A 72,089-nucleotide genomic window follows, 5' to 3' on the forward strand; every position below is an offset into this window, starting at 1 on the left:
GCTGATATGCTGCCATTTCAGTAATGGCTTCTGCTATTAAAAAATTAATAGATCATTTGGAGGTTTAAAAGCCACTAAAGAATCTTCAGAACTGTCGGAGTCTGGAAATCCTCCATGCCAAGTCACTTAGGACTTGATCCAAAATCCATCAAAATCACTCCACTGAGAAGATGCCATGTGGATGTAAATCTAACTGAATCCCAAGTGGTGAAGAGCAATCACAGTGATTCATTTGGCTCCATCCCTTTTGAAACTACAGCATCAGCCTGAGCTGCTGAGAAATGAGATCACAGCCAAGCAACCATTTGGTTTTGGCACAACTTACATTTCTCCCTTTTTTTCAACTGACCTATGCATTCCTTCTAGAATTGCCAGCCCCCCCCCCCCGGCCACCAAAGGGGGATGGGGGGAGGGTTGCCAGTGGGGAGGGTGGCCAGATCCAGGTTGGTAAGCTCCTGGAGATTTGGGGCTGGAGGCAGGAGAGGACAGGGACCTCAGTGGGGTACAATGCCATAGAGCCCCACCCTCCAACACATCCATTTTCTCCAGGGAAACTGATCTCTATAGTCTGGAGATGAGCTGTAATTCTGGGGAATCCCCAGGTCCCACCTGGAGGCTAGCATCCCTAATTCCTTATTTTCCAGCAAAACATCAGGACTTTTATATTGGCAACACTAATAGGAATTAATGTTGTTCACTGTGTGAGGTAGCTGGCATAAGTTATTAGGTATGTGCATTCAGAACGTATCTGATGAAAATGGAACACAAATATGCTCCTTTTATTAACTATGGTAGCATGATCAATCCAAACGAAATTACCTGCTGACTGTTCCAATCCAAATGAACCAGCTCTGGACATTTTCCTGATCTCGTTGAATGAATTGTATGTGTGTATTTATTTTGGTACTTGAGATTATTATTTTGTAATAAAGTCACATTTTATTTGAGCAATTGCCTCTTTATTGAGAGTTATCTTGATACGCACAGGTTAAAAGATTCCCAAGTTACCCTCTCTTGCTACAAATTCAGTCTCCAACACTAGTTTCCCCCAATAAAAGCGGAGACCATCTAATTCGGTAACAACGGTACAGAACAAGGACAAGAAAAGGCCAGCATTCCATGTGTAGAAGGAATCTAGAAAGCACTCCTCAAGAGAGAAATGATGGACAGAGTGTGCACAGCAATAAAATACACAGGGTGATCCTCTTTGGTGGCATTAATTATGCTAGTTGGGCAGCGCTTCCATTGACTGCTGACTCACCTGTCTCTCTCCTGCCTCCCTGCTTTGTACCTAGTGGAACTAAAACAGTGGCATCAGAATGAGAGGATTAACAACCTCTCCTCACTAACTTTGAATGCGCTTAATTCTCCTCTGCAGATTAATTACAATAATTATATTTAAAAAAACAGGGTCCTTTTGGTTTGGCTTTTGATTAGCTTCTAGCCAAATGCACACACTCCCAGATTGCCCATCAGTGAGGAGGTAACAGTGGGATTTTGATGTGAGATTTTCAAGCAAGCAACACCTGAAGGGTGTCACTGATCATTCCATGGCCTCTCCACACTGCTTGAATCAGCTCCCAGTGTCCTCTAAAGGAAATTGTTGCCATATATTGTCAGTTTTGAATACTGTTTAACCAGTACTAACAAAAGAAGTCACCATTAAAGTAGAACAGAAGTATTCTCTTCCTTCTCACAAAGTTTCAGTCATTAGTTAATGGAATAACAGACTTGTGTGAACATAGGGTTCCCATGACACTAAACAAAATCATTCCCGTGCCACATAATCTTCATGAAAGGACTGTAGCCTATAACAACGCTGCACAAAAGTACTGGTACAGAAACTCAGTCTCTTCACTTGAAGATGTATAGTCATGTTGTTAATCTGCACCAATAATATTTCAAATTTATGAGCTCGCCACAGATGTACCGCTATGCAGAATCAATGGGAGCCATAAAGTTAGAATTGCCCCTAAGTTGCCCCTAGTGAAAACACATTGCTTTAAGTGTCCTTTTGCGAGTATGCTGTGTATCACTGCATTTGATCATAAATTATATTCTTCTCCTGTATGAAGATGAGGATACTTTGGTAGAACATTTCTCTCTTACACACAGATGGGAACTGCACTAAATCTTTGTGATCCTTGATCAATCCACTTTTCCAAGCTATGGTTGATTTATCTGACACCAAAGTCTAACTAGCTGTGTTGCAGAGTCCCTAAACCTAAGGATGTGCCTCCTCCCCTTCAATGATGTACAGAAATGGGCTACTATGCACACTCCCACAAATTCCACTACATCCACCAGTATTGTTTTCTGGGCTGCATAGGGCAGCTAATGGAAACTTCACAGTTGGAAATGAGTGATCTGGCCTGGGATCACCTGGTTCGGAAGAAGGGGCATGCTGAAGGATCAGCTTCTGCTAGTCCTCCACCAGTACCTGAGGGCCTCCCCAACACATCGTACTGATTAATCTTGTGAAGAATGATCTTGGGAAATGCAGGGGACATCCTTAAGTTTGCAGGCTCTGGTTGACATGACATACATGAGAGTTTTGCTTCTACCTATCCAGTTTATCTTGTTGGACTTGCTCCAACAGAGGATGTAGCCTGCATCACGACAGCCTGTGCCAGGGTGAATGGCAAAGTGAGACATCACACTTTCTGTGCTTGTGGTGCTTATATTGGGCACCCAGCCATCAAACGTTCACCGCCACACTGATTCTTTTCAATCATCATGGGCAGGTAGGGTGGAGGATGGACCCAGCAGTGAGCTGGTCCCCCCTTGCGGCTACAGCAGTGCAGGTAAGATTGGTATATATAAAGCTTAGGTGATCACCCTGAGGCATCAGTTAATAGGGTAAAAAGGCAAACCTCAGGCCAGAAACCAGGGGCTAAGGAGATCTCAAGGGATTGGAACAGGAGCCCCTTGAGAGGTACCATTACTCATGCCCAAAGACATCACCACTTGGGGCGGGAAGGGCGTGGCAAAGCTCCCTCGAGTTTTAGCAAATGCTTGGCATGGAGGAGCTAGGGCTGTATTCAACTTAGCAGCTTAGGGTTCAGAGCCAGGGTGGAAACTAAGGATGCACAGAAAAAGGAGGCCTGACTCTTTTGCAACCCTTCAATAGCCCACACTGGAGAACAGGTATTGGATGTGTTTTCTGCCCTTGTCCTCTAAAGATACAGATTAGATGTTAATTTATAAAGTTGGCTCTTTATTTCTCCTAGCCAATGGTGCTGTTTCCCCTTATTCCAGTCCACCTGCAACCCCCGTTTCTATGGGTTTAAATTTCTAGGAACATCTGCTGTGAAGCTGAGAAATAAAAGCAAAGATTTGGGTGCCAGAGTTATATCATCCTATGCATTATCCACAGTGTAGTCCTTTTGCTTGTTTCCCAAGGATTCGTACAGTTCTGTGTCACTCAGCAAAAATATTAAAAGGGAAAATCAGCAAAGTCCATCAAAGTGGTGGAATGAAAGGAGATATTGAAGCCACTTCTTATTTCTGCTTTTAGGCTTCCCTTCTTAACATTCACTGTACATGGCACGGAAAGACACTGAACTGCAATGAATAGTACGTAATACATTGCCAGTGCTTGGAATACCAACCCAAGGGGAATACGGCTTACATATTATAGAGCTTTAGTGAGAATGTTGATTGCTGCAACTGTTAAGGACCAGTGTTCCTAACTATAGTGGAAACTAAATTGAACCAAATTCCCAATATGTTCAATTTTCAAATATCCATACAATCATTCTGTGCTACTTGCCTGAGAAATTCCCAGCCTAAAGTTAAATGTGCCATAAACACAATACCATGTTTTTTTTTCAATTGGGTACTTTACAGCATATTAATATGAGTGGGAGTTGCTTCGTTTCTTCATTCTTCATTTTAATGTACATTTCACTGTCTTTTTAATGTTTATATTGTTTTGGCACTGAGATGATTCCTGTCCTCCCCTTCTTTTTCCTGACATTCTATAGAAAGCTATCAAACCCACAGAGTTAGGCTAATTTTTGGTCTGCAAAGCATGACAAATCATTCATTTTTCAGTGCATCAAAATGCCATGCCATGTTTGCTGCTGTATTTAATTACCATGAAAAGTGAATAATTAGATAAAAAACAGGGAACCAATCATAAGTGAACTGTTTTTTGGGAAAATATATTGACTTTGCCTGGTATCTTTATAGAATGCGTTACAGCTACTTAAGTTATCACTCTTTGTAAAATTATTTAAATATATGATTTTTTAAATTATCTAATTAGAAATATACTTGTACCATACGGATATTGTTAAATCATCACCCTAGAGTTCTGTATTGGGGAGAATTAAAGATATCTACCATATGTAAGCCATATTCCATTGAGATGTTTTATGTATCATCATGGACTTCTGTATTCTGTATTCCAAGAAACTGTCAACTCTTGGTTTGACATCAACAGGTCCATTGTTGTGTCACTAGTTGTTTCTGAAATTCCCCCATGGGCAGAATAATTTACCCAAGCTCCAGACTTTAAATAGAACCTAGCCTCAAAACTGCAGTAGTTCAGCCCATAATCTGAAATCTGAGGTAAGAGACAAAGCTAATTTGAGAGAGGCTGAAACAGAGAAATTTTTATCTTCACCTGGATTATTTAGATCAGCTAAATTTGACATGATATGATATGGACTTTGTTTTGTAGGCATCTTTAGGGATAACAAACTGAAAGGGCATCCCATTCAGAATCAAAATGTTACATTGCATTCTCAGATAAATGTGCAACTAAATTTTACAGATGTAAGCCTGATCAGTTAACATCCATTTGAACCATTGTCCTCTGTTTCGGTGGACTGCGTTTTGCATCCGAGGTGATAGGTGCGAAGGAGATCCTCTCTTTGCAGAGAGAGAGAGTTGCTGAATGCCAAGCACCTGTTCAGCCTGCTCCTTTCAATCTCCGCTGCGTACCAGAGACAAGGCTGTAGCCCATAGGACCGCGTGTCAGACTCACACCCATTCTCTGACAGGACAACCCTGTGGCCGGCTGCAGGAAGCTGCTTGAGAGCAGACTGGCTGACAGCCAGTGCTGGACCCAATTGACCCCAATCATCCTTGCTTCCCCCCACACCTTCCACCCAGGAACAAATGCCCCCCCTCCCCAGCCCATGACTGGAAGCCTGTCCTCTGAAGACAATGCAGGGGATTGAAACTGAGTCCAACACATGTGATAATAAGGCTTTAACTCTTTTTAAAATGGGTTCTCCCTTTATCAGCTTTCATCTTATAATATATACCCCACAGCACATACTTAACAACAACAACAATACCTTTATTGGCATATGTTTGCAATAAGTACAAAGACTATAGAGTGCAAAACTATGACTAAACAAAGTCAAAATTTGAGTTCTCGGAGCCTCATACCCAGTTGCAAAAATTTTGCTACCCTGTCTATTGTGGCAGAATTTTGTCCAGAAAGAAAAAGTTGTAGCTTGCACTTGTCCGAAGCTCCATTCCAGTTAACTAAGAGTGGGTTGAGGAGCTTGGCTCGGATGGCAGCATAAAAAGGGCAATACAGGAAAACATGCTGTAGTGATTCTACACATCTCAGTCTGCAAGGACAGAGTCTTATTTATGTATGGGATTTTCTGAAACCTCCCTAATAGCACAGCTGAGGTTAGACCATTAAACCTTACAAGCACAAAGGCTCTACATTGCTGTGGGTTGCTCAGGTGGTAGAAACAGAATGCTGGGCCAGCCAAGGCTGGTGAAACCCCCAGATATAATGGGGAACCACAGCGAGTACTTCTATCTGCAGCATCTTTATTTTTGACAAGCGATGATGGAAATTCAGTCCATGATAACCCGTAACATTTGCATGGCTGTTGCACTGCTTTAGAATAAATACTTCTTGCCGGCCTCTCTTTTGCTTCTGGCATTCAAAACCTTAAAGAAAAATCAAAGAACTGGCAGAGCTTAGGAAAGGTATTTGTTCTGCACAGCCAGTTGCAGGTGGCAGCCAAGGTCCCCCTCCAGAACATGTCACACCTGTCACTAAGAATCAGAGCTGAGGATCTGGGGAAACCTGAAAGGAATAATGAATCTCTCAGAAGGCTGGGAAATGATCCCTTTGCGGTGTTACAGCCTGTCTGCTTAGCTTGGTCTTTGAGCTTCCCCTCCCTCCATATTCCCTCTGCCATACAAACCTACCTTTCCTGGGCTGCCTACCTTTTGCTTTTTACACGTCTACCATTCATAACAAATACTGTTTACGTTAGAAACGTATCCTGTAAAATAAATCTCATCAAGATTTTTCAATTAACAGCCTCACACCTACACCTTTCAGACACACAGAAAATCTATTAGGCAGATGAATGCCTCATTTTCTTTTATCTTTAACAAAGGCGGTATTCACATGGCAATACTGATCCCACTGGGATGTAAGCAGTGACACAAAATGCCTAAAAGTGCAAGAAATCAAATGCTTCCCTTTGTTTAATACTTGGCACTTTCCATCACAGTCTGTTATGCTTAATAGTAATGGGTGTGTCAAACAATCATGTTTCCTATCTTACTTTCCTTGCTGAACAACAGTTTTTTGACAAGCAAAGAGAGTTAAGTTTGCCAAGTGTGTAAAATGATGACTGGCACTTCTGCATATGCCCCACCGGAAAGCAATATCCTTGTGATATTTTTTTTCCATCCTGCCCTCCCCCAAATGAGCCCAGGGCAATTCTTCCCTGCCTCTTTTTTCTTCATAATGACCCCATGAGGTAGGCTAGGCGGAAGGGAAATGATTGGTCCAAGTCCATCTAGTGTGCTCCATGGATGAATGGAGATTTGAACCCAGGTGTCTCCAGTCTAATCACTACAATATGCTCTTTCTGCTGTGCATTTCAAGGAAGCTGGCATAGAATGGGTTCCTCCAGGATTGTGGTGTTGGACTGTAGACCTCAAATGATGAGGTCTACAGTCACAAATCCCATTTCACAAATCCCATTCATCCAAATGCAGTTTGGTATGGGATGAGAGTGTGTCAGGACCTGCCCTGGCCAAGCTACAACGTGAGAGGAAGAAGACTGAGAAGCCCCATGTGGCCCTGACTATACCCAAAGCTCCCTGCACACCAGAGCCACATGGGGAAACCCACCATCCTCTCTATCATAGTAGGTTCTAGGGCTGTTGAAAAAAAACATCGGTAAAATTCAGATTTGGCAAAATTCGGCCTGTTTTAATTCGGGAAATGCCGAAGTCCAAACTCCCCCGATTCGGATCCGCGGAATTCGGCGCCTAGTTCGAGTTGGGGGGAAAATTCAGCCGAATAAAGTCATTAAAAACGCATTCGCGCCTTTCTGCGGCTCCTGAGGGGCATTTTGGGGGGTAGAGGTCTCAAACGTTCAGGGTAGCTTGAGGGGACGCTTCTTGCAAGAACCCCCAAGTTTTATAAAGATTGGGTCAGGGGGTCCTGAGATATGGGGCCCGGAAGAGGTTGCCCCCACCAAAAATCGCCCACAGTGACAGGAATAAACCACTTAAAGCACATTGGAGCTTTCCGCGGCTCCGGGAAAGCTATGCTTCCCCACACACACATACACACTGGAAAAAATTATAGATTAAAGGGGTCTTACTGTGGATGTCTTCTGTTCCATCAGGAGGGACTGGGTAATCCAATACGATTCCATTTAAGCACGGGAGGTTTTGCCTTGGATTTGCCGCTCTCTAGATGCATAGGATCGGCTGATCCCATTCATCCCAATAGGGAAAATGGGGGAACCCATATCTCTGGACCCCCTAATCCCATCTTTACAAAACTTGGGGGTTCTTGCAAGAAGGCTCATCTGAAGCTACGCTGAAAGTTTGGGGGCTGTACCCCCCAAAATGTGCCCCCTGCAGCCACGGAGTGGCTTGAATGTGTGCTGTAAATGGAATAAAAATGCACATTAAGGGGGGACCCCTTTCGGGCCCCATATCTCGGGCTCCCCTGACCCAATCTTTACAAAACTTGGGGGTTCTTGCAAGAAGGCTCATCTGAAGCTACGCTGAAGGTTTGGGGGCTGTACCCCCAAAAATGTGCCCCCTGCAGCCACGGAATGGCTCGAATGTGTGCTGTAAATGGAATAAAAATGCACATTAAGGGGGGACCCCTTTCAGGCCCCATATCTCGGGACCCCCTGACCCAATCTTTACAAAACCTGGCGGTTCTTGCAAGAAGGCTCATCTGAAGCTACACTGAATGTTTGGGGTACCCCCAAAAATGCGCCCCCTGCAGCCATGGAATGGCTCGAATGTGTGCTGTAAATGGAATAAAAATGCACATTAAGGGGGGACCCCTTTCGGGCCCCATATCTCGGGACCCCCTGACCCAATCTTTTCAAAACTTGGGGGTTCTTGCAAGAAGGCTCATCTGAAACTACACTGAAAGTTTGGGGGCTGTACCCCCCCAAAATACGCCCCATGCAGCCACGGAAAGGAGCGAATGTGCACACGCACCCCCCCATGGGGATTTCTTTCTCACACAAACAGATACTCTCTCTTTCTCTCCTCGGGCCATGCAGCAGCTGGGCTCACGTGCTCAATCACGACTGATTGGCCAGAAGAAGACCCTGCTTGGCCACCGATTGGCCGCAAGAGAATGCTGCTTACTAACTGACGGTTATGCTGCTGTGCCGAACCCCGAATTTGCTGAATTTATTCGCTGAACACCCCAAACTTGCCGAATTTGGCTCCCCGTTTCCCTGCCTTTTTTGAGTTCGGTTCCATCCGAACTAAACGCCGAATCGGGGAAAATTTGGCTGTTTTTCGGTTCAGGACGAACCAAATCGACAGCCCTAGTAGGTTCCCATTCAATTGGAAGTGGGACAAGCAAGCCAGGAATTCCCTCAGTAGACCCAGCTACCTCCAGCATGCTTCCAGGATCACAGAAACAAAGACAGCAGAAATCCCAGACCAGATGAAAGAATGGCGTCTCAAGGCATCTTGCACTTCACTCCAGGAGTGCAACACTCTCTAGATCTTTACAGGATCCAGGACCCAACCCTGGTTACAGGAAGGGGTACACTCCAAATATAAGCATTCAGCTGAGCTCCATTCTTTTCTGATCCAAGAGTTCTTCTAGCTGATGCTAGTCCCGGACAATCCCTGCAGCAAGGCTCTTGCTCTCCAGCTCCTGCAGCAGGGGTCTGCTCTAGCCCAGCTGGATGGTGGCTGCCCACTGGAGAACTTATGCCTTGGATCCTGGTTGGCCACGTAGAGGTCAGAGAGGGAGCTGTTGGCCAAGACAACTGTCTGAATAAAAACTCCAGCTCTTGTCATTAAGGGAAGGTCCCAAGAGCATGTTCTGCAAAACGTGGAGCCTCAACGATGTCAGATGATCCCCTGCAGCACAGCCACTTCCCCAGAAGAAGAACTAAGTTGCCTCACCCAATTAATCACATAAGGAAAGCATACCGCTGAGCTAGCACTTAAGTTAGACTAGTGCTTTTGATGCTAAAAGAAACACCAGATCTGATATCTAGAAAGGTCTAGATTCCCACAGGTGTTCAGTGGAAGTTTAAACGTATTCAGCCACCCTGATGCCTCAGAATAGTACAAGTTAAAAATCCAAATAAACAATTTTAAATACGTCGACCATTTGCCTTTTTTCTTAATTGTCCTCTGCAAAAGGTGAAGTGTGACTATTCCCTGCCACCAACATCTTTTCTGCCCATCAGATTGTAGATATTTTCTTTTGGGACTGAAGATGCTCATTCAGCGCACTCTTTGCTGGTGGCTCACATGCAATTAGGGGCTCATGGCTTCATGTTAGAGCCCCTGCTCTGCATGCAGAGGGACCCGGGTTCACTCCCTGGCCTCTCCAAAGAAAGGATCACAGATACTGGGAAATAATTCATTTTGACTGGGACTACGAGAGCTGCTGCCAGTCAGAGGAAACAGTACCGAGCTAGTCGAACCAATGGTCTGGCACCATGTGACAGCTTTATATCTACACTCATATGCAGCTCAACTGAGACAATATAAGTAAGCCAATTTGTTCACACCATCCCGGTTTTGCTGTTGACTCCATTTCGTTGCACCTTCTTCTAAGGGGGCATCTTGTCTTTCAGTATAGTACTAAAATGCTATGCACAGAACTGCCTATGTACAGAACACCCTCTCCCCATTCGTTCTACTATAGCAGTACTATGCACACAAAGGAATGCATATCAAGGGCAGCTGCCCCGCCCCACTGCAGTGAAAAGAGATGCATGGGTGTGGAATGCATGTGGCGCTCTGACTTGTAGCTTTGGGGCCCTCTCAGTCTTATTTAACACTTTTCAAGTTTGCTGGCAGCTTTTTCAGCACTCTCAGGATGAAAAGCAGACAGAACATTTTTTGGTAGCAAGGAGAAATCCTTATCAGTGAGAAGGAACCTGTGACAGAAGATGAGAAATGTCTACAATATCAAAGAGAGCTGCAGCACTCGCAGACACATGTGTGCACATAGCATGACTCTCATTGCTTTCTGACCCCCCCCCCAAAAAAAGAACAATGGAATCCTGTTAAATTCACTCTTGTTAGAAACCATGACTTGATAGATGCTGCAAGGAGACATGTAAGATGGGGAATGCCAAATGCTGTTTTCCTCTTCCAGGGAAACCTTGTCTTGACATATTGTATATTTAAATTAATGATATGTTTACTGGTTTTCCCTTCTGAAGAAAAAAAAAACCCTTCATTGCTTTGCTGAAAAATAAAGCATACATCTGCTGTGCCGCCTATTCAAAGAAAAATCCGCAGTCATTCCTCCCCTCCCCACCCCCCTGGCTTCATTAGAATGCAAAGCCAGTCGGAGGTTCCCCTCCTCCTCCTCCCTCCCGCGCTCGCTGAAGGGCTGTTCCTTCTCGGAAGGGTTATTCCTGAGCTGTTCTATTTATAGATTCGCTTTCAGAGGCTGCTGAGAACTTACCCTTTGCTGTTCAGCATTTTGTGTGTGTGTGTGTGTGTGTGTGTGTGTGTGCACAGTTAGTCTCTGGAGGATTTTAAAATTTTCATAAATCCTGTGAATGACAGGAGGGGAGTACATCAGACATCTGCAGAGTATCAATACTCCATCAAAACCATTTCTTTAACCATTTGCTTATTTGTACGGTAGTTGTTTTCTGAGTTCACAAAAAGGGAATGGGTGATATGAGTCATGCCACAGTACATGAAACAGGGGATTTATCTAGTACTTCCTTTTGGAAGGTGTTTCAGATACTACTTATTTATACTTTCATCTGCCCTGTCAGACAGCTGCCTAGGAGAGATGTCTGTCGGGATAAACGGAATGTGAAATTCATTCCTGCAAAAGATTATTGTCATTCAGCATCATTGTCACTGCAGAAAGGTAGCTACATAATACGATTGTTGTCTTCCTTACCCTCAGATGCGCACACTTTTTACAACAGTGGTGATAGCTCTGTTTTATGCCATCCTGAGGTAATACATGCTCCAATAGCAAAGACCATAGGGGCAGATCCTGCACTCTGACAAAGCTCACCTACATGTCTCCAGAACAGTATAGAAAGATAAGCTCAGAAAAAAGCTACTAAAATGGCTTTTCATTTTAAATCAAAGGGAAATTACAATAAATCAGCCCATATCTTAATAGAGAAATGGGCTTTAGATCTGGCCATTACTGAGCAGTAGTACAATCAGAAGTACATGACCTGTAAAGGGCACATTAATACAGGGTAAGGCTGAAAGCTTTAATAAAAGAATTGATGCAATTAAATCAATTAAATGTTCACTCACGAATTTAGAATGTGCACCAGATCACTGAGGAAAATTGCTGGCCTTGTAGAACACCTTATTCTGTTTTCCAAAGTACCTTTATTTAAGAAAAGAAACAGAGAGACCAAGAGAGATAAGCTCTGTGTTCTAATTAAGACACACCAAGTCCCTCACCAAGAATTTGGCATTGTTGACATTGACTCTGACATTGTTAAGAAGCTGGTCTTTTCCAAATTGTGGCTTGAAGAATACTACTGTGAAGGGTTCGCTTCCATAAGCTTGATCTGTTAACTGATTCATTTTTCCCTAGCTTTTTCAGCATGAGCTCAAAGAGTAGTATTTAAGCAAACCTTTTAATCCAAGCTGTGAACAGAAAAGACATTGTTAGCTATATTGCTATGGTTGTACTTACCTGACTTACCTTGTTATGCACTTTGGGATGATGTTATTATTGTTGTTGTAATTGACATTTAGTATGGTAAATTGTATGTGTATGGTAAATTGTATGTTTCTATGATAATTGGTACATTAAGAGATTGATTGTGATATGGTTGCACGCAACCCCCGGGTGCACGCAACCCCCCCTCCACTCTAAAAACCTCCCGCCGAAGAAGAAGAGGAACCTGGTAAGCCTATTTGTGGGGGGGTTTCAGTACTCCCCCAAATTTCCAATTTTTCCAGCAGAAAAACTTTAAAAGAAGGCCTAGAGGAAAAACAGGGGGGAAAACATGGTTCCCCCCCCCACCCGAATGTTTCCAGTTTTTTCTGCACCTTCACATCTCTGGTTCCTATCCAGTGTTCCTTACCATACACAAATGGAGCCTTCTCTTCCAACCCCTTTGCTTCAGAAGCCTTTGCAGTTAAGAATATGAAAGTGAGAGCCTCAATAACAAGAATATTATGAAAAAGAGTGTTTTGATCACATCCCTTATCCCACACTTATGGAATCAACTCTTCCTCATGGAGACAGGCACATAACATCCATGATTTGTGTGATTATGGTTGCTGTTGTGTTCATGCAAATTGTGTTTATGAGCCTGGCTTTTGGCTGGGGAGGGTGGGCTAGAAAAATAATAAAATAAAATAAATGCCCAGCCTTCCCATAGCCAAAAATGTATGTGTAGTGATGCACCAAAGGAATTACCCCGATCGCAGAAACCCCCAGAACATATGACACTGGCATGGAAACTATCCTTATAGGTCAGAATGATCTACCTGCTAAGTCTGGCGGGCCATTACAGCTAAGTGTGTGGAGTAACCAAACTGAAGCAACATATAGAGTAACCCTCAATATTCACTGGAAATATCAAATGCTTCAACTTAGACTATATAATACATTTAACTGGAAGGTTAATGAAGGTATCATCCATCACCGTTTGCAGGTTTTTGAGAAGAGGAATTAACAAATTATTCTTACTGTTGGGATATTTCTTTTCAAGCTGATTGAGTATTAACTAAGAACAAGCACTTTGAAATACCTGTGTTAAATTTGGCTTGATCAGTCATTCAATCCCAGGAAAATTCTGTTTTAAAATCTTCAAACAATCCAGCTGTTAATCTTAAAAAGACAAAGGCCATTTACGCATGGGAGGTTTTGCCTTGGATTTGCTGCTCTCCAGATGTACATTTTTCCCAACCAAATTCTCAAAACTAAGCCCCCGTGCAGAGTTTTGAGCATTCAGATGGAGGAAATGTGCATCTAGACTGAGGCAAATCCAAGGCAAAACCTCCCATGCATAAACAGACTAAGAAAGAAGCTGCTAATATCAGAACAATACAATTTTAAGCATGAAATGGTTGTGTGATGTATAGTCCATATACACACATGGATCAATTGAAGATGAATGTAAAAGATAATGCACCTAATATTTGATTTCTGAAATTCTGAAAGTACAACACTACATATTTTAATGGCTTCTTATATCTCAAGCTTTCTAAAGTATAGAAATTTGGAAGAACTGCAGCAAATGCCTCCAAAATTACTTTTATCTACCACACTGGTTATTTACACTGTGGGAAATTGCTTCTTTGGCACAGACATTTATCATGTACCATACAGGGAGAAATTAAAGATGGCAACAAAACCTTGCTATTAGCAAGTACATCTGCACTAGAAAAAAATTCCACAAGTTTTGCTTCACAAATATATCTCAAACTACATGTACAAAATGGCAATCTGAACAGACAGTAATAGACCAGGCATGAGACGTTTTAAAAACAACATTTATAATACTGAATCAATTAAATGTTCTCAGAGCAAAGATAATTATTTATTCATTTGCTAAGCCTCAAAAAACAAAAGGATCTGCAGAATAGTCATTCTACAGGGTGTCCCTTTTGGAAAAGATAGTCCTGATGGCTATTAACGTTTGGCACAAATCAAATGATCACTAAAGAAAGACAGGACTTAATGACCAAGTTATGTGTTGGGATGTTTTCATTGTCTTTTCTAATGCAGTGTCATTTGTACTTCCAGTTGCACATAGATGTGTAACAAAGAAAGCCATTTTTTTAAATTAAAGAGAGAGCCATGAATAATTATTTATCTCATTTTTCAGTTCAGGTAACCAATACTACAGGGATGTGGTAGAATCATAGAGTTTGAAGGGACCACCAGGGTCATCTAGTCCAACCCCCTGCACAATGCAGGAAACTCACAACTACCTCCCCCACACACACACACATCCAGTGACCAGGAGATGGCCTAGATGCCTTCCCTCTCATCATCTGCCTAAGGTCACAGAATCAGCATTGCCATCTAACCTCCTCTTAAAAACCTCCAGGGAAGGAGAGCTCACCACCTCCTGAGGAAGCCTGTTCCACTGAGGAACTGCTCTAACTGTTAGAAAATTCTTCCTAATGTCTAGACGGAAACTCTTTTGATTTAATTTCAACCCGTTGGGTCCGACCCTCTGGTAGAGTCAGGCCTTCTCCTGCTAGCATCCCTGCACTTTGATAACTCTAATCTGACTCACATTCTATGAGCAATCACATATGCCATTTAGGTTCCTCCCAGGCAAACATTCACAGATGTTCTAGGGAGGTGTACCATGCCTTTTCTCTCTGCCCATGAAGTGCTGTGTCATGGAGCCATGAGGCTGTCTCAGGAGAGCTCCTGTACTAATAACCAGAAGCCCAATTAAGTCTGGGATACTTTTCTCCTTCCCCCATCTAATTGATGCCTCAAAGAGTTCATTGGGGGGGTGCGTTCAGCAAAGATGAACCAAACCCCCCTTGAAAAATACCGTATCAGTATTTTTCGGGGGGTCCCTCCCCCCCAAATGGCGGCAATTTAAAGGGAGCGAAAAAGTGGATCCCAAATAATATTGAATTTTTTCGGCATTATTCGGGCCACTTTGGCCACATTGCCATTTTTTAAAAAACAATGGGATGAATCCCCTCTACCCCTCCCTTCTCCCTCCCTTTCCCCTCACTTACCTGCTAGCTTGCCAGGACGACACAGAACTCCAGCCCCAATCCCCGAACATGTTCGCCTCCCTTACATGGCAACTCAGGCAAGGAACGGGGGCCGCGGCGAGCTCTCGGCCACCCACAGGCCCCAGAACACTCCCACCGCCACGCCCAGCCACCCCATCGCTCAGATAGCCGGCCCAGCCCTGCTCCCCGCCCAGGCCACCAAATCGCCCTCCCAAGGTGAGTCAGGGGGGGTGGTCCACACTTCTCTCCACCACCACCCATTCTAATTTAGCCACACCTGGAACTGCTGCAGACTCACACATGAGGAAGCCTGACTACTACCTTGTCGGAAATAAGCAGGTCTAAATCTGGGTAGGAAACTTCCTAGGAATCTTATGTAAGCTACCTTGAATTCCACAGTGGAAGAAAGGCAAGATATAAATGCAGTAAATAAATAAATATCACTTTTGTGTCTTGGCCCCAGATTCTAAAAAATACTGCATAGAAAAAACAGAATATCATACAAAATTGAACTCCATTCCTTTTCCAGGAGGTATACAGTGTTACTACAGAAATACAGCATGTATAATAGACCAACTGGAAGAAGGTTAACGTGCAGGGCTGCCGTCTGCACCCCTGGTATGCAGCTGGTCCCAGTGAGCACACCTTTCCCAAGCCAGCTATTAATTTTATCCAACTAGATATTTGTCCCCCCAGACTAATCAGACGAGAGTGCAGGAGGCTGGTCGAAGGTGGCAGTTGCTGCTGCTCACTCCACAGGAAGAAAAGGCCATAGAGCTAAGACATCCGGCGAAGATGTAGAAACAGGATTATATGAAGGAGCTGGAAATGAAGGGTGAAAATAACATTATCAGAAGACTGCAGAAACTGATAACTGAGCTGGAGGAGGGCTATAGACAAGAGACTTTAAAATTGAAAGAAAACTGCATAAAAGAAGTGAATACAAAATATAAAAATGATCTTGAGCAGACTAATCATCCATGGCAAAAGGATTTATTCCCTATCATCTTCTTCTAGCTATCCAGAGGAAGGAATGGAACAGTGCATCTTGTATCACCAGGACAACCAAGTTGAACAAGCAGACAAAATCCCCAACAAGGACACTAGCTCCCCATTCATCCATCTCCTGGACCACTAGTGAAGCCGGCTTCTGTCAGTCACATTTCTAATAATATATACAATGCTCCTAATTATTAAGGGAGTCCCACTTTGCAGCTACAAGTGCAAATTAAAATATCAAGTAAAGATTATGTGTCATACTCTCAACGACTGGACTTGTTAGACACACAGGAGGAGAAGAAACTCATGTAAAACAAAACCCTTTTGCACAATTATTGAGCATCCCTCTACCTGGAGTAGTCAGTGAGTGATTATCCCACAATAAAGGTCTGGACATGTTATATGAAATATCAATCACAGACAAGATGATAAACGATAGACAACCTCAGTCTGATTAATAGGTATAAATAAGGCCTAAACTGCAACAACAATCCATTTCACAGAACAATGAGTTTCCAATTAAACAAGAAAACATTCCAATGCATTATACAGATTAAATCAGGGGGGAGTATATTAAAGGGAGGTTTCTTTGTGAAAAAGCTTCTCACATTCATCTGGTAGCCACAACAAAAGCAATTAATTGCTCTGTCAATGAGAAATATTGGCTTTTATTAGTTTTATGAGGCGGTATGTCAAGCAGTTGAATGTGATGTGATGACATCAGAACTTCTCTAGTTCAGTCTGGTTTGATCCCTGTCACTGTGTCCTAGGGTGGCCAACCTCCAGGTATTAGCTGGAGATCTCCTGCTATTGCAACTGATCTCCAGCCAATAGAGACCAGATCACCTGGAGAAAATGGCTGCTTTGGTGATTGGCCTCTATGGCATTGAAGTCCCTCCCCTCCCCAAACCCTGCCCTCCTCAGGCTCCACCCCCAGAACTTCCCACCGGTGGTGAAAAGGGACCTGGCAACCCTACTGTGCCCTCACTTTCTCTCTTGATCTTCCTTGGAGTACTGCTCTTTTCCCAAAGAGTGGCACTGGAGCTAGGGTTGTCAGGTCCCTCTTTGCCACCGGCGGGAGATTTTTGGGGCGGAGCCTGAGGAGGGTGGGGTTTGGGGAGGGGAGGGACTTCAATGCCATAGAGTTCAATTGCCAAAGCTGCCATTTTTCTCCAGGTGATCTGATCTCTATCGGCTGGAGATCAGTTGAATTAGCAGGAGATCTCTTGCTACTACCTGGCAGTTGGCAACCCTAACTGGAGCAATGGGGGCAAACAGAAATCCCCCTTTTATTTATCAAAATATTTATCCTCTGTCTTTCTCAAAGGTGGCTAAAGTGCAATACAGTGCAAAAACAGTAAAATGAACACCACCCATCCAAATCGCAGGCATTAAAGAACCATGGTAGCCAGACCAATAGCAAAACAACCGGGAGGGGGGGTCTCAGACTCGCTCTTAAAAACAGCCCTTTTGCAGCTTTTCCCAAAAACAGGCTGCAAGTGGGCAGTTCATCCTTTCAGCAGAAGCCATTTTCTAGAGCGTCTGAGAAATTACAACAATTGCTCTGGGACAAGCTGGGGGTGTACACACCTCCCAAACTGAAGGAAGTTCCAGAAGAAATTACTCAGAAGAAAATAAGTTGTGGTTAGATCTATGAATTTCATTGTCTCCCCCCACCCCCGAAGCCAAAAATAGTTCTCTTGGGCTGCACACGGTGAATCTGCCCCCCACCCCCGGCTTGCAACCTACATTAACTGTGGATATTTAATTTTTTAAAATAATGTAAAACTTACATTCCTTTAGAGCTGAATTATCTAAAAAGTAAAAATTTCTCTTTATACATAGCAAACATGTGATTAATGAGTATTCCACGGCCATCATTACAGAAGCATGGTGTAATTATTTCAAAACTTATTTAATAAATCATGCTCCTTTCAAGTTGCTTTTTTCTTTTCTTTTCTTGCTTTGCTTGCAGTGACTACAATATTTCAAATAATTACATTTTGGGCAGGGAGGGAGACTAAAATAGTTATAGACTGTCAAAAGAAAATATGCTGCTGAGCCCTCTAGCAAAGCTGCTTTAGGCCATTTATGTGTGGCTGTTTCCTTGGGGTCACCCCACCAACTACTCCGTGGCTTTGCTTTGATTATGCTTGCATTTTCTGACCGTCAGAGGTCACCTCACTTTCCCCACGTGCTTCCACGTGTTTTACCCGCATTTTTTGGATGCATGTTTAGTTAGCATTCAGAAATGCAAGGAAAATGCAGGGGAATGAGCAAAATCATTTGTTCTGGCCCGTGGGTCTTGGCAGATCTCTAGCTCAGAAGGATCTAAGACTGGTGATCCGCACCCTCCCACGGACAGGAATAGCCTCTATTCAAGGCAGATGTGTGTTTGTTTTGCAGCGAAAAGGAATCTTTTCACCCCTTGCAGAAGAGTTGTTAGCTATGGAGCTGTTAGGACCGCCCAAGAAACTGTGTTAACCCTTTCCCACCCAGGCTATGGAGAAACGTATTGGTTGGCTAATTTTTATGTTGATAATTTTGTATGGCCCGCGAATGATGTTATAAATATCCAAATGGCCCTTGGCAGGAAAAAGGTTCCTCACCCCTGGCTTAAAGACATCAGACCACTTGGGCTGCAATCCTAAAAACACTTTCATTGGAGTAAGCCCCACAGAAAAAAGGGGGCTTACTTCTGAGTAGACCAGAGACTCAGGAAAGTATACTTAGCCTAGGTGATTTTCAAGGAATATCTTGTTACATTTCTTACAACTGTCGTTTCTTACATTTGACCCTTCACCAAAAGTCTATTCGCGTTTGACCATTTTCAGAGAACCAAGCTCTTCACCTATGCCGACATCTCTGATTTCAGCGGCACTTATGCTTAGAATGGCTGCCACATCAAATTCTCACAACTATTACATAAGAGCATAAGAACATAAGAAAGGCCCTGCTGGATCAGACCAAGGCCCATCAAGTCCAGCAGTCTGTTCACACAGTGGCCAACCAGGTGCCTCTAGGAAGCCACTAACAAGACTAGTGCAGCAGCACCATCCTGCCTGTGTTCCACCGCACCCAAAATAATAGGCATGCTCCTCTGATACTAGAGAGGATAGGTATGCAGCATGACTAGTATCCATTCTAACTAATAGCCATGAATACCCCTCTCCTCCATGAATATGTACACTCCCCTCTTAAAGCCCTCCAAGCTGGCAGCCATCACCACATCCTGGGGCAGAGAGTTCCATAATTTAACTATGCATTGTGTGAAAAAATACTTCCTTTTATCTGTTTTGAATCTCTCACCCTCCAGCTTTAGCAGATGACCCCGTGTTCTAGTATTATGGGAGAGGGAAACCAAACATAAATTGTTTTTAGTAAATAGATTATATTTTATAGAAGAGCAAATAAATGAAATAAGGAACACTCATTATAGTCTTTAGTCTCTTCCTAAAGAGGGGTGTAATCTAAGGACACAACAGGCCTCCTAAGTCTCCATCTCCTTCCTCCATCTCCTATCATGATCTCCAAACCTTCTACTTCTCACAATGGTTACCAGCATTTCAGGGTAGTAATCAGAGTAGTGCCAGTATGTGTATCACCCTAATCTGCTCCAAGTTTTTTTTTTTTAATAAAGTTTTTCATGGGTGACATTTCCATTTAAAGAATTAGATCTTTCTAGAATTGGAAATTTTCTGGTTATGAAAGAAGCATTTGTGCAGATGCTGATGGGACAATCCCCATTGGAGTGAGTGGCTGTCAGTGTTTGGTGGAATATGGCTTTGTAAGCACCATTTTTATACTATCTATGACATGTAAAATGGGACAGGTTTTTCCTCTTGTATTTTAAAGTGCTCTGTTTCACTTCTGCCAAAAAACCCTAAGAAATTTCTGCTCATCCAATTAAGTCCTTAAGCATCTTATCTTGAAATACCGGTAATAGTCCTGTGGTTTCAATTATACTTCTCCAAAAATGCAGTGGATAGTAGATGTGCAACCTAGTTGCGTGCATATATATTCAGAAGTAAGTCCCACTGTGCAGCAGTGTTTATTCCAGATAAGTTTGCATAAGATTACACAGACTCAGACTCTGTTCTTATGGGAAATATAGGGAAAGGACCTAAATGAAACAAATAATAAAAAGCAGGGAAGTATAGAGATGAGACAAAGTAAAATGCAAGACAGGTAATGCAAGGGGAAAAAACGAATTATGCAGCAACACAGTAAAAAGGGACAGCTTAGCTAATGTAGTAATTCAAGAATACTCACACATCTATTTTGCCACACAGTTATGGTTACCAACCTCCAGGTCAGGCCTGGATTTCTCCCAGAATTACAACTGATCACCAGAGTAGAAAGACCAGTTCCCCTAGAGAAAAGGGCAGCTTTGGAGGATGGACTGTACGGTATGTCATATTCTCTCAGAGAAACAGAATTCCTAGAATGACAGCACATCCCTGCTGAGCTCCCTCCCACCCCCAAACTCTGCCCTATACAGGCACTACTCCAAAATCTCAAGGAATTTTCCCTACAGTGAGAAACTGGTTCAGATAGTGGCTTTCCAACCTGCCCCTTGGGGCAAATCTATGCAACCATCCTTATTTGTCATTTTGCAAATGCTTGCATTCACACAGGTGTCAGCCTGTGTATCGAGCAGAGATTTACTGGGTCAGAATGTGAGATGAGGACATGATCAATTACATGTTTATCCTGCTCTTTCTTCAAGGAGCTCAGGGAAGTGGCATGCTCAGTTCTCTTTTCCCTCATCTTGCAAGGTTGATTAGGTCGAGAGGTGGTGATTGGTGCCAGTGAAATTCATAGCAGAGGGATGTGGTACTCTTGGGTAGGGCCCAGAGCTACAAGCCCATTACCATGAAATGATCTACTATTGTCATCTGAAAAATAAAGCCCAACATTTTTCTTCCATAACTCACAAGACTATATGTATGAGGGAAGTGATTTTTGTTTGCATCTATGTATACAACTTTGTACCACCCCAGAGAAATATCCTTTAGGCCAGGTTTCTTAGCTTGATACAATACCAACCCTTGTAATGGGCGAGCCAGGATTTTGAATGAGATATAGGGCAGAGATAGGGAAACTAGTATCATGACAGAAACAAATCAGAGGAACCTTGCCACCATCGTTTATTCTATTTTTAAAAATTAGTATTACAAACAAGAACTAATAAAGAATGAATTTAAAAAAAACATATTTGCCTTTCTAACTGTTTCTCAAAGTTGATTCAGGTTATTTTTCCACAAAATGTTGACCTCTAGTCATATTGACCTCTAATATTTTTTAAGACATTAAAATGTGAACAAGCCTGCTTTCACAGCAGTTGATGGCCCTTGCTATTTTAATCATGTGAGACACACAGGTGTAGCAAACTTGCTTCTCAGGGTCTCCAGCAGAATATTTCCAAAGTGTTTTTTCAGACAATGCTAGGTTAAGTTCTGGCAGTGACAAAGTGGTAATTACCTGGGTGAGAGCAGTATGAACAAACCCCAGGCCATTAGCTCTGCAAAATTCACAGATGCATTGGAATACCAGGAGTGAAATTGAATTTGCAATCAAGTGCAGCTTTTACCCCAAGGCAACAAAAATGCTGCTTTTAATTTTCATTAAATCAGATTTATTGAAATATCATTAATGTTTGGTAGGATCCAGCCTTTACATGCATTCTTCATCAGTCTTTATATGCCGATAGAGCTGTGGTTCTCTTTTACCAAACTACGACAGCAAAAGTTCAGGGCTATAAAGTCTTAAGGAGATTAAGTTATGGGACCCTAAGCCTTTCCCTGCTCAATCAGCAAGCTGTATCCAGCCCTAGCCAAGTAGTGACATAAAAAAAATACTATCTGATGATTGTTTGGCAACTTGCTATATACTCTCCTAGGTCTCACTGAAGTGATAAATCTGTACCATTTCACATTGCAGGTGGTGGCTCGGATAACTGAATGCTTCTCAGTATAGAAGTCCCTTCCACATTTAAGATTCTATCTTAGCCTTCTTTCTCCCTGACATATTAGTTTTCTATAGGCTGGGGCAAGGTCGTGTGTGTGTGTGTGTGTGTGAGTGAGAGTGAGAGAGAGAGAGAGAGAGAGAGAGAGAGAGAGAGAGAGAGAGAGAGAGAGAGAGAGAGAGAGAGAGAGAGAGAGTCTTTTTATTATCTGAAGGCCTGCCTTCAATCTGAAGTTGTATATCCCATAAACAGGTCTACTACCTGTGAAAACTAAGAAATAAACTTTCAACAAATTAGTCAGAAATTAAATTCTAAGGAAACCAATAGAAAGGGCTAGATTAAATCCATTGCCTAAATCCATGTCTTGATAAACAAAGCTTAAATTGCATATTTCCTTTCAAAGTGAGACTTTTCTTAGAAGCTTCAACAAGTGTTCTTAATGCACGAACCATTTAAATATCCATAGTTCATCTTTCAGTTGATAAGCTCCTCCTCTCCAAAATGTCCACAACAGAAAGAGTCAGAAGGAACATGATGGGTATTTAGGGTTGCCAACCTCCAGGTACTAGCTGGAGATCTCCTGCTATTCCAACTGATCTCCAGCCGATAGAGATCAGTTCACCTGGAGAAAATGGCCATTTTGACTCTATGGCATTAAAGTCCCTCCCCTCCCCAAACCCAGCCCTCTTCAGGCTCCACCCCAAAAACCTCCTGCCAGTGGTGAAGAGGGACCTGGCAACCCTATGGGTATTTGATACTTCATTTGCAGACTGGACTTTTACTGAAGTCAGTCAAGGTTTACAGTTACATAAGAACATAAGAAAAGCCATGCTGGATCAGACCAAAAACCATCAAGTTCCGCAGTCTGATCACACAGTGGCCAACCAGGGTCAGCGTGGTGTAGTGGTTAAGGGTGGTGGTTTGGAGCAGTGGACTCTGATCTGGAGAATTGGGTTTGAATCCCCACTCCTCCACATGAGCGGCAGAGGCTAATCTGGTGAACTGGATTTGTTTCTCCACTCCTATACTGTGGGCAAGTCACAGAGCTTTCTCAGCTTCACCTACCTCACAGTGTGTCTGTTGTGGGGAGGGGAAAGGAAGGTGATTGTAAGCCAGTTTGAGTCTCCCTTAAGTGGTAGAGAAAGTCAGCATATAAAAACCAACTCTTCTTCTTCTTTGAAGCCCACAAATAAGATAACTGCAGCAGCATTATCCTGCCTGTGCCAACCTCCACATGGTGGCTGGAGATATCTCCTGGGATTACAACTGATTTCTAGGTAAGAAAGATCACTTTCCCTGGAGAAAATGGCCACTTTGAAAGTTGTACTCCATGGCATTATGGTCCCTCCCCCCCCCAAACACTGCCCTGCCAAGCCTCCACCCCCCAAATCTCCAGGAATTTCTTAACTTGGAGCTGACAACCCTACTTACAGTTCATATTAGTTATGAACTAACATATTAGTTATGAACCACACCTGAAGCTCTTGTTCCAGTTCTTTTAGAATGTTCCTCTTTCTGTGATCATAATATGGGATTAACGCATGGGCAGAATGTTCTTGGTTCACTCCTCCCTTATCTCACAATATTTTATTCCGAGACAGGATAGTCAAACGCATGACGCTAGTCCATCCCACTATAAGTCCGAAGCAAGTAGCTGCTGGAGGCTCCCTGTGCGTTTGAGCCACCTATATAATGTGGGATAGTAGTGGAGTGACCACCGTGTCATTGCCCAAAGATTGGCTGAGGGGTTAACCAATCAAAGGCCGATTCTCCCCCTTTTTTTTCTTGGGACACCAGAGTTCTGGTATACCATCGTGACGGTGTGAAGCACCCCCCCTACAGGGCTGGTCGGGGGGGGTGTCTGTCTGGCCTGGAGAGGGTCGGGGCTTCAGGCGCCTCTTCAGCCTCAGACTAGTCTGAGGGAGAGTCTGAGCTTTCCTCTCCCTCGGAGGCTACCCGGGTGGCTCTATGCTCAGCCAGCCTGGGTCACAGCCTGCTTCCTCCCTGGCTACAGCTCTCCTCTGGCCTTTTATACTCTTCAGGCCAGAGAAGCTCCACCCCTTCCACCCTCTGCCCTCCCCCCGGAAGTCCATAAAAGGAGTTCTCCTTCCCCGTCGCGTCACTTCCCTTCCTAGCCAGCAGTTCGGCTGGCACTTGCCCCGCCCTTGCTCACCCGCAGCTCAGCTGTTTGTCGGGGCTGGGAGCTTGAACAAAAGGAGGTTAGTAGCGGGCTAGTCGTGTGATTACATGCACACCGGCGTTCCGGTACTGTAGCGAAATTTTAAAAGTAGCGGTTTAGCACAGAAAAGATCGCTAGAAACCAGGGATTGCTTAACCTTTTTTTTTTTTTTTTTTTTTGCTTAAATCGCGCCTAAGGTGGGTCTGATGCGCTGCCCTCGGACAGTCATGCGTTTAGACCACGGGAATTCACTACTTTTAAGGCACAAAGGCAAGACAAATTGGCCATGCGTTAAACCATATTTTTCTAACTCTAGATAGCATTCCTGAGTGGTAAAGCATGTAACAGAACAGTGGGAAATTTGAGTAATTCATCATTTTCCATCTTCTTAAATTACATCTTAACTTCTCACAACTTCTTCCCAAACCATTCATTCAGTTGTCTTGTGTGGTTTGTTGCTGCCAGTGCTGGAAACCACAAAGCTCCCAGCATTCAGTTAGTAGATCACATTCTGTTAAAGAGTAAATGTAAATACTGAGGCATGGATGCTCACAGCAGCACTGCCATTGTTAAGTCAATTTTTAATTAATTAAATCATTATAAAATAACCTTTTGTGATTCATATTTGTGTGATGATTTAAATGAATACATTGTAGGAAGCGGCAATCTGCTTGCAGAACCTCCGTAAACAAAAATTAGAGCTAAATATGTCTGGTAAGTGCGGCTCTGACTCACCTCGGAGAGACCCAGTTTGCCTGCCTGTGCTGAGGAGGGCGAGAGCGAGCCGGAGTTTGTGGGGAGGCCGGTGACCGCTGGAGCGCAGGGAGCCAATGGCTGCCGGCCAGAGACGGGTTCTCCCGCATCTGTTCGGGCAGCTGGCAGCGAAGCAAGGGCGGCGTCTCAGCCCGACGCCATGTACTTTGCCATGTGTTCGCCCGGGTGCTGGGAGCCTCACTTTGAATGAGCCAATCAGGCTCGAGGCTCCCAGGGGGCGGGCCTCCTGGAAGCCGGACCTGGGTGTTTCCACTCAGTGCCGGTTTCCCTGCACATACGGAGGCCTCGCCTGCTTCTGCCATCTGCTTGCAGAACCTCCGTAAATAAAAAGAAGAGCTAAATATGTCTGGTAAATTATTCATTGCAAATTATTCATTCACTTCAAGCTGTTAGCCTGAAAACTTCACAGGCCCTACCTCCACTATTAAAAATTAAGAGTGCTATGGAGTTCAAATATAGCCTTTACTCACAATTTAATCTGTTATTCATATTCCTGATGCACAGAATCTCCTTAAGGATATTAGAGATGTCTTGGGTGATGAAAATTCCATGAACAAGTACTTGCTTGTCTATTTGAATCTGATTTCTAGCATCTATCAAAAAATATTCACAGTTGTGCCCACTGTTGGTAAGAGGAAATTGTGGAAAAATAAGAGCAAACAGCAGCCAAAGCAAAACTGACTGCTCTTCTAAACATTTATTGCACTGCTGAAATGGATTCTTGGAGGTATGCTTTTTCAATTTCCTCTGACTCATTAACCCAGATCTTGCAAACTAGCAACACTTAGCAACACCCCCCCTCTTGACCCCACATATTCAGTACATCTGAGTCAGTGTGCGAATTGTGTTATACTTTAGCATTTGCCCATTCTTTAGCATTTGTATGTAATGAACTCTACTGATATGTTGTACTTTGAATAACCACTTATCATTTCAGAAACAGTAAAATTACATCACCACATCTAAAATGTCTTAATATTCTCTTGTACATCTAGTTCTCAGGTCTTCCGAAGCAGACAATCATAGAGTCACTTCTAATGGAACGTTTGTATCAGTTGACAAAATGGTGTTTAATAATGTGTAAAATAGTCACGATTTTGAAATGATTATTCAGCCCTTCCCTTTTCCGGCTTCCTCTTGCCTTTGTTATGCAGACAAAGAACTGAACGTGTAAGATTGGCTTGGATTCGAGGACTGCAAGGGGTGAGCTGTTCACAGAATGTGGCTTTTCCACCTCCCCCTTCATGATGTTTCTCACTAAAAGCCAATCCTGAAGATTGGGGACCATCCAGAATGGCAAAGTATGTGGCACAAGAGCTGCAGTAGAAGGGGAGATGAATGGGTAAGGAACTGGTACTAGCAGAATGGGCTTCTGTCATTCATTCAAGGGCAAATTTTGACCGAAGCCAAAGTGTTGAATTTTAAATATACACGTAACGATATTTTCAACAACCACCAATCAGACAATAAAACAAATCATGACTGACTGGCCCACTTTCTATCCTACCTACATTATCAGTTTCCTTTTCCAACATTTTAAATAATTATTTGTAGCAGAAACATAAATTTCTTTCTATTCCTCTCTTGTTCCCAATTTGTCCTTGACTTGCCCAGCTTTCAGGGATCAATCATTGTTCACGGACTGGCAAATTTTCAAATTACTTTTTTGAGAACCACATTCCATTCAAGATATATTTTTGTTTGTGTACCTTTGGTAAAGGACCACTATTTGGTTTGGATGAGGCGGTGTTAATCTGAAGCAATTTATCTTTATCACCCAACAAGGTCTGAAGATACAGCTTGCCATTAATCCTGATTTCAACATGACAAACAATATCATAAATACAACCAGCTTCTGAGACCAAGGAACCTGAAATTATTAGCACCCTTTAGCCCTGATTCATAGATGCACACATTGCTGCATGCAAGGATATTTATGTGCATATCTGGCACAGAGATAGTTAGTGATGTCAGATTTCCTAACACCATCCCCTCTTCAGAGAGGTAGAGCAGTCCAATAAATTACCGCACATATGCACAAGCAGCAGATCCTTCCAAAAGGAGTAGGGTTCTTACACGGCATGCACAAAATCCTACCTTGTGAGTAGGGTTGTCAACCTCCAGGTGGTAGCTGGAGATTTCCCACTATTACAACTGAGCTCCAAGTGACAGAGATCAGTTCACCTGGAGAAAATGGCTGCTTTGGAGGGTAGACAGTATGGCATTATACCCCATTGAAATCCCTCCCCAAACCCTGCCTTCTTTAGGCTCCACCCCCAAAATCTCCAGGTATTTTCCAACCTGGAGCTGGCAACCCTAATTGTGAGACAAAAACACACTCCTTGATTTCTGATTGGTTTTATTACCCAATCAAGGTAAATGAAATTCAGGAGGAACACTGAACACAACTATTCCCCCTATTATACAGAGAAAGGTGTACTTTGCCAGCCCCATCTGTGGTTCTGCCGACACACACAAAAATCTCAGCAATCCTATCCACAGAATAAATTGATAATTCTTGACAGTTCTGCTCCAGTGTGCTGTGAATTGCAGTAACTCAGCAAACTGGTTCCATGTCACAGCTATACCAACACGTAGCTAGACACGGCATAAAAAAGTAATTGACAGATTGGCACAAAAAATGCAACAGACACAATCTTCAGTTTAAAAGGTTAGTGCTGCTTCAGTGTGCCCAGAGGGAATTTAATCCGCCTAAAGTTTTCCAACTTAAATGTTAGTTTGGTTGACAAGAGAGGCACAAAATAGATAACAGAGCTAGATCATGACACACACAAGAGTTCTTGCCAGGTCCAGTGGGCGTCAGGTGAGACTGCAAATGCAATTGTGCTATTATAGTGACACCCATAGATAATGGTGCAGAAGACCAGGCAGGCAAGTGGTAGCAGAACTAGACTAGAAAGCAGGACTGGATAAGTGGCACCCCCATCTGCTCGAAAAGCAAGGCATGCACAAAAAACTGTAGTGCAAAAGCAACCACGGAGAATGGAAACAGAGCTTGTGAGCAGGGAAGTACACTTGATGAGACATCCCCTGGAGTAAGGGCAGGTTTCTTCTTTTTTGCTTGGTACATGGATAATGCACTGATAAGCATACAAATTTTGAAGCTGAACATGTCCACTGGAACTCCATATCTGAGTGACAAAGTTTCCCATATTCTACAGATCAGAAGTACTAATTTTTTTTAAAAAAAACTGTTGTTTAACAGCATGCTTACTATATATATATATATATATATATATATATATATATATATATATATATATATATATATATATATATATATATATATATATATATTCCACTTTTCTTCCTTATAGGGACCCAAAGCAGTTACTCATCACATTATTCCATACCTCTAACCACAGTACTAAAAGCATGCATACACTAAGGGCCTCATTACTACATGAGGGGCAATGTCTAACCATACCTCCCTTTTTTGGAAATATTGATTTTTCTGTGACATTTAGCAGGTAAGTCTAGGAGAATGTGGTTTAATATAGTTTATTAAAACACTCAGTCTTTTATTTGTTATTTATTTGTTTAGTTGTTGGGCAGGGCAATCCTGAAGGAGGGGGCAAAAGGGGTTTGGAACTGATGTGACCCCTGCCCTTCGTTAGTGCCACTTGCACTGACTAAATTAGCACTAACGCTGGCGCAGGGCCACTTATGCTGGCTCTGGGGAGCTGTGTAGCAGCGCCAAACATGGGCACTGGTGCAGCCGCTGCTGCACTAGCGTTTCCCCAGGGCAAGGGCTCATGCCACCACCAAAGGGGGCGTTCTCAGGGATGGGGCTGACACCTTTTGCCAGTTTGAACTTGCACCAGCAGAAAGGAAGGCATAGCCCTGTGAAACCGCATGGGGTTACATTTAGGCTTGCTGTGCCTATGTAGGATTGTGCTGTTATTCTGCTTTTCTCCCCAAAAGGGGACACAAAGTGAGTTCCTAAAATACATTTTAAATAAAATGACAGGAAAAAGCACTCCCTGGACTGGTCCTAGATCCACTGAGTCAGTTCACTCAAGGACACCAATTGGAAGCCATGGGCTACAGGTTTTACAGACCTGCACCTCTGTCCAAGCCCCAGGGTTTAATACCTGAAACAGGAATGAAAACAGAAGATCCGCCTTATATTCATAAGCCAGGAAAGTTACTTTGACTCTATAACCATGCAAACTTGTATGACAATGTAATCAGTTATTTTATACTGTATTTGTATTGCTAATTTTCTCTTTAAGAGAAAATAAAGGATATAAAGGAATAAAGGAAGCCACAGCCTTCAATTTGCAAGATCTGAGCATGGCTGTCAAAGATAGGACATTTTGGAGGACTTTCATTCATAGGGTCGCCATGAGTCGGAAGTGACTTGACGGCACTTAACACACACAATTTTCTCTTCCTTCCCTTTATTTCTGTACCCTTTTCCTTTCCTAATAAATAAATAATAATAAAAAGATCTGCCTTGACTTTCTACAGCTGGCAGACATGTTCCCCAAATTCCCCTCCCTGCTGTTTTTTTTTACATGACATGATTCAGAAAGCCTCTCTCAGCCAAAGTACCAAATTATAGAAAGAATCCTATGTACAAACAAATATATAGTGAAATCTATAAAGGCAAACTATGGAATACAGAAAACAAAAGGGAAACCTCAATTTCTAGCCAACTAAACCCCTATACATCTATCTGTGGGATGGCTCAGGCTTGCCCCTCACCCAGCAGGCATCTGGTCTTGGCAAAACCCAATAAAGACTTGCTTCTTTATGACTCATATTTCTAGCCATTTTCAGGGGCAGTGAGCTCCTTTTTTGGATGAATTAAAAGGATGGGTGGCAATTCAAAACTCCCTCTAAAGGAGGCTTTTACCAATAAACCTTTCATTTAGAATTCTATAGTATTTTATGCACAATCCCAACGAAGCGTAGTTTGCAAAGTATAGTGTATGGAACAAAGAGGAAATATAAAGGGTATCAGAGTGGGTAAATACTCCATTGATTTCCACACTCATACACCCCGGGCTGACAGGATATTATGACAGATGGCCAAGATGAGACATCTGTATGCTGATTCTCTCTTCTCCCCCGCCTCCAGCCCATCCCCAATTATGGGATGCTGACATGCTGTGCCTGGAGTGTTATTCCTCTGCTGCAAACTCTATAAACAGGACAGATCCTTTTTTCTACTATAGCATGGAAATCCATCGATAAAATAGCCAACTTGTGTTTTCCCCCTACCGAGCTAATAGCAGCTGAGTAGGGCAGTTTCCATCAAATGGCATGGAGGTGATTAAACCCTTCCTGCTCAGCTTCTGTGGCCCTGATCCAGATTGAGGCTCCCTGCAACTACTTTTAAAGCAAATAAAAGGTATCAGGTCACAGACAATCTCATCTAGTTTCTCCTATAATCTGCCCTATAAACTATACTGGAAATAGACCTTCAGTTCCTTCTAACACAAACCACTTTGCTCAAAACCGTATGCCTTGCTAATATACACACACGCACCCTTCTGAATAATAGCAACATCTAATATGCAACTATCTTTGTCAATCAGTCCAGTAGTTAAAATTATACTGACCTTTGACAATTTGAGTGATAGCCATCAAGAAACTGCCTATCTACTAGAGGATTAATATTTTTTCCTGTGCCAGACACTCTATCATTAAGAATGTCATGACACCAAAGGAGATGTAAATGTGGGGGTGGGGATTCTGTATATGCCTTCATCTCACAATGACTGTCAATTCTAGCCCTGTTCATAAATTACAGCAAATACATCTACAGTCTATGTACAGTGTATACTTAATTATCCTTTGTGTGTGCACTAAGTAATTATCATGTTACAGTGAACTAGGGTTCTGCACACACAAAAATTCGGTAAATTTCGGTTCAGGTTTATTGGGCCCGTTTCCCCTCCCTGGTAAACCCAGAAAAATCCATCCATACTGGTAAAGGGGTATTCGGCTTTATTTCCAGGTTTACCAAAAAAAATCAGGCACATTTTAGTCTATGGGGATTTTTCTCAAAGCTCCTGTGGGGGCATTTTTGAGAGTTAGAGTTCCCAAATTTCCAGGATAGATTCAAAGGGCTCTCCTTGTATGAACCCCAAAGTTTGGTGAAGACAGGGTCAGGGGTCCAATTTTATGGGGTCCCGAAGGGGTCGCCCCCCTCCTCCATAGAAAAGCATCATAAAATTTACAATGCTTTTCTATTTAGCAGGGGATAAACCACTTCGGGGGCCCATAAAATTGGACCCCCTGACCCAAACTTTACCAAACTTTGGGGTTCATGCAAGGAAAGTCCCTTGCAGCTAAGCTGCAAATTTGGTGACTCTACCTTGAAAAATGCCCCTCCCAGGAGAATTTTAAAAGTACTTACTTTTCATAGTCTGTAATGGCCGCTTCCTCAACAAGGAATCATGGGAAAACTTCGTTTCTCCTGAATGCTTGCAGTGGGCCTGCACAGAGCTATTGCTACTCCCTCTTCCCCTAGAGCTGTTTACATATCTTTGGATATTACCTGAAGAAGCTCACAGATTCTTGATTCAGATCTCAGATCCTAACTCATGAATCTGTTACATTTGTAGGTTCAGGAATCTAGTCAAAGCCTTACAACATTCTGCCTGCTCCCTCAATTCCTTGTCTGTTCTTCTACTTCCATCTTCTCCCATTGCTGATCTCTGAGATGTAATGGTGGTGCATCTTAGCCTTATTTTATATTTAAACAATAAGTGATTTACAGGAACTAACATGGGACTGCCCTTTCAAAGCTGTAAGGATTGGGTCAGGGAAAGAGACAAAAAGGAGATAACTGCACAAGAGAGGTGAAATAGGAGGAATGTTGATCTGGATTTACATATTTTTGCCATACTTTCATATTATATTTGATATTAAATGTATTAAATATAAATCCTGGCCAGTCTGCTCTAAAGCCAGACGTTTCAGTTCTTGTATGTTGAAAGCTTATCCTTACACTTACAGAATATTGGGAGTTTCTGAAACACAAAAGGGCTGCATTAAAAACATCCAAATTGTGGGGCCATGGAGAGGGACCATGAAGAGAGGCCATACATCTGTGCATGAGCACAGGTTCAGTCCTTGGCACCTCCAGCTAAAAGGGTCAGGTGGTAGGTGATATGAAAGTCCACTACCTGAAACCCTGGAGAGCTGCAGTTGGTGTGAGTAGACAATACTGATCTTGACAGAGCAATAGCCTGACTCAGTATAATGCCGCTTTCACGTGTTGGTTTCTTTGGTCCTAGAAAAAGTTTTGGAAGTCTTTGAGCTTGTCTTATCCTTATGCACACCTTATGGATTTGAGACTGTCCTCTTAAAAACCATATGTAGAATGATACACTACTATTGAATATACAGAAACTGAAAAAGTAAGAGGAATCACAGATCCACATCACGGATGTCAAAACTGCAGAATGTGAATCCCTCTACTTGCTAACACCTACTCGCTAGCACCTTCCCACATAAAAATGGAATGGCATGGTGTAATCAGTTCATGGGGATTGGCCATATGAATAAAGAAACCAAACCTCATATGCAGCGTGATCCTTTTAAGCAGTATTTGCTTCCAAGTGTGTACAGTGGGATTTATTCTTAAGTAAGCACGCTTAGGACTGCAGCCTCTGTTGTGAGGTGTGAGTAGAGCCCAGCCCCAGCAACTTTGCTGGTGCCTCAGGGACCATTTGGCTTGAACAATGTTGATAGGCGTCAGCTCACCAGTTACCTCATTCTGCACTGCCACCAGTTTGCTATGGGTGAACCAATATTAATTGCTGGCATCCCTGAGATGAGTTGCCCATTCAGTTTGGCTTGCTCCAGGGCCATTTTAAATTCCCAGTCTGCTCCTAGTTTCTCTCCTCTTTCAGAGTTATTGAATTCATAAGTGTTTAGGCTCTCTTGGGGACCATTTGAGGATCTGAAAGACAGCTGTGAAGATCAGGGTCGTTGTGACCTTTTAGAGAGTTGATCACAAGAGACGTAAACGTTGTTTTCATAGTCTTACAGAAACATAACAGTAATTCCATCAGTAAGACATACTTGGGACTTAGTTTACACAAGTTTCTACTGTGCACAGAAGCCCAAGGGAAAGCAAAATGAAAAAGGCTGGGCTTGAACTTTGAATGTTATTGACTCAGCATTAACGTGGGGTGCAAAAATATCCTCAACAAGCAAAGTGCAGAGCAAACAGGCTGTGGTGCCTGAACCTTAAACAAACTGGTTCTTGAAAAAGACCCAGCGGGGACGGGTTGTCTGACTGGAAAAATTTGTCCAGGAAGTAAAAAGCATTTTAAAGGGATATTATTTAATACTTTGAGAGCTGCAAGTAATAGATGCAACAGTGGCACCCAAAATAGGTTCATATATTGTTTCTTCTCTGTGTAGTTCAAGCTTAAAGACATTTACATTGTTAGGGTGAAGAGGAGCAGAGGAAGACAGGCTTCAAGTACCTTAGATATATTTATTTACCGTATTTATATCCTGCTCTTCTACCAAGTAGGGCTGTCAATTCGGTTCGGTCCGAACTGAAAATCAACCGAATTTCCCCTGATTCGGTGATTTTCAGTTCGGACGGATCCGAACTCAACTCTGGCGGGCAACGGGGGGGGCCGAATTCAGCGAGTTCGGGAGTTCGCGAATAAATTCGGCCAATTCAGCCCCCCCTTCAGGGCAGCCCGCTGAAAGGCGCGGGCTGCCCTTTAAACTGATCTGCGCCTCCCAGCTGGGAGGCTCAGATCAGTTTAAAGGGCAGCCCGCCTCCCTTCAGCGGGCTCCGCTGAAGGGGGGCGGGCTGCCCTTTAAACTCATCTGCGCCTCCCGCCCGGGAGGCACAGATGAGTTTAAATGACAGCCCGCCCCCCTGCAGGGAAGCCCGCTGAAGGGGGGCGGGCTGTCATTTAAACTCATCTGTGCCTCCCGCCCGGGAGGCACAGATGAGTTTAAATGACAGCCCGCCCCCCTGCAGGGAAGCCCGCTGAAGGGGGGCGGGCTGCCCTTTAAACTCATCTGCGCCTCCCGCCCGGGAGGCACAGATGAGTTTAAATGACAGCCCGCCCCCCTGCAGGGAAGCCCGCTGAAGGGGGGCGGGCTGTCATTTAAACTCATCTGTGCCTCCCGGGCGGGAGGCACAGATGAGTTTAAATCACAGCCCGCCCCCCTGCAGGGAAGCCCGCTGAAGGGGGGCGGTCTGCCCTTTAAACTCATCTGTGCCTCCCGGCCGGGAGGCACAGATGAGTTTAAATGACAGCCCGCCCCCCTGCAGGGAAGCCCGCTGAAGGGGGGCGGTCTGCCCTTTAAACTCATCTGTGCCTCCCGGCCGGGAGGCACAGATGAGTTTAAATGACAGCCCGCCCCCCTGCAGGGAAGCCCGCTGAAGGGGGGCGGGCTGGCCTTTAAACTCATCTGCGCCTGGCGCAGATGAGTTTAAAGGGCAGCCGCGCCTCTCCAGCGGGCTCCGCTGGAGAGGCGCGGCTGCCCTTTAAAGTCATCTGCGCCTCCCGCCCGGGAGGCGCAGATGACTTTAAAGGGCAGCCGCGCCAGGGCAGCCGCGCCTCTCCAGCGGGCTCCACTGGAGAGGCGCGGCTGTCCTTTAAAGTCATCTGCGCCTCCCGCCCGGGAGGCTCAGATGACTTTAAAGGACAGCCCGTGCCTCTCCAGCGTAGCCCGCTGAAGGGGGGCGGGCTGCCCTTTAAACTGATCTGCGCCTCCCAGCTGGGAGGCTCAGATCAGTTTAAAGGGCCCCCGCGCGCCTTCAGGGAATCCCTGAAGGCGCGCTTCGGCCGAATTTTCCCCCGAACTCCGGATCCCCCCGAATTACCGGGGATCCGAAGCGGGGGAGTTCTGACTTCGGACCGTACCGACCCCACAAGGGTCAAATTCGGCCGAATCCGAACTGTACCGAATTTTTTTTGTTTTGACAGCCCTACTACCAAGTACTCAGGGAAGCATACAAAAAGTAAGAATATCACAATATTAAACGAGCAAACAATAAAAACACATTTCTAAAATATGAACCATCAATAAAATGCATACATACATATTAATCCAAGCCCACTATCACCTTAGAGACCAAAAAGGTTTTCGGGGTATAAGCTCCCTTTGTCAGGTTGTTGGTCTCTAAGGTGCTACTCTGGACTAGGGTTGCCAACCTCCAAGTGGTGTAAGAAAGCCTCACTACAACTGTAAAGCTAAGCTGTATCAAAAAAACAGTAGTAGGCTCTAAATACAAGATGACACTGTATAATTAGAATAAGCACAAACAGTGAAGGACAATATATACAAAAGCAGTCAATGAAATTGACAAAAAAATAGCAAGCCTCAAGCAAGCAACAAGGTGTGCCCAAAATGCTAAACCAAAATAATACAAAGTACTTCAAACTTGCAAACTATGCTGCACAGAAGAAAACTGGTCATGGTGCTCAACAAAGTTCATTCTGAGTGGAACATCTCACTCAAAAAAGCCGTGGGTGTCAGCTTGGCTGGATGCTTTTCCTGGTACAGTTTGTCAGGCAAAAAACATTGGAAACGCCTTTCCGGATAAATCACAGTGCTTTCACCACTAAAAGGTGGCTTCATCAGCCTTCAAGAATTACAATTCCATGAATGAAGACCAACAAACTGTAGCAAAATATCTTGTAACAGCGGCAAGGGTAGCCTTGGCATCACTCTGGAGAATGAATAAGATCCCAACATGTCAAGCATGGTTAGATAAGTCCCTAGAATACATTACTATGGCACACTTAACGGACTGTATGAACGATATCACACGAGAACAAAACCACGAGAGATGGAGACCTTTTTATGAATTCATGAAAAACACAAGACAAAAGACACAATCAAACCAAATACCAGTAGGATAAAAACATGGAAGATGTTACAAACAGGGGCAGCGAATGATAGTTATCAATATAATGACATGCAGATAATACTATTTTTCCTTTCTTTATTTTTTTTACCTTATAAGGTGGTTGTATTAGATATATTAAAAATGTATAATATCAATGTACTTATTTACATGTATATTTCCCCACCCTTTTCCCCCTCTGTAATCATTTTATAAATTAAAATCAATAAAAAATATGTATATAAAAAAAAGAATTACAATCATTCACAGTCTATTTCATATATTTTTTATATTTTTAAATCCCTTCCGCTGCTCCCATAATGGGCTGCATACCTCTCTGGGTCAATCCATCAATACAGGATGACTTACTACAGGATAGCCTACTACTGTTTTTTGATACAACCTCCAGGTGGTGGCAGGAGATCTCCTGCTATCACAACTGATCTCCAGCAGATAGAGATCAGTTTGCCTGGAGAAAATGGCCACTTTAGCAATGGGACTCTATGGCATTGAAGTCCCTCCCCTCTCAAACCCCACCCTCCTTAGGCTCCTCCCCAAAAACTTCCCGCCGATGGTGAAGGGGGACCTGGCAACCCTACTCTGGACTCTAATCTAGCTGTTCTACTGCAAACCAACATGGCTACCCTCTGAAACTATACGTACATATATACACTCACACATGGAGGGGATTTTCAGGGGGAGGTTCCCTCCTTCCTCATGCCATCATGGAGCATTTGTGCACTTTCTGGGATCTCCATGTTTTACAGAATAGAAACACAAAAATACAAAGATAAAGATAGGAAGATAAAAGAAATAAGATAAAAGAAACAAGATATAATAAAAAACAAATACTGCAGATCAAGATGAGATCACTACTAAACATAAAAATTTCTTACAAATTCGTATCAAGGACCCAATTAATAAAGTAAAATGACCGTACTTATAATATATCACAAAAAACATCTTAATATTTCAAAAGATTTACAGAATTTAAAATAGCTTATTTAATTGTATTATGCATAAACCAGTTAAACTAAAAAATGGAATACATAACCTAGCTTGATTATTTCTGTGGTACCTATTATTGTTTCTAATCATCACTATAAATCTCTGCATATCATATGATGGCACCCATTTTGGATTTTCTTTTAAAAATAGGAGTTTTGTCAAAATGTTCACATTGAACAAAAGACAAATTTCCATTTTAGCTAAGAAGCCTAATTAGACTGCAAACATATCTTAAGATATTTAAAATAAAATTCTATAATGTTGCAAGATACCTTCACTACATCAGGTTATAAACATGATAAACCCATCCATTGGCATACTTGCTTCCTGCCAGTGACCTTAATTCCTTAGAAGGACAGAGGAAAAAACCTTCCCCCAGTGGCACACTTTTTTAAAATTATACCATATTTTAGACCATAAAAAGAAATAGCAGTACATATTCTCCAATGACCATGTTGCTATCATTAATTTCAATCTTCTCATCATTGCTGAAAAATACAAAACATCGTAGACTTCAGACTTAATACATGAGAAGTCTAAAGTTCTACTCAAAGGGAAGTACACAGAGACTTTTTAATAATGATAATGACCGTCAACATATAATTTGCCTGGGAATCGAAGTCACCAAATTGAACACATTTGCTTTCATTATTCTATTCATCAGAATTAATTAGTCTTTTGTTAATCAATATTCCTTGCCCTGCTGCAGACAGAATACAGTATTAGGATCCTTCAGCACATGGCTTACTGCCATTAGGGAAAAGATCCATTGATAAATTAAAATCTGTTTATCCAAAATTCCCCAGCTTAACTGGCAGATCACAAAAGTAAAAATAAGAATTGTTTTATGGACCAAGACCTCTTTGGCATTTTGTTTCTAACTAGTTGCCTCTGGGATCTGACCAGAAGGACTTAAGGTTCATGGTCTTCCCATGGTCTTTGTCCCAAGCATCTGGCACTGAAATATTGGTAGCCTCTTTCCATGGATGTTTCATTTAGCTGTCATACCTAATGAGCTTTTACTGTATGGTTAACTCTCTCCCTCTCTCTCTCTCTCTCTCTCTGTGTGTGCGTGTGAATGGATACCTTCACAAACGCTCTTGAGAAGCGTCTGTCTCACCTGACTCAGAAATACTTATTCTGTCATATCATAACAGAAGATGGAATGAGAAGAAAGTCCCAACAGCTGTTATTAGCCAAGAAGTTCATGATGAGAAGAGATGCCAAGGGCTGCAGACAGAACAGGAGATATCCTGCTTAGCAGCTTCCAGAGGAACCTGGCACTCTACTTGTGGAATTATTTATTTGTTTAATTTATTCCCCCACACCCTCCCCACACAGGGGACTTGAGGAAGCTTACAATATTTAAAATACAATACAAATAAATACAACAAGTATAAAACAACCAAACCAATTAAAATGTCAATTTGACAAGCCAATCTGAAGGATTAAAACAACTGGCCAGCTCCCCAGTTCACAATTCTAATCAAAGGCTGCACAAAACAAAGCAGCCTTACATGCCCTATAGAATGCTGGAAGATCCTGCAGGGCACGACCTTCCACAGGCAGCTGGTTCCAGAGAGAGAGGGGGCAGCCACTGAAAATGCCCTTGGCTGGTGGTTGACAGGCGGGCAATTTGTGGGCCAGGCACCTGTAGAAGGCCTCAAGATGATGATCTAAGGAGGCGAGGGGATCATACTGGGAGAGGTGGTCATGCTGGTTAGACGGTCCTCAACCATTTAGGGCTTTATAAGTCAAAAACAGCACTTTGAATTGGCACTGGAAGCTGATCAGAAGCCAGTGCATGTGCTAAAATATTGATGTTATAAGTGCAGTCTAGGGAGACCCAGTCAACAATCTAGCAGCAGCATTCTAGACTGCCTGAAACTTCTGAAACATATTCAAAGGCAGCCCTACATAGAGCATGTTACAGTAGTCTAATCTGGAGGTGACCGTAGCATGGATCACAGTGGCAAGGTCAGAGCCGGTCAGATAGGGGGCTGTCTAGCAGGCTCAGTGTAGGTGATAAAACACTGTCTTCACCACCCTGGACACATAAATGAGACAGTGAGAGTCCACAAATGGAATTCTCAGCATTTTTACATAGTAAAATCAAGTGTGTGATTCTGATCAGACTGCACTACCAGAGAAGAGTGGGTTTAAGCCTTCCCACATTGCTTGTACGGCTTTCAGATCATTCATAGAATTCCCATTGTCTCATCTGATTCTGCCCTAATTCTTAAGAGATCCGAAAGTGGTTGAGAAAGATGTCAATTCTCATTTCCTATATGCATTTCTCCTGCTCCACTGTCACCTCTCATCAAACAGAACATCCAGGTTTCTCAGAAAAGTGGGATGCCACCTTCAATTCTCTAAATAAGGGGGGTGGCTGCAAACCTGCAGCCCCCAAAGCCACATCCCACACCATTCTTGAGGGTCCCCCTAACCCTCTGCTTGAGGGTTCTGCTTGAACTTCAAACAAATAAATATTTGTTTGTCATCTCCATTAAGACAAAAGGAGCTTCACCAGGAGGTCAGTGAGCAAGTGTAAAGTGATGCATATTGGTGCAAAAAAATCCCAGCTTCATATATACACTGATGGGATCTGTGCTGGCAGCAACAGACCAAGAAGGGGATCTTGGGGTGGTAGTGGATAGCTCAATGAAAATGTCAACCCAGTGTGCAGCTGCTGTAAAAAAGGCAAATTCCATGCTGGCCATAATTAGATGAGGAATTGAGAATAAAACTGCTGATATCATACTGCCCTTGTACAAATCTATGGTAAGACCACACTTAGAATACTGTGTGCAGTTCTGGTCACCACACCTCAAAAAGGATATTACAGAGCTTGAGAAGGTGCAGAAAAGAGCAACCAAAATGATTAGGGGACTAGAGCAACTGCCCTATGAGGAGCGGTTAAAACACTTAGGGCTGTTTAGCTTGGAAAGAAGGCAGCTGAGGGGAGACATGATAGAGGTCTATAAAATTATGCATGGTTTGGAGAGAGTGGCCAGGGAGAAGTTTTTCTCCCTCTCCCATAATACTAGAACATGGGGTCATCTGCTGAAGCTGGAGGGTGAGAGATTCAAAACAGATAAAAGGAAGTATTTTTTCACACAATGCATAGTTAAATTGTGGAACCTCCCTGCCCAGAATGTGGTGATGGCTGCCAACTTGGAAGGCTTTAAGAGGGGAGTGGACATGTTCATGGAGGAGAGGGCTATTCATGGCTACTAGTCAAAATGGATACTAGTCATGATGCATACCTATTCTCTCCAGGATCAGAGGAGAAGGCCTATTATATTAGGCAGAATAATGCCTGGAAAGCAGGCAGGATAATGCTGCTGCAGTCATCTTGTTTGTGGGCTTCCTAGAGGCACCTGGTTGGGCTACTGAGTGAACAGACTGCTGGACTTAATGGGCCTTGGTCTTATCCAGCAGGGCTTTTCTTATGTTCTTATTCCATTATTTTATTTAGCACATTGCCACACTTTTTCTCCAGAATGAAGCCACCAAAGGCAGCTTCCTCTTTTCAGATTTCTTAGTAAGAGTTTAATAAAGGTCTACTCACACTACAGCCTCATCATAAGGGTTTGTAAAGGATATCCAGACTAAAAGATCATCATGTGGGAATTGAGAGCATTTCAAGGACTCATCTGTTGCAGGGTAAGAAACAGACTGTAATGTAAAGATCTACAGTCCCAGACTTACCTGCTCTTATACACACAGGGATACCTTGACCATGAGCCCTAGACTGCAACAGTACATGTGCAAAGACCGTGCATCCCCATTTCCCACTTGCCTTGCCTTGCCATATGGATGGAAATGCATATCCTCCTCTGCATCTTACAGTGTAAATGGTGGCCAGAATGGATGCACGGTGAATCTACAGAACAATTTGATGATAAGTGGGTGTCATTTTATACCTATATGAACTCTAGTTAACTGAATAAAATATGATCGTTATGTATTATTTAACTTGTCACAAAAAATGTTAAGTAACTTTAGATTTTCACATAACAGAATACTAATAGAGGTAGAATAATGGAATAACAGAATGACATTTTGTAATAATTTTCTTTCAGTATAGAGAAAGTCACACAATATATATTTGAGCATTTTTTATTACTGTATTGTTTTTATATTTGTATACGCTTATCCCTCCCTTTTTTCTCCTGTACCCCTTCAATTATATAAATAAAAATTAAAAAAAAAAAAAAGAATGGCTGCACGGCACATGAATGTGCTTTCCACCTAAAATTTCTGTGTGCTTGGCTCCACAAAAGGAATCCAAAACGGGAAATTTTAGGTGGAATCCGATTTCACATGTCATTTTCCATTGCTGGATGAGAGCATTTAAGTTCACCTACTAGTTCCTGTATTTGTTCCTGTTTTAAACATCAGAATGAGAAGAATGTTCATAGCAAAGGGGGGGGGAGAACAAAAACGGACCACCATTTCACTACGAAAGACAGCCATTTGTGGGTTATTGTTTGCAAAGCTACATAATAGTGCTGTCACAGGACTCTGAGAATAATTTCCTTCTGAGCAACTATTTTTGGCTGACCTTGAAAAGTCCCACCATTCCTCTTCTGAGATCTGTGTAGAATCCATTCCACATGTCATACCCAGTGGTCACTCACATCTGGTCTTAAACTTGCAGGCCTGTGGAGGACCCAGATTTGTCTTTAAAAAGTTTCTATAAAGGGTTCATATTTATTGAAAATTCTGAAATCACCTGCAGGTGTTTACAAGCACTAACAAAAGTTCTAGACAATTAGCTTAATGCTTAGTTCCCAACTTCCTTGAGAAGGCTAAAGACCCATGAACTAGGGAGATGAATAGCCTAATACTCGAAATAGATTTTTTTTTAAATGATCTCAGATTTGGAACTCTTTTCTAAGTTAATTAAAAGGAAAATGCAAGCACAATGTAAAACACTGCCCTGCAAGGAGAGATAGCTTATTAAGTATTCTCTTGGGATGTTCCAAGTTCATGCAGTTTTCTATTTAAGGAAAATCCAATTAGTGTCTCTGAAAACTGCAGCAGGTCCTTATAGGCAATGTAAGCAGGAATCAGGGAAACACACACCCCCAAGTCACCATGACTTCTGCTACCTCCAAACTGCCTTCCTAAAAAAAAGTACAAGGGCAGGATCCTACACTTCACAGGACATGGCAAAAACGTTTCTTTTCTCTCAGAGCAGACCTTAACAAATGCTACACGAACATATTATGATCAGGCTTCTAGATCCAAAGGAAATTTTCACACATGTCAACACACTATCAACTAGTTTAACTACAGCACTAGCAACAACGAAAGCTTTATAAAATGTGTGTACAGAGGGGAATGCCATGCTATATTTTTAAATTTGGAAACCATGCATACAATCCAGTGAAAATTAAAAGGGTTGAAGTGCCATTGATATCTTCTTGAAATGAAACTGTTCAAACCTGTTTTTACAGTAAAGCAGATAACAATTAGGACCCAGAGTTCTGCATGCTCAGGGCCTCAATGCCATCTGTGAAACATACACTAGATGCATCCTTGATGTTTTTCTCTACCTAGTAGTGACTATGGGAAAGCCCCACCTACTTGCACAGGGATGAATCACAAAATATTTACAGTATTTGGGCCACTTTACTTTAAATCCACAATAATGGAAGCTCATATAGAATTTAGACAACAGACTAAAAGAGGCACCACCAAATCTAAGAGGAGATCAATATGGTTAATGAGTAAAGTTAAGAAAACCAAAGATAGGCAAGAATATTTCCTTCCTCTGTACATCTGTTCAATGTATTCTAATTATTGCAAACCAAATGGTATATCAATTTACAAAAACAAAAAAACAATTCCACATTTAAAAGTTCAGAAATGGAAATACTTCTAGCAGGTAAGAATGGAGAGGATAAATCAATAAATCCTCATCCATTACCTTAATGCCATTCTATGTATTGCGACTGTTCTTTGGAAGGACTTACAGTCTTCAGAAAGTAACATAATTTCACCCAGTACTACATCATTATTTTATGTTTCCAGCACTGCAAGATACCATATGATTATTACCGTAAGAGAGCAGTTTCAAATGCAGATTTCCCAGCAGGTGATAAACATTCACCGAAAGTGCCACTGCACAATTGCAGAGAATTTGTGAGCTGACAACAGGACAAGTTGCTGGACATAGTTGTTAAGCAGCAAACATACGGTACTTCTCTCTCCCTCTCTCTCTTTCTCTCTCTCTCTCTCTCTCTCACACACACACACACACGGCAGAATAATGTCAGAGAGAGAGAGAGAGAGGCATCAATTTGTACTCCCCCCCCCTTCAACAAAAGTGTAGATCCGGTCCTGCTTATGGAAGCACTGGAGGAAGTGATCTCTAGGCATGTGGTATTAGCATGTCCAGAAGCCAGGAGCACAGATGATGAATGCTCAGCCTGATTTTACTTTAACCCAAGCACATTTCTTCCTTGTTGTGCAAGCACAACAAAAAGGTGCAATTTCTCACATCCTTCTACAAGACTTGGAAATTGGGCCCCTGTAAAAAATAAAAATAAAAGTACCAGGTGTCATAAGAACATAAGAATGGCCATGTTGAATCAAGACCAAGGCCCATCAAGTCCAGCAGTCTGTTCACACAGAGGCCAACCAGGTGCCCCTAGGAAGCCCACAAACAAGACGACTGCAGCAGCATTATCCTGCCTGTGTTCCAATGCACCTAATATAATAGGCCTGCTCCTCTGATCCTGGAGAGAATAGGTATGCATCATGACTAGTATCCATTTTTACTAGTAGCCATGAATAGCCCTCTCTTCCATGAACATGTCCACTCCCCTCTTAAAGCCTTCCAAGTTGGCAGCCATCACCACATCCTGGGGCAGGGAGTTCCACAACTTAACTGTGTGTTGAATGAAGAAATACTTCATTTTATCTGTTTTAATCTGTCACCCTCCAGCTTCAGCAGATGATCCAGCGTTCTAGTATTATGAGAAAGGGAGAAAAGCTTCTCCCTATCCTCTCTCTCCATAACATGTATAATTTTGTAGACTTATATCATGTCTCCTCTTAACCACCTTCCAGATTTCCTTGCTCTTTCTATGCACCAGCCCATTGAAAGGAATCAGGTTGACACAGGAGCAAAACCAGCTATTTATGTCAAATCTCTGATCCTGGGCACTGTTTCTTAAGTTTTGAGAATACAATGGTTAGACTATATTGCTCTTACTTTGTATAGAGAAAAGTACATCAAACACATGTGGTAAATAAGTAAACAAGACATAGGTTAAACCAAAAATTCATGCCTTGTATTTTCTTCTGATTCTGGCTGCCCTACTCATGTTTAAAGTTTTTCCCCTATACAAATCCATCAGTTGCTTTAAAATATTTATTAAGCATTGCTGCATGTGCAGAGTAAATGAATCATTTAAACTCTACTGTATTTAGCACTCAAATGTTCTCGCCTTTAGTCATGGTCTCTTGCTTTCATTACATGTTTTCGCCTGCTTTTTATATGCAACAATTATGAAGTTGATTGCAAACATAAATATGACTTTTAGCAATGTATTGAGCAAACAAGGCATCCCAAAATGTTTGACATCTCAGGATATCTAATCTAACTGTGCCTCTAAGCACCACCCACTAGGCTACACTGCTAGTGAATCTCCATCAAGTTCTATACATTTTTTGCTTAATTCCTCTAACTCAGAGGCAGATGCCTTTGCAAATCTAAATGAAAAGAACGGCAGTTGTATGACAGCAGTATCTAGAGGACCACACAAAAAAGTGTTTCAGTAAACTTCAAGACCGCTGAATGAAAGCTCCCTGTGCGAGAAGATCAGATTAATATTTACCCAGTAAAAAAGGGTTTCATTTCCCTAAATAATTAAGCAATCCAAGGGTAAGCAGTTAAAAGTGATACAAACAGATAATGAGCTGGGAAAGTGAGAAATTTCCATTCCTGGACAGACTCTCAGCTTGAAACTACACAGTCACAGTAGGCAACGTCAGATGCATTTCTGTAATGAAAACCTGAAATTCAGCCACGACATTCGCACACACTATGGCAGCAGCAGTGAAAATGGGAATGTGTCGTCTGCGGCTCTTCTCTTTCAATATAAAAACACAAAAGACAAGGAAATACTGGGGCGGAATAGGGGTGACAGGCTGCTTCCATGGACTTTCGGAGGGAAGGCAGCAATGAATAAAGGCATGCACCCTTCACAATTAACACAGCACATAAGTCCTTACTCAGATAGCCAAGTACAACACTTAGTAGGAGCACAAGCCCTCAAAAAAAAAAAAAATCCACCCAGGAACCTAGTCTTAAATATTTCACAATCATGCCTAAAACCAGAAATATTTATAAGCTTCTGTGCAGGGTTGGCATTTTAAAACAAAACAAAACTTAGTTTGAAGTTTTTTTCATCCTTACTGAAGTATGTATGGGCAGGGCATTAATGCCTTTCAAAGAAGCAACAGTCATTCATAGGTCTTGCTAATGCATGGGTGTAAAACATCAGCTGGGCCATAGCCAAAATTGCCCACTTGAGTATATAGGGGCACTTAAAGGAATCAAGTTCTGCAGAATTTTAACCATCAACTAAACTCTTTTGGGAGCTGGCTTGTTCTGGCATTGTTAAATCACTCCAAACCACTTCCCACACACCTCTTCTCCTGGAGTTATGAGCATAAACACTGCTGTAGCAGCAGCTATGATATCACTTTTCTTTCTCAGTTTGCAAGTTGATTAAGCGTTCACACACTTTTTAACTGAAAATTAACTCTGATGCTTAGATCTACCTTCATCTTGGACAGTTAGTTGAAAGAGTTACAGAAAAAAGTTAATTGCTTTTTAATGGAGGTTAACCGTGCATTCATGAAGGGGGGGGCGAATGCCCATAGGAGCCAGCCTGACCCCTACACCAACATCCATGCCACTTGCGCCATGCAAACTGGAATGGACGCTGGTGTAGGGCGACCTGAGCCAGCCCTCCTGGACTATGGCAGCAGCGTGGCTCTTGAACACCAGCGCAGACTCCCGCCAGCATTTTCCTCGCGCATCGCTGGTGTAGGGCGACTTGAGACAGCCCTCCTGGACTGTGGCAGCAGCGTGGCTCTTGAACACCATCGCGGACCCCCGCCAGCATTTCCCTGGCGCATCTCCTGCAACTGGCATCCTGGGGGGTGTCCCTTGGGGCAGAGCTGCGTTTAGGCAGCTTCCTAAACCCTTTCTTCCCAGGAATGTCCCTCCATGTTGCAGCAAGCCTACGCCAGCAAAATAGCTGGTTTAACCTTGCTAAACTCTATGGAGCATTTTCTCCACTTTTTGTTTTTACATGAATTTATTTTTCTTTTTTCCTGTGGAGAGGGCGCAGCTGCACCACTCCCGGCTTCTGCCTAACTGCCCCCCCCTTCAGGAATGGGCTGCCCGAGTTGAGATTGGCCTTATCTTGGTTTATCAGATGTAACTAATATGCACTTGCTGACTGGCTTATTTGCACTTAGGTTGTTTATCTCATACAGTGAGGGGGGAAAGTATTTGATCCCCTGCTAAATTTGCCCATTTGCCCTCTGACGAAGAAATGACCAGTCCATAATTTTAATGGTAGGTTTATTGTAGCTGTGAGAGACAGAATAACAACAGGAAAAACCCCAGAAACCCAAAAGACAAAAGTCAGAGACTGATGTGCATTATAATGAGTGAAATAAGTATTTGATCCCCTATCAACCAGCCAGATTAGGGTTAGGGTTCTGCTGTCGACAGAAGCAATCAATCCATCAGATTCCAAACTAGCCACCATGACCAAGACCAAAGAGCTGTCTAAGGATGTCAGGCCAGGGACAAGATTGCAGACCTGCACAAGGCTGGACTTGGCTACAAGACTATTGCCAAGCAGCTTGGTGAGAAGGTGACAACCCTAACCCTAACTGTCAACCTCCCTCGGTCTGGGGCTCCATGCAAGATCTCATCTCGTGGAATTGCAATGATCATGAGAACGGTGATGAAGCAGCCCAGAACTACACGGGGGACTTGTCAATGATCTCAGGGCAGCTGGGACCATAGTCACCATGAAAACAGTTGGTAACACACTACACTGTGAAGGACTGAGATCTTGCAGAGCCCGCAAGGTCCCCTTGCTCAAGACAGCACGTGTACAGGCCCGTCTGCAGTTTGCCAATGCACATCTGAATGACCCAGAGGAGAACTGGGTGAAAGTGTTGTGGTCAGATGAGACCAAAATTGAGCTCTTTGGCATCAACTCAACTCGCCGTGTTTGGAGGAGGAGGAATGCTGCCTACGACCCCAAGAACACCATCCCCACAGTCAAACATGGAGGGGGACATATTATGCTTTGGGGGTGTTTTTCTGCTAAGGGGACAGGACACCTTCACCGCATCGAAGGGACGATGGACGGGACCATGTATCGTCAAATCTTGGGTGAGCACCTCCTTCCCTCAGCCAGGGCATTGAAAATGGGTCGAGGATGGGTATTCCAGCATGACAATGACCCAAAACGCACAGCCAAGGCAACAAAGGTGTGGCTCAAGAAGAAGCACATTAAGGTCCTGGAGTGGCCTAGCCAGTCTCCAGACCTTAATCCCATCGAAAATCTGTGGAGGGAGCTGAAGGTTCGAGTAGCTACACATCAGACTCGAAATCTTACTGACTTGGAGAGGATCTGCAAAGAGGAGTGGGACAAAATACCTCCTGAGATGTGTGCAAACCTGGTGGCCACCTACAAGAAACGTCTGACCTCTGTAATTGCCAACAAGGGTTTTGCCACCAAGTACTAAGTCATCTTTTGCAAAGGGATCAAATACTTATTTCACTCATTATAATGCACATCAATCTCTGACTTTTTTCTTCTGGGTTTCTGGGGTTTTTCCTATTGTTATTCTGTCTCTCGCAGCTACAATAGACCTACCATTAAAATTATGGACTGGTCATTTCTTCGTCAGAGGGCAAATGGGCAAATTCAGCAGGGGATCAGATACTTTTTTCCCTCACTGTATGTAGTTATAACCAATCAGATATCTGGATATAACCACATGATTGTAATAGATCCAATTTATAGAAAGATTGATATTTTTCTATAAATATGCACCGTTGTGACCAGCAAATCAGATTTCTCTGGCTGGAAGTCTCAGAAGAATAGGTGAGATCCCAATGTAAGATTTTGGGTAAATTAGGCTATTACTTGCTATAATATGATCAAGCTATGCTAGGAACTTTGATAATTTTTATTTTTTTAAATAAAAAATAAACGTTTCTCTAGGTGTTCTGTTTGACTTGCTGGTCAATAGTTCAGACACCTATCCCTTACACTTTTGTATTATCAGAGTTAAAGGTTGTAAATCTCCTTTAATAAAATAAATCCTGAAGAACTCTACTGCTAATCAGTTTTGCACAGGCAAAGCCCTAAAAACTGTTTAGTGCGGATCCTCTCAAATGATGCGGGAGGGAATCTCTCGTTACACTGCTGCTGGTATTAGTGCAAGGAAGGCCCCCTGATTCTGGACCACCCCCTGGAAGTTTTTTCTCTCCGGCTTAGATTTCCCCCAGCTTTCATGCTTTGACTTGCTGGCCTTTCCTCCTTGGAAAGGAAGTGTGGAATTTTTAACACTGACTGTCTTTCCTGCATCAGAACTCTTTATGCTTGTGAGCCAATGGTACCTGCCAAGTCACTCACTGAAATACTCTATGCTAAACTGGAAGATTATACTTCCAAAAGAGAATAATTCAGCTCGATGTGGAAGTTAATCTGTTCCAAAACAGTCACACAGGTGTCTTATCACTCCTTATACAAAGCTTAGGCTGTTTAATCATAGGTCTGCTTAATCTCACCATGCTCGAAAGTCTTATCAGATCTTGCCGGTGCTTTCCCCCCCCCCCCCCCACCACTTTCACATTGATGGGGTTAATTTTCTTTCCTAGTAGTGACTTTTATAAATGTAGGTCATATTCACCTTGAAGGAAGATAGAACCAAATGCCTTCTCTGTGCCACAGATAACAGATGATAAAAAAGAAAATTTTATTTCCTGCCACCATTTTCCTCACTAGTTCCTTTGCTCTCACCTTGTGCTGAATACTGATAACACCTAAGTGTTCCATTAGGCAATTTTGCCAGTGTTATCCTGACTGGCAGCAGTTAACCATGACAGTTAATCAGGCCGCTGTACAAGCCTAGTTAGCAAAACTGATTGATGAAGCAAAGAGGGGCACATCCACTAAACAGGAATCAAAAAGAGCATACCTGAGAAGATCCTCATTGCTCTAAAAATCCAAAATTTCCCCCCATATCTGCCAAAGATGGTTAGAAAACATACCCAGGAAACCGTGACCTTAAAACAGGAACCTGCAAATCATTAAGGGGAGAAGAAAGTGAAGGGAGGGGTCTCGTTTCTGCCTCTTCCCCTTCCCACACATCTGCCAAAGGTGGGGCAGAGAAAGTAGTGTCCTTTGAGTTGGGGTCAGCTACAGGTTTCAAAGACAGTACAGAGATAATGGCTTGGGAGGAGCAGGCAGTGGGTATGTGTCACATAAAGGATCAATTTTGCGACAGCTAAGCAAGTGTGTGTCTGGTCAGTGACTGGATGGGAAGATACCGAGGAACGTCGCCTTGAGGGCCAAACTAGATGAAACCCTGGAAGATCTGCCAAGCACTTTTAAAGCTAAAAGGCACTCAAGACTCAAGAGTCCCTTGATTTAGATACAGACCATAGCATGGGGTCTTTAATAACCCCCATCATTTCATTGATCAAAACTGAGTGTTCCCCCCCCCCGCCATGCTGTTTTGTTATACTTGAAGGGGTGGGGAGAGACCGGCGAAGAGAGGGTATCTGTCTTTTTTTCCCTTTCCAGGATAGTAACAGCAGGTGAGGGAAATTATAATTCCTGAAACTGCTGGGGCAGAAAGGTTAAACCTCTTCTCTACCTATATCACGGCCCCAATCTAAATAGGGGTCCTTCACAACTGCTATTTCCCTTTAAAAGTCACTGGGAAGCTTCATTCACAGTCTCTCTCAGCATTACAGTACATCTGGTTTTGTTCCAAGATCCATAGAATAAAGCTAGGATGGAAATGTAATAAAGAACCTCCCCTCCTTTCCCCTCTCACAGCCCAATTCTGAAGGGAGGCAAATAAGTGGCGGCTGGGAGCGGCACAGCCTCGCTGCCTCTTCAGAGGTTTCTAGCTGCTGCAGAGGCAAAAAAAGGCTTTTGTGAAAATAAAAATAGAGAAGAAATCCCCCATTGTCTCCAATGGGGCTGCACCATCAAAAAAAGGTGGCGCAGCACCACCGCAGCATGAGGGGGAGTCCCCCAGGAACACCCCACCAGGAATGCTCTGGGAACACACACACACACACACACACCATGTTCAGGTGGGCTTTCCCTTCCAGGAAAGACCTGCCAGCTTGGCTGCACTGGTGGCAGAGGCCAGTGGCGCCCGGACACCAGCGTGTTTGTCCTAACACAGTGTCACTAATTTCCCTGTATCATTGGAAATCTATGTATCCATCCAATCTGGCTTGTTATATCCAACTCTCATGTTCAATTTTCTGTTGCTACGTAAACTGTTTGTGGCAGTCCCAGAGTCCCTCAGACACTAATTAGTCCTCACTAATCTACATAAATATTTGCAACCAACATGAACCACCAGAAGAGCATCTGTGCTTAAAAATGACTAGCAACTGCAGTTTTACAAACAAAATATGGAGCTCATGTTTTTACTCATCAGGCCAACAGTGGTATGGAGAGGGCTTTACAGAAGAGAAACAGTCAATGCTGCATACCCTTCCCAGACCCAGTAATTCCCATTTGTCAATGGCTGACAAATCATTTTAATCACACATACCCATTGATCCCCCAAATTGGAAGTATGTCCAAAGGGGTGGGGCACTGTCTTGAGAGAGGACTATTTGCTAGGGGAAAATGAAGAGTGACTAACCACAGTTTGTCGTTTATTAGGTCCCACCGGGTGCGTTCGTTTTGGGATGCCCTCTTTCTAAAAGCCTCATCGTACTCGATGGCTGCGGCATCCCCAGCCAACGAATGAGCCCGCAAAACATTTGCCAAGTGGTTTGTTAAGTGCCAACCCCTTGTGGGGTACGCAGATGACACAATCTCCATAAAAATTGTGTACCCAGTCAGCCACCTGTCAAATGTTGTCTCGCTGACTTGATTTTTCATTATCTTTTCGGCTTTTTCTGGAACCTGATTTTGGCAGCCTACCCTCCTCAACCTCAGGTTTTATTAAGGTGAACAGGTTTACGTAGAACCCATCTAATACTGCCTCCCTCAATTTCTTGGGCAGGTGTATGCCTGGAGGGTCTTCATCATCCCCAAATGTAGGTAGTAGGGGCGGTCCGTTATCCTCCCCCTCAGTATTCCACACTGCTCTGGGGCCCCTGTTATGGCCTGACTGGTTGGACCCTACTCTGCGTCGCAATGCCCAAGGTGGTAAACCTGGTATATTGCCAGCCGCCAGCCAATAATCTTCCCCTTGTTCAGATGAGCTAGCCCCTGAAGAGGTCCCCTGAAGGCGCACGGGGGGCGTGGAATAGATCTGTGCCTCCCGGCCAGGAGGCACAGATCTATTTAAAGGGACCCCCGTGTGCCTTCAAGGGACTCCCCTGAAGGCGTGCGGGGGGGGGGCTTGGAATAGATCTGTGCCTCCCAGCCGGGAGGCACAGATCTATTTAAAGGGCCCCCCGCGCGCCTTCAGGGGAGTCCCAGGAAGAGGGGCGGGAGGTCTTTAAACCCCTCTGCCCTGCCTGCGCAGACAGCGCAGAGGGGCTTGACAACCCACCGCCCCTCTTCCCGAGAGTCCCAGGAAGAGGGGCGGGGGTCTTTAAACCCCTCTGCCCTGCTTGCGCAGACAGCGCAGAGGGGCTTGACAACCCACCGCCCCTCTTCCCAGGAGTCCCGGGAAAGGGGCGGGGGATCTTTAAACCCCTCTGCCCCCCCCCACGCCTTCACGCCAGCTGGAAGGCGCAGATCTATTTATAGAGCCCCCCGCGCGCCTTCAGGGAAGCCCTGTGAAGGCCCGCGGGGGGGCTCTTTAAAGACCCCTGCCCCCTTCCCGACTCTTTGAAGTAGTGAGCACCGCGTGGGCAGGCGGTGCCCAGCACTTCAAAGACCCGGCCGAATTTTTCCCCAAACTCCGGATCTCCTGCCGAATTTCAGGGATCCAGCGGGGGAGTTCGGATTTCAACACGGCCCGAATTTAAAAGGGGCGAATTTTGCCGAAGCCAAACTTTACCCAAAAAATTTTTCAACAGCCCTAATATCAGACCCCATTTGGAGATAAACTGATTCTGTGTTTTGAGTTTCAGCATTATGGCGGCAGCATATATGGATTTGTGGCCACAGTATTGTGCAAAGGACCGGTGATTATGCTGCAGCATCTGGATGGGGCAGACATTTGGACTTGTCAGATCGAGTATGTATTCACTGGATAGGTTGCAGTGGCATGCGTTGGAACTCATTGGAGCCAATCTTGGACAGAGCAGCGGAAAAACATGGTCCTCCAGACATGCTAGTAATACAGCTTGGGGAAAATGATCTGCCCTATAGGAAGGGAAAGAAATTTTCCGAAATGGCTCGCTCGATGTTACGGGTCCTTGCGGCCCGATGGAATGGGATTGTAGTGGGCTGGTCAGACATGTTAGAAAGATGCCAATGGAGAGGGGAGTCCAGTCCAGGGAAAGAAGATGTGGCTAGGCGAAAAGCTTCTAATGCCATTGGGTGGGAGGCTTCGGCACTAGGAGGAATGGTTTTTAGACACTGGGACATATCATTCCAGCAACCTGCCATGTTTATGGGTGATGGGGTCCACCTTTCAGAATGGGGAATGGATTTATGGTTACACAGCATAAGGGACGGCCTGAGGGAGTGGCTACAGCTGTAGGCGTTGGCGGAAGCAGAACGAATTCATGGAATCCGCCCTGCTATTTGGCGGGATGAGCATTGGGCAGAATCCATCCTGGTAAAAAGTGGTCTGGAAAGCGCCCTCCTAGGTGCAGGAAACAAAATAAAGGGTTCGAGTGCTCTGCCATCCATAGCCACTTCAGCGGGACCGCTGGAGTTGGGTCAATATACAGCCGCATTGGGGTCAGCATATATTGTCGGATTCTGCCCAGATGCCATGCCAATGCTTACTGCTGTTAGCTAAATTGTAAAGTTGTGGCCGTTTTTATCCATAAACAAATTTTCTTCTGAAATAAGCGTGTTGTGTGGTTATTAAGTTAAGTAGGTAAGGGGAGCTCCTCCCCATAATAGCCCTGCACTGGCAAATGTCAACCTTTAGATCATGACCCATTAGGGTTGTCAGGTCCCTCTTCTCAACCGGTGGGATATTTGGGGGGTGGAGCCTGAAGAGGGTGGGGTTTGGGGAGGGGAGGGACTTCAATGCCATAGAGTTCAATTGCCAAAGCGGCAATTTTTCTCCAGGTGATCTGATCTCTGTCAGCTGGAGATCAGTTGAATTACCAGGAGATCTCCTGCTACTACTTGGCAGTTGGCAACCCTATGACCCATGGGTAGGTGAGTTCCTCACTGACGTGCATTCCTCCATGTCTGCCCACCTGTCCCAGTATTCTCACTTCATTAGTGAAGTATACAATGAGTTCCCATCTAGCAGTATGAATTTTGCGTGTCAAAAAATTGATTTTTGAACCACTAACTCAAACTCTATGGTCTGTATCAACTATGTAGTTTAATTAAAAGTCTACATCTTTATTTTGCACAAGTTGTTCTGCATCTGTTAGTCATGGTGCAAGGCCTATCCAGAATACAGAAATCTACCTCCTGATTCATCCCTCCCCATTGGTTTCTGAGCGAGTTACAGTAATCTAGTCAGGAGGTGACCGTTGCAGGGATCATTGTGGCTAGGTCGGTGCAGGACAGGCAGGGAGCCAGTGTGACCTGGTTTGCCACAGACTGGTTTTCCCTACAAATATCTCCAACCACCCTCATATTTCCGAAACAATCATGACTTGGGACCATTTGGTGAGGTACCAGAAGAAGGGTAGAGCAACATGACACTACACACTAATTTGTTATATTACTAAGAGCAAGTAAATCTGTGTATTACTATAGGGAAAATATATAGTCATATCAGTTGGCACTAGGGTTGCCAACCTCCAGGTACTAGCTGGAGATTTCCTGCTATTACAACTGATCTCCAGCCGATAGAGTTCAGTTCCCCTGGAGAAAATGGCCGCTTTGGCAATTGGCCTCCATGACATTGAAGTCCCTCCCCAAACCCCACCCTCCTCAGGCTCTGCCCCAAAAACCTCCTGCCGGTGGCGAAGAGGGACCTGGCAACCCTAGTGTATACCTAGAATGCAATGCAGATGGAGTTATTACCAGTATTTGTAACTGTTTTCTTGGAAGCGTGTGACTCTCATATTTTCAAAATGTCCAATATTTGTAGAGTTCCATCAAAACACTTGTAGGATTTGACTGGATTATAGCTAAGAGGCTATGACTTTTTCTAATCATTCACAGCATCGTGTTTAGTTATGTTATTTTTGTGCATTTTCTCTTTAATTTGCAGATAACTGTAGATATCCATTACTTCTTTTTTTAATGACCCTCCTTAGAAAATCTCATTTACTCATTTGCTATGATTCTATGATTCTATGAATTAAAATATGCCCACAAAAAAGCAAATATGACAATAAGAGCCATAACTGAACAGACTATAGGACACCTTTTGCTGTGATACACATAGCACACCTGGGCCACCAGTGTGTGTGAAGATAGGAACTTTTGCTCACAGGCAAGGATATCATTTTCAGAAAAGGCAAGGCAACCAGAATTTTTAGAAAGATGAATGGATCTTTGTTCTTAACACACATAAAGATGTCTACCAGGGCTCTTGTCTGGCAGGAAACAGTGGCTGTAGCCCTTTTCACAGCAATAACAAAGGGTTAGAGCTGTTATTGATAGATCCCTGTGTTTTATGAAAGAAATGAAAGGCCTGTCCTGTTTGGAGTTTGGAGGTCAGCCACAAACTCCATTACACAAAGTCAGACACAGTTTGTCCACAAGGGTTGCCAATCTCCAAATGGTGCCTGGAGCTCTCCCGAATGACAACTGATCTCCACATTATAGAGTTCATCTTGGCTAGAGAAAATGGCAGCGTCAGGAGGTGTGGCATCACATCCCTGCATAGCCCTCTCCCCAAATTCTGTCCTCCTCAGGCTCCACCTCCAAATCTCTAGGAGTTTCCCAACCTAGTCACCATGTGGATTTTTTTTTCGTATTCTGCTGTTTACTCCAAAGATTTTTCCCAATAGCTGTTTAATGTGTGCATAGAAATAAACCTGTTAAAATTTGTACTTTGGGCTTTAAGAGACTTAAGTGCTCTCTCACCTGGGTCAGTATGTCTGATCAGCCCTAAGAATTTTCCAAGTTGGGGCCAGGAAGACTACTGAAGGTATATCTCTGGGGTCCAATATGTCTGGGGAGTGTAAAGAATGCCCAGCTAGAGTCAGAGAAATACAGAGATCTATAATCAAGTATTATAGCAGGAGCTATTCATGAGCCTACAAAAGTCATTAATTCACTGGCTGGCCATTCCAAGGGAAATTAAAAGCAGGGGTATGATCATTCCTTTACACAATTGAGGTCAAAATGGAAGTGCAAGAATAATTTGTACGCTCAAGATTGCGAAGCAGCTGCAAGGTTCTACTTAAATGTAAACAGGTATTGGAAACCTGCTGGAAAGCCAGAATTCAAAGACACGTGTTGTTACATGCACCCAATAACACTCACAGAGTTTGAGAAGAGGATATAGCACAAAAGCATTTTGCAAACGTCAGCGCTCAATACTTTGCTTGCTACAAAGAAAGCTGTTGCATATGCATCATCATTAAAGGTCATGCATCCTCAAATTGAAAAATTAAGGCCCAAGAACCATTTTTATTTACTACATTAATTCAATTCAGTCTTGCACAAGGTCTGCCACAGAGAAATACAGGAAATAAATGATAAGGAGGACAACGGTGAGAGTGGGTGCTGAGACTGATGATCAGGCTACTACTGAGAGTGTTCCAACGTAGCCTACTCCACAGCAAGCACCCAGTCTGTGAATGCACACATGCCAATCTGTCTCCGTAGGGATCTCGCAGAAGTAGGACAGGCCCTGAGGCAGAAAAGTGAGTGTATTAATTACATGCAGCTAGAAATTATTTGAATCGCATCAGCATCAAAATGGCAGAATATATGTCCCTGACTTCATGAGTGTGTTTGGTAAGATATAAATGTATACAAGTTTAATATGCATTCAGTCATGCATCTATGCCAATCAAACAGGGACATGGATAGATGTACCCATGCATTTTGGATATGCTCTGTGGAATACAGTATAATGTACTATTAAGATGAAGCTGCAGGTGAAAATATTCTTATTAAAAATAACGAACACTCATGACAGCTATGCTTTTTGCTTTTCATGACCACGCTAGGAACTACAATGATGGGAATATAAAGGAGAACAATACTGGTAACTTGAAGGGATATAAAAACTGTGCAAATTAGAATTTTCAAAAAGAAATTGGTTTCAATATTGTTGAAATACTGTGTTATGGGTTTTTGAAAAGTATGGTTTATTCATTGTTATTTTAAAGGGTTATATTGATTTTTGTTATCTCTTTATTAAGATATACAGCAAACATTAACGCTGACAAGAAGAAGAAGAATTGGGTTTTATATGCTGATTTTCTCTACCTTTTAAGGAGAATCAAACCACCTTACAATCACCTTCCCTTCCTCTCCCCACAACAGGCACCTTGTGAGGTAGGTGGGGCTGAGAGAGTTTGGAGAGAACTGTGACTGGCCCAGGGTCACCCAGCTGGCTTCATGTGTAGGAGTGGGGAAACCAACCCGCTTCGCCAGATGAGAGTCTGCCTCTCATGTGGAAGAGTGGATAATCAAACTCCAGATTAGAGTTCACAACTCCTAACCACTACACCACAACAACAGTTAATATTATTCTCAGAGGGATGGAAGTAAAAACGTTGTCTGAAGTCCTGAGCAAATAAGTACAATTTCATCTGGTGCCCAGAAGGTCAACAAAACAAGCATCTATCCAAAGGACTGGCATTCCCATGTTGGGATGCCAACTCATAATGTGTGTGTTAAGTGCTGTCAAGTCGCTTCCGACTCATGGCGACCCTATGAATGAAAGTCCTCCAAAATGTCCTATCTTTGACAGCCTTGCTCAGCCAACTCATAATGCTCGGCTTCTATTCACCGCCTATCTTACCACCAAAAGAGAAGGTGTGTACAGCAGGGCATTAGATTAAGATCTTAGTCCTTTCCATACACAAGTCATTTAAGGATTTAAATGTAAAAACCAGTACTTTGAATTAGGTCCAAAAAACAAACTGTCAGCTGATGTGTTCCAGCACAGGCAAGATGGAGTAGTTGTCTCTATTACTGGTGCCAGTCAGCAATTTAGCTAGGGTTTCCAACTCTGGGTTCGGAAATACCTGGAGATTTATGGGTGGATCCTGGGAGAGTGGGGTTTAGGAGGGGAGAGACCTCAGGTAGGGTATAATGCCATGCAGTCCACCTTCCAAAGCAACCATTTTCTCCAGGAGAAGTGAAAGCTTTAAATAAACAAATAAGAAAGTAAGTAAGTGAGTGAGTGATATGTGTAGTTTGGAAATCAGTTCTAATTCCAGATCTACAGCCTCCGCCTGGAAGTTGGCAACCCTAAATTCAACCACTGCACTCTGAACCAGTTAACGTCTCTGAAAGAAAGCCCCACCACAGTAATATAATCCGGATGTGAAGATCAATTATAACTCTGGAAGAACTCCAGGCCTTCCTTGGCAATCCTATACATACCACTGCTTGCCTTTGGAGGAAATCGCCTTGATAGACAGTGGTGAGAGCATTTGTCACTACACAAATCAAAATCTTCAACAATGAATTGGTTTGAGGATTGAATGAAAAACAGTTCTTTCTTTTTTATTCTTTCACTACTCCATACAAACCAACAACCAAGGTTTCAGGTCCCTTCCTAAGCCTTCTTTTATGAGAACATTATTGAGGATTGGGGGTGGTAAGCTTGAATGTTTACTGGTAAACCTAATTTTAGAGTCAAATATCCTCAAAAGGAAATCTCAAATAATTCACCAGGCCATGTTTTATGGACTTAGCTGAAGTACTGACAAACCCAGCTTTTCAAAGGCAGAACATTATAACATTTCAAGGACAAATAAAAGCCAAGCCTGTTGGAGATAATTATAGAACCTTGATGATGAATTTTGTACCATATAATATGTAAATTGATCCATTGCTCCGGGAGCCCTTAAAATATAGCATAATAAATCCCAGCAAGCTATTTATTCTTGAGCAAATTATTTTCTCCTGCCCCTAAATAACTGCTAACCATAATTTTTATTTTTGCCTTGTGTAACTAAATAGCTTCTCTATGGCACTGAAAAATAGATGGAATACACACACAAGCAAATGTGCTAGAAGATCTGCAAAAGGTGCCAGTGACCTTGCGTCCTCATTGCACACACTCGCAGCAAGAAGCTTCTTTCAAGCATATTCTTGGTTCTTAAAACCAAGACAGGTAAGTGAAGCCAAAGGAGGAGCAAACATGCCCGCAAAAACAACAATTAAAACCAGGATTAGGCCCACAGCGGGATCAACCAGGATTAGGCCCACAGCGGGCACAAACTGTTCAGCCTCAAATGGAAGGGAGATCTGCCAGAATTATTCCAAGCACAAAAAAGCATTGAAATTGCTCCAGCATCTTCCTGCAGCAAAGTTTTTTTTTTAATCTTACCACTAATTAGCCTGGCATCCCAGAAACATACATACATCAACAGTTTCTTCTTCTAGTGAATCTAGGCTTTCAGATTAGGCAATGCCTTAGATCCCAGCCCAAGCAAGCCGTCCCAAGGTACCCTTTTTCTCCAGTTAGTCATACAATGGAGAATAATGAGGAGAATTTTTATGATGCAATTAATATCCACTTAGCCAGGATTCACACATTTCCTGATTGGGCTCGTTTTTCTATTCACTGGTAAACCAGCAGCTGAAATGATAGATGGAACACATTTCCCAACAGAAATTATGAATTCTATGCAACTGCATGTAAGGAGAGCAAGCAATTTATATTATCATCATAATTAGGTGTCATTTTGCCTTCCTGTCCAGTAGGTTAATGTCTCCACTTTTCTACAGCAGAATGGCACCTATTGACCAGGTATCTATTGAACTAAGGATGTCATATTCTGTGCCACACCATACCTCTGAGGAATGAATAGAAATCTCTGCAGTTTCTTTTGCCTTCAGTGGGGATAGAATCTTGTTAGAGAAACATACAACCCTGGGTAAATTCAGGATGCAAACTAGATTCTCCTGGAACTCAAAACTTTAATTACTCTTGATTATTTGAGCAAACCGTGTACTGTTTTATGAACAGATTGATGGAGTAGCTATGGGAAGTCCACTCAGTCCAGTAATAGCAAACATTTACATGGAATATTTTGAAAAGACAGCATTAGAATCAGCACCTTACAAACCTACAGTCTGGTTCAGATTCGTATATGATACATTTACTATTTGGAGCCATGGTGAAGAAAAATTAATGGACTTTCTAAACCATCTTAATAATATCCATCCAAACATTCAGTTTACCATGGAAAAGGAAATTGAGGGTAAACTCCCATTTCTTGATACCCTTGTCATCCGTAAAACAAACTTTCAGTTAGGTCACAAGGTCTACCGGAAACCAACTCACACAGATCGCTACTTACACAAAAACTCCAACCACCACCCCCGACAGAAAAGAGGAATAATCAAAACATTAATGGACCGTTCAAGACGGATCTGTGAACCACAGTTTCTCAAGGAAGAAACTAATCATCTAAATCACGCACTGCTAGCAAACGGCTACTCCAAGAATGAAATCAGAAGGGCCATTAAACCAAACAAAAATCAGAAAACTCAGGAAAAACAGTCTCCCATAGGAAAGGTATTCTTGCCATTTATTAAAGGAGTAACTGATAGGATGGAGAAACTTTTGAAAAAACATAACCTACAAACAGTGTTTGAACCCACCAAGAAAATACAACAAATGCTACGATCAGCAAAAGACAAAAGAGACCCCCTCACCTCTGCAAGAGTATATCGTATACCTTGCAGCTGTGGAGAAGTTTACATTGGGACCACAAAACGCAGCATACAAACAAGGATAAAAGAACATGAAAGATACTGCAGACTTGGCCAACCTGAGAAATCAGCAGTGGCTGAACATGGACTGACACAAACAGGACACAGGGTCTTATTCCAAGACACTGAAAGACTGGACAATTCTACCAACTATTTTGTCAGATTGCACAGAGAAGCCATTGAAATTCATAAACATCAGCACAACTTTAACAGGAAAGAGGAGAGTTTAAGAATGAATAAGGCTTGGCTTCCTGTTCTGAAAACCTCCAGACTAACAAAGACAACATTCAACAATAGCCATGCAGATTAGTTTTGGATTACACACATTAACAGATCACTTCAGGATACAATGGTTCCATATTAACATACCATATCCTCATTAGCACATTATCTTGATACTTACAGGACAATGATTAGCACATTACTTTTGCAGGACAATACTCAGCTCAAACCCAACCCCTTTCTGACTATAGATTACTCTTCCTACACCCTTGACACTGAGAGACACTGTCCTTCAGTGTTACTACTCTGAAGATGCCTGCCACAGTTGCTGGCGAAACGTCAGGAAAGAAAATTCCAAGACCACGGTTACACAGCCCGGATAACCTACAAGAACCAATGAACCCTGACCGTGAAAGCCTTCGACAATATCGTGTACTAGAAAGTTTCTAGAAACTTTCTAGATGTGGTTGTCAACCTCCAGGTGGATTGGGGAGATCTCCAGTAATTACAACTGGTCTCCAGACTACAGAGATCACTTCTGCTGGAGAAAATGGCTGCTCTTGGAGGGTGGACTGTATGACATTATATCCCACTAAAGTCCCATTATATCCCATCACCCCAAACCCCACCCTTCCCAGATTGCACCTCCTAATCTCCAGAAATTTCCCAACCTGGAGTTGGCAAGCCTATTTCTAGATGAGCAAGTCTACAGTTAAGGCCAAAAGCCCTCTAACCCAACACACACCTTAGCCAATCACTGATTGCCCTATTAGGATTACATTACACATCTCACAGTGTTTGATGTTTTCCCTTAAAGGCCATTTGCACTGTGAGACTGGTTCATCTACTTTGGGCTCAGGAAGCCCATGTTTCAAATAGCTAATATGGACTTGAATGTACAATATAAAACAGTAAACCAGAGTGAAGCATAGAATGCAGACTGAGGAGAAAAATCACTTTCTTTGTTGTGCTGCTAAACCTTGTACCCAATGATGAATGGTAACTCAGGACTGAGTCTAGAGAACATAGGCATTTCTGTCTCATTTTCATTGTTACTGGGAAGATCATAACATTTGAATAATGTATGAAGTCATATGAACACTTCTTTGCATTGATGGGACTAAAGGAAAGAGTCTCTGCTATGTCTTTTCAGTCGTTGTTTTAAGGCAGATGCGCAAAGGTTTTCAACACTGAGCCAGAAGACGCAAGACTCCTTTCAGTTTCAGCTAGTTGGTCACAGTCCTCAGCTGAATGGAGGTTGTGCAGGCCCCAATTCTAGCTGAACAGATTTTAAATTGCTTGGATCATATATAGGGTTGCCAGGTCCCTCTTCATTACCGGTGGGAGGTTTTTGAGGCAGAGCCTGAGAAGGGCAGGGTTTGCGGAAGGCGGGGACTTCAATGCCATAGAGTCCAAATGCCAAAGCAGCTATTTTCTCTAGATGAACTGATCTCTATCAGCTGAAGATCAGGAGATCTCTTGCTACTATCTGGAGTTTGGAAAGCAGTACAGGATAATATATATAAACAAAGTGCAAATTTTATGAGCCACAATCATCAATGGATACGGCCGTTTCAGATCCACAGCAGTGGAAATCTTTCTTCAGTCCTTCCTAAAATTAATATTATACAATCAATATATAAAAAAATAAAGATTATGACTATTAAAATATGATTTGATACAATATACTCACAAAAAGAAAGTGCTGTTATACATTCATAATTCCTTCCCACACAGGGTAAGTGTAAATTGTTATAATCAGACGTCAGCAAAGTACATCACATAGTGCAGCACTGCTTTCCTAACCTCTCGGTATTAGTACAGAAGTGCCGTTTTTCTCCCCACTACCTGGAGTTTGGCAACCCTAAACAAAAATAACAACCCAAAAGATAGTCTCTTTTGTTAATAAGAGACTGTTAATAAATTGTTCAAAGATACAGAGAGAATTGGCTCTTGTTCTGTTCTTGCAACATAAAAATCTCTCTTTTTTGTTTATTATTGGTTTGTCTCAAATGTCTCCGCTTCATTGTCTGGCATTCTTAGATGGAGACTGCAGCCAAGTGCTTGGATCATTTTCCCACTCTTGCATCCAAGAAAAAGACTGACTTCAAATGTCCTAGTAAAATGGCTGTGTGAGATGCTTGGACTGCACTCCCTCATTCCTTCCTGTCAAATACAGTATGGGGCATTGGGGTAGCTCAAGCCCATTTGCAGGGATCCATGCAGTAATGTTTTTCTGGGCCTCCTTCTGGGTGCACTGCAGTGATTCATACGATTGGGGACACTGTTGTGTTTGTGACTTCTGTGTTCTCTATTGTGTTTGTAGTGGGTGATGGCATGGAAGCTGGCAACCACTGCTGTACGTAGACTGGCTCTTTTCATGTCTGGCTAATGTAACAGCATTATTAGCATGCCACTCCAAGATTGGATGTTGTCAGCCACGGATCCTGCTGGTGTTGCTATGCTCTCTAGATTAAACTGATACTCTTTTTTCCCTTTGCTTTACTGTGAGAGCACAGGATGCTTACTAAGCTATGACATTATACCAGCATTATCAGGGTACAAGCATGGCACGGTCATTGGAGAGCTGTGTCCAAGAGCTTTTCTGCACTGACACTATACTGGCTTCGTTACACAATCAATTGTCCTGAATGCCCGCAGCCTGATCAGTTTCTACATTCAAGTGATCAATCAGTATGTGCTTCAAAAACAAGAGCTGGTTTTCAGTAGCACTGTGAGCCTGTGGCAACTATAGGATCCACCTCCATGCACTAAAGCTGGCCCCAGAATAAAGGGCTCTTTTCTGAAATCTGACGGCATGTTCCAGTTTAGTAGATCACTCCCCCTCCCAATATTGCAATCATAATTGCTCTCATCTTTCACATTGTTCATGTACAGGCAGCCTACTGCTTCATGACAATAATGCTTCCATTATTCTCAAAATAATAAATCCCTAGTAAATAATTGATTGCTTAATTTAGGTCACTTTCTATTATACATGGAGGCAGCCTCCAGAATATTGTTAGTATCCAAACACCTACTGAAATCTTATACCTTGTCATTTATATTATGAAGCAACAAATGAGGCCCCATTTAAAACAAACACTACAGAAAAACTACCAGAGCCCAGAAAATACCAACTGGCTAACAGTTGTCATAGACTGAGTTCACACTAGCTTATTGCTTCTGGAAGTGCCAACTGAAAAGTCTCCACCACAACAAAAGGTTCACACTTCAGATATATCAGTCAAATTTAGTTATCACTTTAAAAGCCAGTAGCAGCACCAAGTATTCTGGGGAACATTAAAGTTTAAGTGGATAAAGGAGTGACAGAAACGCTGTTGGAAAAATTATCTTTTTCCAGTGCTGAAAATCTGAAGTAAGTTATTCCAGGGCACTAAGGGGCATTTCCCAACACCTCTTTTTAGCAGGTATTAGAGATCTATACTTTTCATCTTTGCATTATCTCTTTTATATTTCTGCAGTTTAAAATAAATGTGCTAACACAATTTCTGAGGAAATCCCCATGAAGTTTTCACAAGAACAAAACTTGTGAGTAGAATTTAGCCTTGAGTACTATGCCAAGATATAAGTTGGGAATGGGATCTGGAATTTCACTCTGATATGGAAACTTCTTGTTATTTTCTGTTAGTAGTCTCAAAGGTAAGCTTCAAAAAGCGGTCCCTTCCCCGACACATCAACGCAATACATTTTAAAAAATAAATTGAAAATTGACTACTAAGCAAGGCAAATTTTATTGCTGCAGGAACAACTCAATAAAGGCCTAAAGCAGACACTATGAAAACTCGGAAATTCTGTTCATAAAATAGAGAGAGTTTGTCCTAACAGTTAGAGTTCCCAACTTCCACATGGTACATACAGATCTTCCAGAATTACAACAGATCTCTAGGCTATGCATATCTGGTACCTTGGAGAAAATGGCTGCTTTGGAGGGTAGATTCTATGGCATTACACCCCATTGAGGTCCCTCCCCTCCAAAAATCCCATCATCACCCAGGCTCTATCCCCAAATCTCCAGGTATTTCCCAATCCAGAGTTAGCAAACCTATATCAGAATTATATCATTTATTTGTTCATTTATGCAACCTCTCCACAAGCCTGCCTGAGGTGATTTGTGTGTGTTAAGTGCCGTCAAGTCACTTCCGACTCATGGCGACCCTATGAATCAAAGTCCTCCAAAATGTCCTATCTTTGACAGCCTTGCTCAGATCTTGCAAATTGAGGGCTGTGGCTTCCTTTATTGAGTCAATCCATCTCTCGTTGGGTCTTCCTCTTTTCCTGCTGCCCTCAACCTTTCCTAGCATGACTGTCTTTTCCAGTGACTCTTGTCTTCTCATAATGTGACCAAAATACAATAGCCTCAGTTTAGTCATTTTAGCTTCTAGGGTCAGTTCAGGCTTGATTTGATCTATAACCCACGGATTTGTTTTTTGGCAGTCCATGGTATCCGTAACACTCTCCTCCAACACCACATTTCAAAGGAATCTACTTTCTTCCTATCGGCTTTCTTCAATATCCAGCTTTCACACCCGTACATAGTAATAGGGAATACGATGGTGTGAATTAACCTGATCTTGGTGGCCAGTGACACATCCTTACACTTCAGAAACTTTTCTAGCTCCTTCATGGCTGCCCTTCCCAGTCTCAATCTCCTTCTGATTTCTTGGCTGCAGTCCCCCTTTTGGTTGATGATGGAGCCAAGGAATAGAAAGTCTTCTTAGAAAGTGAGGTGACGTACAAAACAAAAATAATGACAAATTATTAAAATATAGCAATTAAAAGCCAACATTAAAAAAACCCAGTTCAGTATAAAAACAAAGTCCATAGACTATAGTAGCAGGCCACTGACAGCTTAAAAGAACAGTTTGCATACTAAAATTGCTAGATTCAATTCCAGTAGCATCTTAGAGACCCAAAAACATTTGAGAGTCAAAGTTCCCTTCATCAGAGCTTTGACTCCCAAAAGCTGACACTCTGAAAATCTTGTCGGTCTCTAATGTGCTACTGGACTGGAATCTAGCTGTTCTATTGCACACCAACACGGCTACCCACTGCATCAAAGCACCCGTTAGAAAGGGGGATCCTTTATACTTACACTCCCCTGATTGTATGCTTGTAAATTAGCAGCTTGATTGTTAGGAGACTGTGCATACAGTGTTTAAATAAATCTCACCTTCAATATCACATTTACCCCTTGGACCATAAAGATTCAAAAGATATGATGTAGCATATACTACATCAAAAGATATGATGTAGATTCCAAATGATTTCTTTTAGCAAAAAAGCCTTCCAAGCACAAATGGCCCAGGAAGTAAGAACAGCTAGAGTAAGCAAATTTACAATTCTGCTGCTCTGGCTTTTAGAGGAAAACCCTGCATATAATGCTGCATTGGCAAGTGGCTGTTACAGAGCTAAATTTCATGTCAAGAATTTGCTATCATAAAGTATTTTATTGTGTTACCACAAAACCATGATGGAATTACAGGGCAGTAACAGGAATCACACACACACCCTCTCTTGGAGAAAATGGCATGCAACAGGTCTGCAGCTGAATCAAGGAGAAGGATAAATCAATAAGGGGTGAATATGTAATCTGAAGTACATGACGCTAGAATTCAGTGAGGGCTGCAAGAGAGGTCTGCCCCATCCTGGACCAGTGCTTAATAACAAGTCCCGAGATAAATGAAACACTTTCAATACTGCAGAAAGAGATGGGATCATTATGCTCTGATTTGGAAAGTGATGGTATAGGTTTTAATGATGACACATAAACAAGCATAAAGTCTCTTTCCTTAGATTTTCAGGGCCATGAGAGGGAAGTCTGAAGTCTTTAGAGAGACTGCAACCAAGAAATCAGAAGGAAACTGAGACTGGGGATCCTTAAGTGTAAGGATGTGTCACCAGTGATCAACAACAAGATTGTTCATACTGCATTATTTGCAATCACTATGTATGGCTGTAAAATAGGACAGTGAAGAAAGCTGCCAGAAAGAAAGTTGATTCATTCAGATGTGGTGTTGGAGGAGAGTTTTATAAATACTATGGTCTGCTAAAATAATAAATAAGTGGGTTCTAGATCAAATCAAGAAAAAGAAGAGTTGGTTTTTATATGCTGACTTTCTCTACCACTTAAGGGAGAATCAAACCGGCTCACAATCACCTTCTCTACCCCTCCCCACAACAGACACCCTGTGAGGTAGGTGGGGCTGAGAGAGCTCTAAGAGAGCTGTGACTAGCCCAAGGTCACCCAGCTGGCTTCATGTGTAGGACTGGGGAAACAAATCCAGTTCACCAGATTAGCCTTCACCACTCATGCGGAGGAGGGGGGAATCAAACCCAGTTCTCCAGATCAGAGTCCACCTCTCCAAACCACCACTCTTAACAACTACACCACGCTGGCTCTCCACACCACGCTGGCTCTCCTGGACTCTTCCTAGAAGCTAAGATGACTAAACTGAAGCTATCGTACTTTGGTCACATTATGAGAAGACAAAGCCAATAATGCTAGGAAAAGTTGAAGGCAGCAGGAAAAGAAGAATACCCAGCATGAGATAGATTGACTCAATTAAGGAAGCCGGCCCCCAGTTTGCAAGATATGTGCAGGGCTGTTAACAGTAGGATGTTTTGGAGGTCAATAATTCATAAGGTCGCCATAAGTCAGAAGTGACTTCAGGACACTTAACACATACAGTGGCATTTGGTAAAATCACACAGAAGTTGTTAAGGTTAAGATTCAAATTCAATTTTAATCTAGATATGTATTATCTGTTTATCTCTGACCTTGTGACCATCAATATTGTTATGCCAATAAAGTTTATCTGATTCTCTGATTCTGGTAAAATCACCACTGTGTCTCTCAATGGCACAAATGAGCTTTGGGCAGCTATGACATATTCTGGCAATTTGTCTTTTTTGATCATAAGAAATACAGACCAATGCAGTAAATATTAGCATGGATTACCTGCAACAAAGCTGCTAATGTGAGGCTGCTGCGGTTTCTCCAACTTCCAGAAAAGCTCAGCACCCTTTGCGACATGACGTCACCATCTTCCAATTTTCCCTGCTCTTTCTCCACCAGATCAGCAGCTGCTTGCAAGAGCAAAATAAATAAATACATAAATGTACAGCAGTATTACCTGATTCCCATTTGCTTTTAGAACATTTCCCATAGCACATAAACTGCAGTGGGGGTAAACGTCCCCCAAGGATGCATAAAACGATGGCTAGCTGGTTGTAATGTCTCAGACCAGCCTAATACTTTGCAGCATATAAACTTTGTCTAGGATCTGATTTGCTGTATTTTGAATATTACCCTACACTGTCCCAAAAATGGGTGATGTATGAAATAGGTTTCTAGAGTTTTTACAATCAAGAGAATATGCAATTCAGCACAATGACCAGACTGTCATTGCTTTATATTTACCAGATGGCTACTGCTACCCTGCCTTACCGTGTGAACAGCCAGTATTTTTGAGCTGCACAGACTTTTAGGGAAAACCAGTACAAAAGGGCATGATCCAGGTAATTCAACCACATCCAAAGGTCCAGCAACATGCATTATTGATTACAAAGATTCAATTATCCAACATGAGTTTTTCACTGAAAATTAAAGAGATTCCTAAAATGACAGCAAGTATGATAGCAATTATTTCATTTTTTTTTTGTTCCTCTTGCTGCAGATGTTCATATACTGGCTACATAAACAATGGCTTTTCTCTTAGCGCCTGGCAGCAAATTATAAACATTGTTACAGACGCTGAAAGGATGCTGAATGCCTGCCTTCACAAACCGTTTGTGCAATGTACGGTCGTTTCTTTGCTGGCAACAGAGGGCATTCTCAAGACAAAAGGTATTTCCCCTTCAGTGCAGCAGAAAACCCATCTGTTATTCCGTCAGCGTGCAGTGCCAGGGAAATCCTTCATAAAGGAGAATTCGCCTGCAAGAGATCCCTGCAAACATTCCCCAGATAGTGCCGCCCACGCAGAGAAGCTTCGCATAAATTGCCCTGTGTGTTTTTTCTTTTCTTTTTACTGCTCCTGCAGTGCTTGGCAGAGCACGGAGCCAGTGATTAAAATCCAGCAGCAGGCTACCTTTAAAGCCATCAGATTTTTCAGGGCTTTCCTTTTTCACTCTAGCAGTTACTGCAGCAATCAAAGTTCATGGTGTGTAATTGCAATTATTATTAAAAAATAAAGGATGAGTGTTGTCCATTAAACCAGCAATGTCTGATATTTCTTTTGTTCTTTCCCTAAGGTTGGGCAGATTTAAAAGATTAAAATATAATTCAAACCCAAGATCTGTCTAATATCTCCCAGCTGAATAGCGTTTTCTTGTTCTAGTAGCTATATAGATGAGATTTATTGGCACGCAAAAGGGGCAGGCACGGCACTCAGAGGGGGAAAAGAACACAGATTCTCATTCCCTGAAAATTAAGGTAACTAATATATCAATTTAATAATACTACTTAGCTTTTGTACAGCAGTTTCAGTGTTCAAAGCATTACTGTTATGATAGTAATCCTAACAACAACCATGTGAGATACACCAGTATTGTCATATATAGGCAAATGAGTCTGAGAGAATGTGGCTGGAACAAATGTGTGGCAGCAGTGAGATCGGAACCAGTGACCTTCCAGATCAGAACAATACTGCAATCCCAGGAAAAAAACAACATTTTGTAGTAAAGATTAAATTATAAAAAGAATTTGAGTATAATGTTGAGTCAGGACTTCTGCCTGTATTCAGAGCTCTTCTCCTAAATCTCATTCAGTCTGTGATTATTTCATGGGAAGGGAAAAGCTTGGAGACACTTTTCTTCCTTGTAATAGTTAAAAACTTTTGAGTGTTGGGCCACGACATTGAAAACCTTTCCCTATTAGCATGTTAGCTTCTTGTGATAAGAACAGAAGGACACAGTTGTTAAAGGAGAATAAATAGTTCATGTGTGTTCATCCTTGATAGTGCAAAAAACTGCTATAATGGATCAGGTTGTCCACTACTATCACAGCATTGCAAAGGCAGAGTGGGAGAAGATGGGCCTGAAACAGGCAACGGGTGCTCTCATTATTTTGCACTGAGTAATCACTAACTGGCCTCCATCCAATTGGATTTTTCGCATTTACAAATCATGGAATTATCTCCAGGAACTCCTACTTTATGTCACTTCTGAGGTTCCTGATACACAAAAGCCTTCAAATAGTCTCCAATTTGGGGTGTTTTTTTAACCCTCTGTGCACCTTGCTTTATATTCTCCCCCACACCCCACACACACTGGTGTAACTTTCTGATCTTTGTAGCAGGGAGTTTATAATCTGTGTAGCAACTGCACCATAGCAGCAGGTCAGATCACAAAGTCCTAGCATAGCCTGGAATGCTATTGATGCAGACACATCAAGGGGTGGGGCAAAGGGTTGCCAACCTCCAGGTGGTAGCTGGAGATCTCCTGCTATTACAACTGATCTCCAGCCAATAGAGATCAGTTCACCTGGAGAAAATGGCCACTTTGGTAATTGGACTCTATGGCATTGAAGTCCCTCCCCTCCCCCAAACCCCGCCCTCCTCAGGTCCCACCCTTCGCTGGTGGCGAAGTGGGACCTGGCAACCCTAGGCAAAGGGGAAAGGCTTGGCAAGGAAAGCAAAAGGCTTTGGACTGGTAAAAGAAGCTAGGATGGGAAGCACCTCTTTTTTCCAGCCAGCCACTCTTTCTCCCATATATCCCCTTACACCAACGCATTTATGCATGGGAGGCCATTTATGCATGGGAGGTTTTGCCTTGGATTTGCCGCTCTCTAGATGCACATTTTCCCCATCCAAATTCTCAACCCTCTGCATGGGGGCTTATTTTTAGTTTTGAGAATTTGGATGGGGAAAAAGTGCATCCAGGAAGTGGAGAATCCAAGGCAAAACCTCTCGTGCATAAAGGGCCATTCACATGTTAAGAGTCTTACAGTGGACTTCACTTCCTGACCTTCCCTCTGGCACTGGGTCCGATCATCTCTTCAAAAACAGAAACATCAGAAATGCCCAAGTGACACTTCCAATGTCTTATTTACAAAATTAGAGCCAAAGCTGTTGTGATTGCTTGGTTAATATTTCATGCTGATAGAGTACGCTTTTACAAATTATTTATTTATTACATTTTTATCCTTCTGAGGAGCTTACAGGTCGTCCCCCACCCCTCACATTTTATCCTCATAAAAATTTGTATAAAATGTTCCAGCACTTTCATCTTTCATTCTAGTTACTACTTTATCTGCATTATTGCAATAACATGACAATTTCTTTTTTTCTGAAGGGAAAAGGTAGAAGGCCAATGAAATCTAATAGTCAAACCATTGCAGGCAAGACATAGATCTGAGTGCTTTGGGATAATGGAAAATAGTAGTAATAGCCTGAAAATGATATGCCGCTCTGAGACTGCAAAGAGTCTTTCAACAGAGGTACATGCAAACAAGAGCTGGGTAAGAGCACCACCGTTATGAGCGTAGCGATACTGCAAGTGAACACAGCAGCTACAGGAAGCTAAAGCAAAGAAGCAAGAAGTAGAGTGGAGCAAGAGCAGACACGCTGGTTCATGTATGAAAAGGTGAGAAATATTTGAAACAGGAGATACGGTCACTAATGTGAGTGGCTCCGTGCCAGTCTGCCCGCCTCAGAGCTTTCAGTACCCAAATGTGCAGCTCTGTCCAGTCCCAAGCACCTAGAAATTTGAAAAGATTATTCATCTGAGTGCAGCAACAGTTCATGGGGTAACAGGGTTGCCAACCTCCAGGTACTAGCTGGAGATCTCCGGCTATTACAACTGATCTCCACCCGATAGAGATCAGTTCACCAGGAGAAAATGGCCGCTTTGGCAATTGGACTCTATGGCATTGAAGTCCCTCTCCTCTCCAAACCCTGCCCTCCTCAGGCTCCGCCCCAAAAACCTCCCGCTGGTGGCAAAGAGGGACCTGGCAACCATGTGGGGCAAGGGAGGGGCCCACGGAACAACCCAACCCTCAGTGCCACTGAAGTCGATAGGGAAGGTGGCTCCCCGTACTGGCAGGCATTGGAGAGCGGTGGCAGAATGGCCAGTGCCACGACTGAGACACCGTGCATTCTAAGGAGTGGAGAGTGGAACCTGGCATCAGCAAGTGGTGCCATCACCCCACGCTTGTGCTGCATTCTGGTCACCATTCAATATTTGCAGGCCTGCTTGGTGCAGCAGCCAGGACCCCAGAAACCTCCACCACTGCCTCTCAACGCCTCTCAACACCTATTGCTAAGGGTGCTGCAATCCTTTCTCCCCTTAGCTGCGCTCAATGGTGAGGGTTAGAGCGTTTCCCGCACTCACCCCACAAGCAGTCCCTGGATGGATGGATGAATAGGGGAATCTAAACAGGGGGCCCCACATGGCTGCTATGCAACTTTTAATAATGCTGGGAAGTCCCCATCACAGAGAATCCTATCTAATTAGGAAATCAAACTGCTAGTAATCAGTATGTATTTCCATATTTCATACCTTTTTATTGTTCTTCCTTTTCTGAAAAGGAAACTTATGTAGGTACAGTAGCTATAGGCAGATAGGTAAATAGATAGCAATTGCTACTTATTCTTTTGACAGGCTCTGAAATTACCCATATTTCAGCAAGAAACTCAAAAGAAAAAGATGAATTAAATAAACACCCACTATCCG

This window comes from Euleptes europaea, chromosome 4, assembly GCF_029931775.1.
Source record: "Euleptes europaea isolate rEulEur1 chromosome 4, rEulEur1.hap1, whole genome shotgun sequence".
In the NCBI taxonomy this organism is placed as follows: domain Eukaryota; kingdom Metazoa; phylum Chordata; class Lepidosauria; order Squamata; family Sphaerodactylidae; genus Euleptes; species Euleptes europaea.